Source organism: Pithys albifrons, chromosome 3 (assembly GCF_047495875.1).
Source record: "Pithys albifrons albifrons isolate INPA30051 chromosome 3, PitAlb_v1, whole genome shotgun sequence".
Taxonomy (NCBI): Eukaryota; Metazoa; Chordata; class Aves; order Passeriformes; family Thamnophilidae; genus Pithys; species Pithys albifrons.
In genome coordinates this window covers 45099332-45170751 of record NC_092460.1, presented here as the reverse complement: position 1 = coordinate 45170751, position 71420 = coordinate 45099332, and the positions used below count along the sequence as shown (strand labels likewise).

Genomic DNA, 71420 nt, shown 5'->3' with positions numbered 1-71420 from the left:
ATGGGGCTCTGGGCAACCTGGGCTGGTGGAAGGTGTCCCTGCCCATGGCAGGGGGTGGGACTGGATCATCTTTAAGGTCAAAGACTATCCTGCGATTCTATTTGTAACATGAAAAATCACAGCAGGAACAAGTTACATTTTTCTATTTAATGACATAACGAAACTTTGGGAAACTAAGAAATCCCATCTCTGGGGCTAGTAATTGTATCCCACAGCAATAATACCTGCAGGGATATATTTTACAGACCTGTTTGGCACAAACCCAGCAGTTAATTTAATGTTTGCACCTGCTAGATAGGCAGGGCCCTCCTGCTTTAACTGCTCAGCCTGTGGTCTCCCTGGTGTTTTCAAAGACACCTCCAAGCCCATGTGTCAGTTCATACATAAACCTGAACTCCTGCATAGTGTAAATGGAATGCTAAAAGCAAATTCACTCTCCAAAACAAGTTGTTCATTGTTTTTTGGTTTGGTTTTTTCCCCACCTAAAAAAATAAGTCTTGAAAATTCAGTGGACTTTGTTCCACAAGACAAAAAACCCAAACCCAACAAAAACCCAAACCAAACCAGCCCAGCCCACTAAACAGCTAAGCAACCAACCCAAAATATAAAAGCCAGCTCCAAAGCTCCCCCTAGAAAAGGCACCCAGCTTTGAGAGGTACCTAGCAGAGAGCTCTTTCCTCAGGTGGAATTGTTCTGTCCTGGTTCTCCTCAGGTTTCCTGCCGTTCGAACAAAATCCTTCTCTAAGGTCTCCTTGCATTTTTCCAAGAGCTGAAGTTTCTGGATCCAAGCATGTCTTTTTTCTCTTAGTTCTTGCTTGAGAAGCTGTGGAATGTGAGAATGGGTTGCCATGTGGTTAGGGAAGGAAGAGAGACACAGAGGAAACCAGTTTACATGCTGAGAATTGATTTCTCTGCTGCACCACTCAGCGTCCTCCCCTCCATCCAACACTCCAGCAGTGAGGATGAAACTCCACCCCAAGGGGCCCAGACACAGCAACAAAACCCCAGAAAAGAGGTTTCAATAAGAACCATCTTGCAGAAAGCCCTAAAATGGAGAATTCAGGCTTCTGCAATCCTTTCCTCAAAGTGCAGCTAAGTCCACTGGTACCACTTTGGGTTTGTTATTACAGCCAAATAAATAAAATATCCAAAGATCTGATAAATCAGTTGGTCATACACACCTAGCACATGAACTGTCCAAGGAACAAAGGCTTTCAGTTTTATTATCTCTGGTTTATAAGATAAAAAGGAAGTGTTGATTAGCTTTGCATTGTCTATTTCTGTGAACTTGCAATTGAAAATACTGAAAAAGGGCACTGGATTCTTCTTCCTTTGACCTTGCTCCTCTGGACACATGGAATTGTGTCCTCAGCTTTTAAAGAATGCTTAATGAGAGTCAAACAGAGGTCAGGAAAGAAAGAGGTTTATATTTCTGGGAATTTACATCCCTTCTAAGGGGCAAACATCCATCCTACAAGTATGGGCCACCTTATCTCCTTGCAAGTTTGAGTCAGTTCATGAGCTTCAAACAAAAAACACAGAGCGCATCAAGTATCATACTAAAAAAAAACCCAAAACCCCAAAACCAGCCTGAGCAGCTTTTGCTGATAAGTCTGCCAGGATGCCATGGGATGTGCCCATGTGCAATGCCCACATCCTGGAGATCACTTGCTCAGCCAAGGCAGGCAGCACTGACTCTTAGAAATAGCATAAGTGGTCGAGGTTTATCAGGGCACATGTGCCATTCTTATCCTCCAATAGGAGAAGGGTGAAAGATTTTGCTGCCCCTGTCTATATACACTTAAATAGATGTATATATTCACAAAAGCAGAAGCACACTTCAAATTTACTGGCTGTATAATATCCTTTCAAATGTACTTGAAAGCACTAAATAACAGCAAGACCTGTCCATAATACATTTCCTAGGAAATGGTGGGGAAGTGTTTGGGCTTCAGGTGATGGTGCAGGGTCTAAGATTTAATTAATGTGTCAACTAAAGCTTTTTCTAAGGCTGGAAGAAGCTGCTTTGAGTATCTTTTTTGGACCTACTGTTGTTCAGCTCCATATACCAAATTTCCCACATATCGGACTGGTTTTCACAGTTTGTTTGACATGGAGTTTCTTCCCATCCTCATAGAGCCTGAAGGACAAGACCTTTTATTTCTAAAGCATCTTGTTCTCCCTTAATCCTCTGCTAGTTTATCTTCCAAATTAATTGCTCTGCAAGAGCCAAAAGAGGATTTATTTGCCATGATCAACTCCAACCCCCACACCAAAAGTTTTAGCTTCACGTGTTTAACAGGAATACAATTCCAGTGTCACTTCAAAAGCATTTTTCAGCTCTGACAGCTTTGAAGGAGGAAGTTTTTAGTCAAGATCAAAAAACTACAACAATTTATGAGCCAGCAGTTTCCAAGAGTCTACCTAAAGAGACATCAGCGTTAAAAGACCAAGACGCTTGTGCTTCCTCTAAGGGGAAGCCTCACAAGAGGTATGAGGAGTAGGAGAAATAAATTATGCAAGATTAAGTTGTAAAACACTATCTTGTTGAAACTTTTCCTGTGCAGCACGTCCAGCAAAAGCAAAACTCCTCACCTTTCAAAACAAAGTAAACCCTGGGAAAATTTTGCTTTGGAAATCTGCTTCTAAAAGCCACATCATCCCTCCTCCTCTTGATGGGGAGTCCATCCAGAAGCACAGGAAAATTCAGAGCACAGGAGAAAATGGGTTTGAGCACACAAACATGCAATGGGCAGAAAAGATATCACAGGGCCATCTGACCTCCTTTTCCCCTTCAAACTGACTTGCTGCATCTGCCCTTTCCTCCAGACAAAGGGAGATCTTGCACAAGATAAGTCAGGGAGAGCACAGCATGTAAGTGCAAAGCAGTCACCCCTTTCCTCCTCAAAAGCAAAACAACAGATGCTTTTTCTCTCCATTCAGCCACCTCCAATCTAGATTATGATCTCAAGTAACCAATATGCAGCAGTAAAATGCCTTCCTTCAGTTTTGCACAGCCCCACTATTTCACTAAATACTTTGAGACTTACCACAAGTTTTGTTTCTCAGGCTTGTTGCATGTCCTCATCAGGATTTTTCACCCATTCTAATGAAGTCAGGACAAGCTCCTCCACTTCAGAGGCTTCCTCTTGCTGAAAAGGAAAAAAAAAAAAAGAAAGAACATCGACCGCAAAACAACAACAACCACCCCAAATCCTGGCATTTTAATGCTGCCCAGAATCACCCAGGTTACATGTTGTGATATTGTTAAACTGTGCCCCTCTCCACCCTCAATAAAACTATTCTTATTATTTGAAGAGGAGCAAACATGATGGGATTATCAGTGCTTGGAGAATTCCCAATTAAAAGGCTGACAGAAGAGCTGACCCTTATTCTCATAAGCTCTGCCACTGACCAGGTTTTCTATGATAGTCTGAAATTTTTCTCCTTCATATTCAGGCTCCTGAAGTAAAAGCAGCTCTTCACGGTCCAGTGCTTGCTCCAGGGCTGTCCACTCAGTCTTGAGAATCTTCGAAGAGATGGAAGAATCAGCTCCTTTAGTTTGACATCTCCTTATTACAAACCAGCAGCAGTGACATTTAGACTTTCCTGAACTATCCCCTGCACTGTATTTACCAGAAGGTCAGAGCTCACAAAACTTAAAGCTTGTAAAAACTTTTCAAAACAATCATGTCACAGTGATTTAAAAAAAAAAAAAGGCAATAAAAAAGCAAGGTGCTGAATGATCCAGTGTAAATACTCATGTCAGGGTACAAAGAGGAAGTCAATAATTAGTCATCTTCATTCAGAAGAGGCTTTACAAGTATGAATAAGCAGAAGGTTTAGTTCTTTACAGGTGATTTGGTATTTTGTCTCATTACAGCATTAGAGAGGCAAACACTTGACTCACTGTGGCCCTGGGGAGCTGCAATATGGGACAATGCTTTAAGTTTTGAAACAATGCAGCCTAGCCAAACACACTCTCCTTCCTGGGCCTGGAGGTTTAGTCCAATATTAGATTTTTTTTTATTTTTGTTGTTTGCAAATGCACCCTGTACAAAAATAAGCAGCTGCACGGTGAAGTCTTAGAAGAAAATCACTCCCTAGAATATATTTGGTATCAGCTTTGCAGCAGAATTTGCATCTGAAGGGAAGGATGGGGCTCCATGGTTTGTCTTTAGGGAACAGAATAGCTCGGATAAAAATGAGGACCAAAGCTGTAATTGCAGCAGGATCCACCTGAGCAGGGGCAAGGCAGCTCCAACAACCCCCAACTTGCCAAAGTTATCAGTGGTGGATGGAGAAGGCGATCCCACTGATTGTGGAGCTGAAGAATGCTGGGACCAGTCTGACTCATCAGCTCCAAGTGAAAAATTCTGAGAATATGCAGAACAATGACAGAAACTGGCACTGGTGAGGATGTGACAGGTAAAGTTCCTGGCCAAGGCACCAACAAGGTGGTATCTAATCTAAAGCAGCTCTAGAAACATCTGACTGACAGGCACATAAAAATCCAGTCCCACTTTTCCAAGTCTGGGACTTCTGACACAGCCCTTCCAGCAGGGATTCCTCCCCTGGGCGGGACATCTCTCCAGGTTACTCCTCAAAGCTGAGCTGAAAACATCTGCCCATGGTCATCAACTGGGTGAGTAACAACAACCTCTGTTTAATAATCATTAAGCCAGCTTTGAAATTAGTGATTTAATAGCTAGTGCACTGTACAAGTAGTTATAATAGCTACACTGTAGCAGATAACTCTGATTAAAGTCGTTCAGTCCAATCATAATCATCAATTTAATAAATAATTTACTCTATTCATTTAAATGTATTTGGCTTGCCATCTTTGATCCTGTGTGAAGGCTCAATTACACCTCCAAAAACTTTGAAACAAAGTTAGCTCTTCTAGATTTACTTCCTTAGATCTACAAGTGTTTTGTTTGCTTTCCTTTGGACTTTCTCCAATGTTCTTGGGACAATGTTGTAACCTTCACATTCTGTGCTTGCACACAGGGATTAATGGCTTCAAATTCCAAGGTTATCCAATAATCTACAGGGAATGATCTTTCTTCTGCCTCTGCTGATGAAAGACAAGTAGGAAGAGATTTATTGAAGATTTAATTCCTACCTCAGAAGACTGGGCAAGTTCCAGCTCACAGTGCAGGGAGTTCATCCCTTCAGGAGTATTACTGCTGTATTTACCCATCAACGGGAAACACAAGCCATTTCTATGAAAAAAAAGAAGCAGGAAAAGTGATGTATCAGTCCTTCCTGACCTTTGACAAACAGCATTTCCAGGGGCTTGTTCCCAGCACTCACAAGATCAGCTCCTGCTGCATGTGGCACATGTTCTCCAGGAGCTGGGTTTTTTCTGCCCTCAGTGTCTAAAACACACCCAGGAGAGCTGGTTGGAGGGTTAGTTTGCCATGCAGGAATCAACACAGCACACCCAGGCTTTGCCCCCACAGAGGCAAAAACTAAACCCAGCCCGTACCTCTATTATTGAGGAACACTCCACAATGGTCAATTTTAATTCCTTGATGTCCTGCTCCTTCTGCAGAGATTGGGGAGAAAAGGACAAGAAATCATTAAAAAACCATGATATTCAATCTGTACTTTAATTTATTCCTCACCTAGTTTCAGTACCAGCAGATTAAACTAGACAGAAACACTTGAGTTTTAGCTGAAAATATAGACTATATTATGCCTGGTTTAATCCCAGCTGACCTTCAAAACAAGTTGTAATATCTAACTCTCATTGTTTTTTATTATTAAAGACATGGAGTGTAGTACTCTGTAGATTAAATATAACCCAAAAGAAGAGCTGATAGAGTCAGGCCTAGGAGAAGTACATCTTTCAAAATCCTTCACAAGTATTATCTATGACAAACTCGTAATGGGCTTCAGTCAGGTTATGTCATTGCAATAGAAGACACTGCAGAGAATTTCTTAGAGAAAACAGGAATTCCAAGTAGGAGCTCTGGTACTCTCAGCCCTTTCATGGTTTCCTCCTACTCAACCAGACCAAAGTTATTAAAACACTCAGCTACAAAGTTATCAGTTGCATCACAACCAAGCCAGGGTCTCTTTTTTACTGTTTGAATTCAGCTGCACTCACTGTTGTGGATAGGGAGTCAAATATTTTAGCAGGTGATTTAAAATATGTTCTTCTAAATAGGAACTCCTCTGGCCTAGAAGGCCGTTTTCATAATTCATTAATCCAGAGAATGCCAACACCCTTGTGAGATTTTATGTCTTTGCTTTTCCAATAGAAAAGAACATTAAAGACCTCAGAAATGCTCCCTCTCTTCAGCAAAGCCTACAGAGTTACACCTTAGTAACAAAAGGACAAATCAGCTTTTCCACTGGGCTCAATCACCATTTCTAATTTGATATAAAAATTCAATTTGAGTAAGAGACATGATGGAAGGATCTCCTGCAGGTACATCCTCTTAGCAACTGGTGAAGGCAACATCCTTCTCAAGTTTCTGTACATTTTTTCTGAAGTTTGTTGCAATATGTTATGATTATTTTCTTTCCCCACCCTTTTATTTTTTTTAAATGGAAGCAAAATCCTGGAGCCTTTAATTATGCTGGCTCATAACCAGGTCCTGAAGCAGAGCTCGCCTACTTTGGAGCCATTTATAGGAGCAGGTTCTGCACTGTGAGAAGAGTGGAAATAAAAGCCCTACAGTGAATAGTATTGCCTTGTTACAAATCATCCATAGTCAGTGTAGACCTGGGATAGTGGAAAGTGTCCCTGCCCATGGCAGGGAGGTGGAATGAGATGATTTTGCAGGTCATTTCAAATCAGACCATTCTGGGAGTTTATAATTTTCAGTGGAGACAGTGATGAAGTAAAAGGAACTAACCTTGGTCAAGCTTGCCTCTTGTTTCCCCACAGTGCTTTCATAAACATGTACTTGGATCTAAAGAATGAAGAGATCAGAAACAATTCCAGCCATAGAATCACTGGGTTGGAAAAGACCTCCGAGATCATCAAGTCCAACCCTTGGGCCAACTCCAGTTCCTTTACCAGATCATGGCACTCAGTGCCACAGACAAGCTCACTTTAAAAACCTCCAGGGATGGGGAATCCACCCCCTCTCTGGGCAGCCCATTCCAATGCCTGAGCACTCTCTCTGCAAAGAAGTTTTTTCTGCTCTCCAACTTCAATTTCCCCTGGCAGAGCTTGAGCCCGTGCCCCCTTGTCCTATTGCTGAGTGCCTGGGAGAAGAGACCAACCCCTCCTGGCCAGAACTTCCCTTCAGGATTATCATGAACTGTAATACAAGTCTGTTACTATTTTCTTCTTGGAAGGGAAGAAAGGGTATTATCCTTCCTAGCTTAAAAAAATCAAATTCTTCCTGGAATACACTGTGTGGTGTGTTCAGAGGACAAATCTTGTACCCAGTGAAGACTTAGAGTGTTCTCAGCTTTCACAGTCACCTTTGTTTCCTCTCACTTCTCCTCCTCAGCATCATCACCCAAAGGATGACTAATATTTTCTCAAATAATGGGGGAAGAGGTTTCCTAAAAGTTTCACTTAGAGGAACAAATTAAACAGTTTTTTAGCCTCCAGAGAGCCACTTTCTCAGTCAAAGCTGCCATGATTGCACTGCATTCCCTTCATACAGACATTCACCTGCCTTCCAGAAGGAGAAATATCCCCCTCAATTTGACCAAAGTAAACTCTGTGATGTCTTTTTATTCCTCCCAGAGTTGCAATGCTTACTTCAAGTTCTGCTGCACTTTTAGACAGCTCCAAAATCTTCTTTTGCAGTCCCTCAGTGTCCATGCTATTCCTAATAATCTAAACAAGATGCAGAGTGTTTAGGCACAGCTGAAAGGATTGACAGCTTCTCCTTGAAGGCTCCAGGCAAAAATGACATCTCCACCCCCAGGCTGCTGCCTACTCTCCAACCCCACCAGCATTTTTGTGTGTGCTTGTCCCGCCAAAACTGTTTCTGCTCCTCTTCCCCTTATTTCTCCAGAGCACAGGTGAAAGAAAACCCAGAAATGTTATTTATAAACACTAACACACCTAGAAAGCTCAAGATAAACTCCCAGGCCTGAAGAACAACAATTGTTTTTGGAAAGATGCTGTTTAATAGGTATTTGGACTTAGGAGGATTTTAAACAAGATTTATCTTGATGTGTTTTTCATTACTATGTTGTGTTTAACCTGTTTCTCTGTTTCACCCTAAATAGTCTGAAATAGAGGCTGTCAGGAGGTGTTAATGAGTTTATCGCCTGATAAAAAACTGGCTTATAAAATATTTGCTTTAATTAAGTAGATAAAGTAAGAATGGAGAGCTCTCCCCTGAAAAACAAACAAAACCCAAGCCTAAAGATGCAACACATTCCCTAAAAGCCTCCAGTGTCAGAGGATCCATCTGTGAGCAGAGACCCCTCCCAGCCAAGGCACATTTTTGCTTTTATAGCTCCAGGCAGGGCCACTCCTTTAGATCTTAAAGGAGGGAAACAGAAGTGATTATGAAATTAAAACATTTTGGATGGAGATTGTTTTAATGGAGTGTTAGTGTATTTATAGCTCCATTAACTAGAAATATGTGGAATTGCCTATAAAGCTTTGAAACAAGGGAGGAGGGAAAGCTCTTTCTCCCTGTTCCAACACATCCCTAACCTTGGATCTTTACTTACACAGCAAATGGAAAGTCTAAAGCACAGTGCAACTTCAAGATATAAAGTTTTATTACAACTCATCCTTGTAAAATCTTAAATATTTGGATAACCTAATTAGCATGTCAGGCTTCAAAGCCTGACAAACATTTCATTTCTTAATGGTAAACCTGTAGCCAGGCAAGAATGTGTAAAACCATGATTGATTTTACCTCTTCCTGGAGAGAAGTAACTTTGATGTTGAGAGACTGATTTTCTTTTTCCTGAGCAGGTCAGGTTTATTTAAAAACAAAATAAATAAAAAAGGGAGAAAGACAAAAGAGAAAAACAAAATAGTTGGGTTTAACATGTCAAGTTCAATGGTCAAAGCCAAACTAACCCAAAAACCAACAGACCACAAACACATCCAGAGCCCAAGATGAAGCTGTGGGGTTGCATGCCTTTGCACAACTACAAAATTTGCAAGAATATTTTTCTCTCTCACCTTGTGAAAAGGAGGTGGGGTGGATTATTATGCATTTCATCTCAAATTAAAACAAAGCTGTACAAGGTAAGCCAAGAAATAAGAGCACCTACCAGCTGTTTGTTGTGCCAGAGGACCTGCTCCCTCCTCTCTTCTGACTGGTTCAGGTTGTTCCTTGCCTCTTCCAGTTCTTCTTCCAGGGATTTGGCTTTCAATACCAAGTGCTGGATGCTGCACAGGGGGAGGCAAACCCAGAGAAACTTCAGCCACTTCATGTTGATCATTAGACAGCCACCAGCGACTTATTTTTTGGCACAGACACTTAAAAAGAGGAGCAACAATCAAGTTTAAGCCCAGCATTTTTGTCCAGCAAGTTCACGGACTCACCCATGATTTCTCACCCCCTTCTGCTCATGGTAAGGGATGAAACCCCAGGCAAACACAGCATCCAAGATAGGTGGAAGTAAAGAAAAGCATGCCAACAATGTATCTTGTTCCAGTTAAATATATCATGCTGTCTCAACACTTAAACTCATCTTTACAATATTTGATAGCAGCTCCAGAAACGCCTCAGTCCAGTTTTCAGGGACAAACTCCACATCATATTCTTATCCTGATGTGATGCCCCAATTCTTGTATATTCACACAGCCCTTTTCCAGGCAGAGCAGGTGGTGCAACATAAGGACACGTGTCCCAAGCCAGCAAAACCCTGCAGGACTCTTGCCTTATTCTCTCCAGAAAATCCTGGGAACGGTTTGGCATCTATATCCCATTTTAATGAAATAGGTCAGGTGAGCATTGTGAGAAATGGGCTTGTCCTCATGGCACTGATACAGCTCCAGGCTACAGAAATACTAAACCACTGAAGCAACTCACCTCAGTTCCTCAAAGGAGTAGCAAAAGAGCTCTTACACATTCATTTCCCCTCTGCCAGGCAACAAGCATGTGGTGTAGGACTGGAAGCCTTCCAGTGCTTGGCTGTGCTCTTGGCAATATTAAAGCCTTGTTGTTTTGTTTGTTTGATTTTGTTTTCCTCCAAGATTTTGCCTGTGTACACCCTCATCCTGCAAGAGCTCGGCTCTGAGAGGAATGATTTTATACCAATGTTCCGCATTGTTAAACCCCACAGATACTACAGAAAGTTCAGAAATTCAGTCATAGAATCAGAGAACGGATGGGGTTGAAAAAGACCTCTGAGATCATCAAGTCCAACCCTTGGGCCAACTCCAGTCCCTTTACTAGATCATGGCACTCAGTGCCACATCCAGGCTCAGTTTAAAAACCTCCAGGGATGGGGAATCCACCCCCTCTCTGGGCAGCCCATTCCAATGCCTGAGCACTCTCTCTGCAAACAAGTTTTTTCTGATCTCCAACTTCAATTTCCCCTGGCAGAGCTTGAGCCTGTGCCCCGTTGTCCTATTGCTGAGTGCCTGGGAGAAGAGACCAACCCCCACCTGGCCAGAACTTCCCTTCAGGGAGTTCTAGACAGTGCTGAGGTCACCTCTGAGCCTCCTCTTCTCCAGGCTAAACACCCCCAGCTCCCTCAGCCTCTCCCCACAGCACTTGTGCTCCAGTCCCTTCTCCAGCCTTGTTGCTCTTCTCTGGCCCCACTCCAGCCCCTCAAGATCTTTCCTGAAGCAATCATGAAGCAATCAAGGTGAGGAAGAAAGTATTAAAGCATGGCTGGCCCACTTGGAGGACTGTAACTGTGCCCATGGCCATCAGAGCTTAGGGCTGGTGCCACCAGATCTCTCACCTTTTAACCTGTTGCCGGAGATGCTCATTATCTGCTGACAGTTTATTGCTGGTCTCATCCGCAGCCTCCAGCGTGAGCCTCAGCTTGTTGTTCTCCTCCTGGAGCCTCTGGTTGTTGTACTGCAGGTCTGCCACATGGATGATCAAGTCAGCAACCTCCCTGTTGCTGCAACAGAGCCAGGAAAGATTGAGAAAGGTGATGGGATGGTATTTATCCTTTTCAAAATAAAAATCCTCATGCTGCGCTGCGCTGATTAGAGGGGAGAGCCCACAGAGGACTTGCAATGCTGCAGGGTCCAGTCACTTGGTCTGCACAGACAGCAGAGTATCTTCAAGTCAGTTCTCCAGTTTTAGAGACAGCAAGAACTAGTTTGGTTGCAAGCATTTGTTTTTATGGTCCCTGCAAGTGAAATATGTCACCAGACAAGTGTCACATCTGGATATCTGCATGAAAAGGCCTTAAGCTTTTACGATCACCTCTTAGGTGAGAGGTACTACTAATATTTCTGTATTAATTCCACAATTTCCTGGATTCTTTCTTTTCCCCTGAGCCATCTCCCACTCATGCTTTCAACCAAAACTTGAATGAAGATCACCCTTTTGAGATCCTGAGAAATTACAGGCAAGCATCACAAAGCAGATCTTGGATTTCAGACTATGCACAAACTGCAAATGAAACCTCTGGTACTTGTTAAGTGCTCTGCTGTTAACAGAGTCCAAGTTATATCTATAACTACAAAAAAAATCTCAAAAACCTCAACAAACTCCCTACCACAAGAAAAACAACCCCAAATAAAACCAAGGACCAGATTTTCAGGACATAATGTCTTCTTAATGCCATACACCTTGGTGGAGGGAAGGAACCAATTTAAACATGGCAAATCTCTGCCCACAGGGAATTAAAAACAGCAAATGGACGCAGAAGCACAAAGATATCAGCAGGAAAAACTACCCCTGTGTTTTCAGGTCTGAGCAGAAGCTGTGAGGAAGAAGGTGACAGCATCAAGAGCTACTGCAGATTGAGGTCAGCATCAGAAATTCTGCCAGGATACAGCAGTTCTAGGAATTTCTTCCAAGTAAATCAAAGCTTAGAGTACTACATTCTGAGAGGGAATTGCTTAAATGGACTCACCTGTCTCCTTTGGACACATCACCCCCAAAGGCCTCGAAGCTCCCTGATGTAACATTCATCCCGACATGTGTCTTTTTAGCTGAAAGAGGAAGGGGTTTGGTTATAGACAAAAAGGTGGAGTTTGCCCTGAACAGAAACAGAGTAAAACACCCTGCACCTTCAGAGATGTTTTTAGCTGCTTGTAATTCCAGGTCTTCCATGCTTGCTGATTCCTCAGGGGCATCACCGTCCCTGAAACAAAACCAGTGTGACATTGGATTGCTTACAAACCCTGTAACACCAATAACATTTTAGCCAAGCCCCATACTGTGTCCCAGGGCACAAGCCACAGAAGGACTTTATGTCCTGTTTTCACAGGAGCCTTGTGAGAGATGTATCAAAAAGCTGTTACCTTTTCCTCTTACAGTCTTCAATCCACTTCCCCATGACAGCATGATACGTTTTCAGGTCCATGGAGATGTCCTTCTGCTCTGGGTCCAGCATGTTGCACAGCTCCTCCAGACCACTGTCCTCCGATCCCCGACTCGTTGTGTGCCTCAAATAATCCATGATCTTGGAAATTGCCACCTTTCCTGAAACACAAACAGGTGTCCAAGGGCCAGATTGAGAGCAAAACTACTGAATAAGGCCATCCTACCAAACTGCACTGCACCCAGCTGCCCTCCAGAGCTGAAGGCAAGCAGCTGATCCCTGCAGTTCTAAAGGGACCTGAAAAAAAATGACTTCAGAGTTTTTGTTTGTTGGTTTGGTTTCTTTTTGTCATTGGGGGGGGTTGTTTGCTTGTTTTTCTAATTCTGAACTGTGAGACTCAAGTTGACCAGTTTTGTGGACTTCACTTTGAGAGGAGCAAGAGTTGACACATTTGCTGTGCTACTCCTTTCAGGTGTCTTATCAAACCCTGTGATTGCCATTACATTACTCTGCCAGACTATTCTCTTTCTCTGTAGTCTCCCCCCTCTATTGCCCCCACCACCACCCCCCGCCCTGTTTCCCCCTTCTATTGGCTCCCCCTTTGTCTCCACACCAGGCTGGATGGGGCTCTGAGCAACCTGCGACAGTGGAAGGTGTCCCTGCCCATGACAGGGGGTTGGAACTGGATGACCTTTAAGGTCCCTTCCAACCCAAACCATTCTGTGATTTTCCCACTTCTAGACATGTTTGAAGTGGAACTAGGAGGAATTCTCTCTTACTCTGAAGTTTCTGCAAATTATCTTTTCTAACAGCAAAAAAAAAAAAAAAGCTAAAAGAAAGGAACAGTCCTTCCCAAAAAGGGCGACTGTTAGAAGAATGTTGCTCCTCTACTTTCCCTGCACTAAAATCCTGCAAAAATCAGCAGGGAAAGAGTCAGAGGCACAGTTATGGCTTTCCTCTGTCTCTGCCACAAATACAGACACCTCACTGAGGGAGATTAAATATACTAGGTTGGAATTATAAGGTGCCCCAAACCATGAAAATGTGAGAGGAGACCAGAACAGAGCAATGAAAATTCCCCTGGCAAACCTGTCCGTTCTGTGTCACACGCCCAGAAGATGGTGGTCAGCAGATCTTCTTCAGAGATCAAGCTCATATCGTGGATGTTGTCAGCTTGGGGCTCCAGTGTCTGCCTTTCTCCTAGGAAAAAATAAACAACATCAAAATCCCCCCAATCAATCCATTACTGTCCACCTTTCTTTGCTCTTCTAACTAAAATAAAATGTTTGGAGTAGCAACAGCACATCTGGAACCCCACTGTGATGCCTGTAGATTGCGCACCCCTGTGGACAGAGACACTGCAGAGAAGTTAATGGAGAAAGATACAGGGTTTTATTAGAAGGACCTTTCACGATCAAACCCAAGGGGGTTTGACTGCAGGTCTGACCCTATGGTCAGGAAGTCACAGGGTTTTATACCCCTCACGGACATCCAATCAGAAGTTCCCATTTCTCTCTAATGCCCACCCAAAAGTCCTGCCAATCCGCCCCCTTCATCATGGGGGGGGCAGTTAGGCCTTCTCCTGTTGTTTGTCTTCTGTTATCTTGCAGGTGTCTGCTGAGAAATAGCTTGGCCTTGAGAAGGCCGGAAACTTGTGAGAAAGGCACTTTAATATTCAGACTTAAGATCAGGGCAACTTAGCAGAGACTCTATGATTCTAAAACCTTCTAAACTTACATTAAATCACATTCTTAGGCATCAACTGCTTGACTGACATGTTTTTAAATTTTAATCTTGTTTTTCATTTATTAAAACAACAAAATCAACTACCCAGTTCTTCCCCCAGTAAAGGCAGAGCTTTTACTGCCAAATAACACCAGGCATAGCTGAAGCCTCTGAGTTGGCAGCTGATTTATGCATCTACTTCTATAAAAGCATTTGAATTTTTGGAAACCCTGGCTATTCTTTTGCACAAAGGAAACATGTAAAACAGGACATTTTAAGAGGCTGTTTCCCCTCTCTCTCTCTCCAGATATATTGTAGATAACACATTTTAGTCAAATTCACTTATTAAGAAAACAATCCTTATAAAAACAAATAAGTAACTATAAACCCCCCAACCTAAAAGCAACACCCAAATTCATGTATCTTTTTATATTAAAGACATTTTACATCAGCAATCAAGTCTCAACCATGAGAATGAGTGAGGATATTTGAAAAATATTGTTGGCTTGACTTCAAACTTCCTTGGTTTTTACATTCCCATTAATAATTTTTAAAGAAAATTTCAGATTTTATTCAGCCCTACTTGTGATTAGATTTGAATTATACTGAAATGTATTCTAACCAGTTTAAATAGTCAGTAAATTTCCCCAGGTTCAGAGGTCTAGGATTTTGAATTCGGAGATTTGGTTGAGGTTTTGTTGGGGTTTTTTGTTGTCCTTCTGTGGGTTTGGGGGGGGATTTTTACCTCTTTCATTCGAAGGAAATCTCTTTGGCCCAGGAGGTTGGGTCACAGCACTGCTTGGCCCTTTATCAGATGTGAAGAAATGGAAATCTGGAGTGGATGTGACATATTTCTGTTTGTGATGCATGGCTTTAGATTCAACATTTGCTACAGCACTTTGTCTGTTCTGGGTATCCCCTTCCTGGGATCCAAAGCAGTGTGGAGAGCAGCTCTCCATGGCACATCCCACCATCCATGAGCTGCTGGATCCCTCTGTGCTTTTGTTGATTGCAAAGCTGGAATATGCAAAATGGAAGACAAACCCAAGAAAAGGCGATATGTTGTCAGAGAAAATACTGTCACTTTTGGGCTGATAACATTTGGACTGGTACTGGCAGGAATCAGAAGAGTCCTTTCTTCCAGGATTTCTTCCAGATTTTTTTTTTTACATTGCACTGTGGACTGTCAAATATCCTGGACTGAAACTTTGGTATCTGCAGAGCAAGGTTAGGGACTTGGTCCATCATCTGGATAGACTTGATCTTCCTGCAGATGCTGTCCACGGGGTTGTGGTGCTTCTTCTTGGCTCTCTGTTTGAAAGACATTATCAATCCCCTTCTCTTGCAAAGGACCTGGAAAAGGACAGGGACAAGACACAAGAGTCAGGATGAGCAGCACACACATTCTTTGTGCCAGTTTATCCATCCACCTGGAGCTTTGGCATCAGCTGGTTTGAAAATCCTTGAGAAACCTTCAGTCAGGATGGTTGGTTGGTTTTCCAGAAGGGAATGGGGATGTGGAAAAGTTGGGAAATAGAGGCAGAAATACTTTCTGAAACCTCACTGCTTATTCTTAAATACCATGATCATGGTGGGGAGGTGAGAGGAACAAAAAAAATCAAGAATCACACAGAATCCCAGACTATTCTGAGCTGGAAGGGACCCTGAAGGATCATCGAGTCCAACTCTTAAGTCAATGGCCCACACAGGGGATTGAACCCATGACCTTGGCATTATTACAGCCAAGTTTTTACCAAATGACACTGCAACTCAGCAGCTGACTCTTTAGATTAAAGGAAGCACTGACCAACAATACTCAGACCAATTTACCCCAAATTGAGTACTGGGGGTAGTGGGGAGGCAGCAAAAGTGACACCAACAAGAGATTTAGTGTGCCTGTGAACCTCCAAGAACAAAAAAACCCCAAATCTGGTGTTTCTTTTGCTAATTAGCCACATTACATCTGTCAGTGCTGCCACAGAGGGAATGAATTACTTAAGAAACACCAGAGCAACTTCATCCTATTTGTATTTTTATTACCTATTCTCCCAGGCAACACTTCTAAAGGTGTTTCCCACAAGAATGTGTGTGAGCAAGGCATGGGAAGTGCTTTTTTCAGGTGACTGAGAGTTAAAACTGCAGGTTCTTGGATTCGAGCTTTCAAAGACCTCTCAAAGAGAACATGAATATTGTAATCTACTAATTATCCCACCTGATATTGGAAGGATAGAGTTTTATAATTTCTGGAATTCAAAGTTTGGTATTAGAATGAGAACTGCTAGATAAGGGGAAAATGTATTTGTCCATCAAATAAACCACAAAAAAACCACAAAACCCAAAAGCAAAACAAGTAAACCTCCACATCAAACTCACAGCTCAAAAAACCCCCAAAAACAAAACAACAAAAAACCCCACACCCAAACAAATAAAACCCAAAAAACCAAAAACAGGCCACCAAAATTTCACAGGACTCCCCGAGCTGGGCACAATTGCAGATCAGGGTTTCACAGGACTCCCCGAGCTGGGCACAATTGCAGATCAGGGTTTCACAGGACTCCCCGAGCTGGGCACAATTGCAGATCAGGGTTTCACAGGACTCCCCGAGCTGGGCACAATTGCAGATCAGGGTTTCACAGGACTCCCCGAGCTGGGCACAATTGCAGATCAGGGTTTCACAGGACTCCCCGAGCTGGGCACAATTGCGGATCAGGGTTTCACAGGACTCCCCGAGCTGGGCACAATTGCGGATCAGGGTTTCACAGGACTCCCCGAGCTGGGCACAATTGCGGATCAGGGTTTCACAGGACTCCCCGAGCTGGGCACAATTTCAGCTGCTAAACTTGCTGGGAATTAATTCCAGAGCAACAGTAATAATTTCATATTGAGTGTCAACACTTGTTTAATATTTGTATTCAATCAATACCGCAGATAACGAACTCTGACCTCCATCTGGTTCTGCTCATCTTTAGACACCCTCATCAACGTATGATGTAGTTTTTATACAAATAAGGGCACTGCCACTTTTCAAAGGAGGTTTCCGTGTCTGTGCTGGCAAATTGCAGCCACCTTGCCTGAACTGAGCAGGTGGGAGCTTCCTCTGGGCACTGTTCCACTGGGAAATTCAGTTCTCACAGTTTCTTAATCCTCCTCAGAAAAGCATCCACATAGTTTTAAGAAACATGTGATCAAACAATAATATATCAAATTAACCTGGCTGAAACTCTCAAGAATTAGATTTTAAGTGATATTTTGTACCCAGTGTTGCTGCTAAATACCCATCTTCTACCGCTCTTAACACTTCCAACTCCTCAGCTCTGAAAATACTCTATTGCTTCTCTCCACCAGATTGTATGCAATGTTTAAAAACAAAACTACAAACAAATAAAAAATACAACAAAAAAGAGAAAAACCAAATCACAACACTCTCTCTAGAGCAAGAATGAGGCAAGCACTGAAAAGTCCAGTGTATTTTAACTGTGTGACCTCCATGACCAACAAAAACCACCCTCAGGGATTCCAAGCCTGGGTTTTCCTCTCAGTAACATTTATCTTAATGAATATCCTTACCCATAAGAATATTTTAAAAAATAACAATAGAATGAAGCTCAGAAAACAAGGTAGAGATTGCTTTTAATTATGTCTGTTTTAAAAGATTTACCCCTTAAAAATAAATGCCAGGAAGACAAAGCAGTTCTCCTATACAACACACAGAGGATTATCCTAAAAAGAAAAACTTAAAAAAGCATTACACTTAGATTTATGTATGTTCTTTAAATGTACAAGAGTGTTCAAGCAGATAAAGGTAACACAGCAGTAAAAGATATTAGACTTTTTAGATGTAATGTTTATTTAAATAGCACTTGCAATGCCCCAGAAAACAAAGCAACCAAACAAAAAGAAAAAAAAAACAAACTAAAAACCCCACCCAAAACAACACCACCACCCCCCAAAACCAACAAGAAAAGCCCCAAATCTTACATGTGGAAAAATAATTCTATTCCTCTCTGAAAGAAATAGCACAGCTATTTTAGTTGTTCCTCTGAGGAGGAGGAGCTTTTAAAGGGCTCCTTAGCTGGAAAATCACCTTTACAGGTAAACCTGTAGCCACTCAGCTCCCAGGTACAATGAGCTGCAACCAGGTGCTAATCAAGGATTAGGCTCCAGCTTTCTGCCCTTTTTACTTTTTTTCTCACATCTCACCTGCAGCTGTTTAATTAATTAACTGCAGTTTCAATGCATCTTGAAGTCTCCCTGATTTCCTCACTTTAAAACAGTGAGGAAAATCATGATAGACCTTGTTGTTTGACATGAGTTTCTGGGATGTTTCTCATTTCTATCAGCAGTTCTTTCTTACTTTTCCCACCTACAGCAAAATTCAGGCAGGAGCAGATCTCTCCTAATTTCTCTGTGACAGAGCAGAGAATACAGAAAATATTCATTTCACTGCTCTTACCACTTCTGAAAGGAAGACAAATGTTGAAGTCTCTTAAGCTTATGGTATATTAAGGAGTCTCTATGTTGTCTACTCTGTCCTTGGTTCTGTGAAAAAAAACAGCAATATTTTGTCATTAGGATCCTTAAACAACTCCTCTTTTTAGTACTAAACTATCAAACGAAATTTGCATTTTAACAGTGTAGATCTCTGGGAATATGCTGTCCAAATAGCTAGAAATAGAATGTTATGGGAATACTCCTGCACAACCCATCAGAATGTGAGATATGACAGCACTCCTGGGCTAAAAAAAATGTTAGAGGTGCTCTCATAAGTTCTTTGGGATTAAAAACCAAAACGTGGAAGAATCACAGAATGGTCTGGATTGGAAGGGACCTTAAATATCATCCCATCCCAACCCCCTGCCATGAGCAGGGACACCTTCCACTCTCCCAGGTTGCTCAGAGCCCCATCCAGCCTGGCCTTGGACACTTCCAGGGATGGGGCAGCCACAGCTTCTCTGCCCAACCTGTGCCAGGGCCTCTCCACTCTCACAGGGAAGATTTTTTTTTCCTAACTTCCAATCTAAACCTACTTCCTTATCATGCAGTTTCTCAGCATAACTTGCCTTATTTTTTTTCCTCTCACAGTTCCATCCCCTGTTTACACCACAATGTTGGCATCCAGCCACTCTGCCACCATGTGCATTTCTTGCACAGCTCAAGGGGTGACACCGTGACACTGGGACAAACGTGCTGAGCCAAGAGCACATGTATATACATGACCAGTGCTCAGCCTGTTTCATAGCCCAACTATGCAACTTCTTGACAAAGACAAAAGTCCTCTTTGGAGTTCCTGGGGATGGAAGAAAAGGTCAGATGACTCTCTGGCCTTCAGTGCTTGTGTCACTGCAGAAAGGTATATCCTGCAAGATCTGTTCAGTCAGACCTGCCTCTCTGAAGGGCTGCACAGTCTCTGCTAATGTGCTTTGTTCTACTCTCAGATCTCTTTCCCAGCTTGAAAGCTGGAGAAAACTCTTTCTCAGCCAGTCTCCTTTTCCTGGTGTTTGCCCCAGACTTGTCCATTACTGACAAGAAAAAATCATAGAATTAGAGAATGGATTGGGTTGGAAAAGACCTCCAAAATCATCAAGTCCAACCCTTGGGCCAACTCCAGTCCCTTTACCAGATCATGGCACTCAGTGCCACGGCCAAGCTCACTTTAAAAACCTCCAGGGATGGGGAATCCACCCCATCTCTGGGCAGCCCATTCCAATGCCTGAGCACTCTCTCTGCAAAGAAGTTTTTTTCTGCTCTCCAACTTCAATTTCCCCTGGCAGAGCTTGAGCCCGTGCCCCCTTGTCCTATTGCTGAGTGCCTGGGAGAAGAGACCAACCCCCACCTGGCCAGAACTTCCCTTCAGGGAGTTCCAGACAGTGCTGAGGTCACCTCTGAGCCCCCTCTTCTCCAGGCTAAACACCCCCAGCTCCCTCAGCCTCTCCCCACAGCACTTGTGCTCCAGTCCCTTCTCCAGCCTTGTTGCTCTTCTCTGGACCATCCTATGGTTCTCTGAAGTTCACAAGTAGCACCTCTTTCTGTGATGTTTAAACTGTGGATTTTTAGTCTTTCCTGGCACTTTCAAACATCCCTCACCCCACATATATTTAACTTTTACTTAACCCCCTTACTGCAAATTAAATGCAAAATTCTTTTTGCAATTTCCTTCTTTGCAGACCCTGCCATGGTCTTACAGAGCCCTTTAAGGTGGATTGTCTGCAGGAACCAGAAGTGAGGTTTACTTCCCAGAGAGTTAAACTGACAGGAAAGAACAAAGGAAATGAGAATAAGCACGACACAAAGGTCACAACTTTCAGGAGGTTCATACCTTGACAGCAGCAGAATATTTTGTTTGCTGACGTACCTCCTGGCCACCTACACACAGCAGCTCCAGCTTTCACTCAAGGGCAAGCCATGGATCCCTGGTGTCCTTCTCAGCAGTTAAAAATACCCAGGCACAGGATTGCAGCCTGTATTTTTAGGGAAATATTTGGGAAGGGACACGGTCCTGACGCAAGTCAGCGACGGAGGTTTGAACGCACCAGTTGAATCTCCACCACAGAGGGACTTTTTCCCTCACCTCAGCACTGAAGTTCAACCCCAGAAGCTGGTTTTGTATCCTTTGCAGTGGCAGGATATGCACTCTCTGCCCTTTGAATTTTCTTTAGGAATAAGAATGGGCTGTTTTCTTTCTAATAAGGGGTCCTGCTGCTCTAGGAAGCTTCATATACTCTACTCACTCAGGGTATTGATTACATGCCAAAGGCCCTTCCCCCTCTGTGTGAATCAGCTGAGAAATGGCAGCACTGACGAGTGTTTTGTGTACAGCTCATCATCTGAGTGCTGTACTTTTTTAGTGTCTTATGATCCATAACCCAATTATAGGGCACTTCATTTTCCAGGAGTACCAGCTCACAAATGCCCATACACATCCACGTTAATTTTGTGAGTGCAAACACTCTCCTTTTTGAAACACCAAAGCAACTTGGAGTCACTGGTCATGGTAAAAATAAGTGGATTTAGAGCCCTAAGTCACAAAGGTACTTTCAAGGGAAAAATAAAAATCTTTTGAAAAGAAAAGTTATAGAAATGAAATTTGGGATTGGGCTCATTTCACCTGATGTTTTCTGTGTAAAATGCTGTTTGAAGCCAATGAAGAGACACAGACACTTCCAGAGGTGCCATTGAGACATCTGATGGTACAGCATGAAAACCATTTAATTTAGGATGATACTGTTCAAGATTCTGCATTTGATCTTGAGCTGACAGTCAACTGAGCCCACCATAGCCAAGCTTAGGTTTTGACTTGTCCATCTCAGCTCCCTGATCCCTTCAGGCAGCCTCAAACAAGCCCCAGGCTCTCCAAGGAGACGTGGGAGGCTCTGGGAATCTGATCCCTCCAGGCAGCCTCAAACAAGCCCCAGGCTCTCCAAGGAGATATGGGGGGCTCTGGGAGTCCAGCCAGGTTTGGAAGAGAGAGTGAGACTTTGGCAGCAACAACTCAGAGCAGCTCACATTTTGCCAAGGGGTCAAAAGAAAAGAAAAGCTGAAGTTGCTTCTGCAGTGTGGTGACAACATAAATCTTCCTCCATGCCTCCCATCCTCTTCCTCTCCTCCCCAGCTCCAGCACGAGGGGCTGAGCTGGTTGTCTTCACAGTTTGGTTTGTGTTCCCCTGTCTTATTCCAGTGGCAGGAAAAGCAGTGTTTGCTTTCAGTGCCAAACACATTCTGGTTTTTCTGTCACAAGGAGAACCATCATGAAGAGAACACACTTCACACTGACCAATGGCAAAGGCAGAGGGTTAATTTTCACAGCCTCAGCTGAATGTTTTCATTCTGGTCCTGTGGTCTGCACATAAAGGGAAGATCTGAAGTCGCTCCAGAGGTGAATGGGTGGGTGGTTTTTCCTTTTCCAAGTCTCTGCATGTTAAATGGCTCCTGGATACAATGCAGAGTCCCCTTGTAAGGCTGAGGGTTAAACATCAAGAAATGTTTCTGATCTGTCAGAGCAAGAAAGAGCAGGGAAAACGGAAACTTCACATTGAAGCAGATGCAAGTAGAATCCCTACTGCTGGCCAGGATGCACCATGGCATGGCCTTTTAGAAAGGATAGAGGTAAAACAGCAGCTCCCAGCAAACAAGGGCTGCTCGAGAGCAAACCCTGAGCTTCCCTCTCATTTCTTGCACCTACACCAGAGTGAACTGCAGAGAAGAGCAACAAGGCTGGAGAAGGGACTGGAGCACAAGTGCTGTGGGGAGAGGCTGAGGGAGCTGGGGGTGTTTAGCCTGGAGAAGAGGAGGCTCAGAGGTGACCTCAGCACTGTCTGGAACTCCCTGAAGGGAAGTTCTGGCCAGGTGGGGGTTGGTCTCTTCTCCCAGGCACTCAGCAATAGGACAAGGGGGCACGGGCTCAAGCTCTGCCAGGGGACATTGAAGTTGGAGATCAGAAAAAACTTCTTTGCAGAGAGAGTGCTCAGGCATTGGAATGGGCTGCCCAGAGAGGGGGTGGATTCCCCATCCCTGGAGGTTTTTAAAGTGAGATTGGCCGTGGCACTGAGTGCCATGATCTGGTAAAGGGACTGGAGTTGGCCCAAGGGTTGGACTTGATGATCTCGGAGGTCTTTTCCAACCCAATCAATTCTATGATTCTGTGATTCTATTGCCACTGCTGTGTATGCAGTGACTCTTGGGCAGAGAAAGGAGTGATATCCACTTAAAAGCTGGACAGCAACAGCACCTTCACTGCCAGTGCTCTTCAGAGCAGTGTCCAAGGACACACCATGCCAGGGGAAAGCTTGGAGCAAGCTGTGGCAGTGCCTTTGTGCACACTCCTCCCTCAGCCTCCACATCCATCCAGAGCAAGTCTTTGCCACATGTGTGGGCTGACCTGAAGTTTTGTTACACCACAGCCTGGCCCTGTTTGTGAGGCTGCTGCAGGAAAATTCTGAGCAGCAAATTTCCAGCTCCCTCTTTGCTTTGCTTCTCCTTCTGCTCCCATCTCCTGTTTTACAAAGGGAAAAAAGCAGGAGGACAGGTGGAAACCCTGGCTACAGAGCAACAAGGCCAGACATCAAACATGATGAGCTCTTTGCCTGAGGACCAAACCCATGTTTATGACTGCAATGAGTCCAACAATCACTCTGAAGTAGCTTATGGAAGTGGCTTCTCTGATCTCTGATTCCTCTCTTTTTTCTGTTTACTGCTCCACTGCTTGACCTATTCAAGCCCAAAGTCTGGGTTTTTGCTCCAACCAATCCATGAGACAGAAGAGGGTTTCGGACTATTAGGAGTTCAGGGTTTATTTTTTTTAACCAGCTTTGTATTTTCACTTGTCTGTAAGAAAAGTAGATGTAAGAGATGGTTAGAGCATCAAACAAGAGGCTGCTTCCTCTAAATGTGTGCCAGGAATGACCTCAAAGTAGCGACACTGGATAAATTGCGTTAAAATTTTTACTGGTGAGTAACTTACCAACTTTTTCAGTTCCCACAATGGACTGATATAAGTTTGATTACCCATCATCCATATTAATACCTGCTCTGTCTGTGATTATTGATCATCCAGCAGGAAGGTGATGCTCTGCAGATGCACAGAGCTGATGCTGATATATTCAGGAGGTATTCACCTGGTTAATGGGGTGCATCTCCAAGTGTATCCATCTTTCAATCATTTAAATCAGGACTTCCTGCAAGACTACAGGTTTCCCTCAGGAATCATCAGACCTTCTGCTTCTTCATCTACAAGGCTGACAAGAGATCCCTTCAGACCCCTCCACCCTGCCATGAAAGGGGAGGGCACCTTCACTCCAAAGGTTTAAAAAGGGACCCCTGAACATGTAGGAGACCTTGAGACATCCTCCCAAGGAAAGAAGACTGAAGGTTTGCTACTGAGATAACTATGAAGGTAAGTGAGACTTTTTTTGGTGTGTAGGAGATACTTAGTTTGCAATTAATGCCTTTTTTTTATGTGAGTGTAATATTTAGGAACTGCAGAGGGGTTTAATAATTTTACCTTAAAAATAATCTGAGAGAAATATACACATAGATCTGTTTAGTGTCCATGAAACAACTGCATTAAAAAACTCTCATCAATAGCACAACATGCTTTCAAAACCAGGATGCAATAAACCACCGTGAATGAAAACAGGGTGTTAGATGCTTTCTGTTGCCCATCACTGTTCTTAGTCCATGAATAAAAACATAATCAGTGAGCACAAGTGGAGATATAACTCATTCAGAGGATTCACACTCAGTGCTTCCATTTGCATGTGCTGCATCAGTGAACAAACTACAAGAATCAAAAAACCCCCTGCCTTGTGGCATGTAACATCATGGTTGATGTTAATAGGATGTTAAGTTTAAAAACTTCTTTTATTTTTCCATGAAGAAGCAGTGGTTTGGTCTCCTGGGTCATTGGCTTGTTTGCTTGGAATGGCAAGTCCTCTACATTTGCTTCTTTGGTTTTGTGAAATTCAAGTAGACTTTTTATCATCTTTCCCCTCAGTTTGTACATTATTCTCATTTCTGGAGGTTCTGATGTCTTTGCAAATAGGAGCACAAGAGGTGCTTAGAATCATAGAATCATAGAATGGATTGGGTTGGACAAAACCTCCGAGATCATCAAGTCCAACCCTTGGGCCAACTCCAGTCCCTTTACCAGATCATGGCACTCAGTGCCACAGCCAATCTCACTTTAGAAACCTCCAGGGATGGGGAATCCATCCCCTCTCTGGGCAGCCCATTCCAATGCCTGAGCACTCTCTCTGCAAAGAAGTTTTTTCTGATCTCCAACTTCAATGTCCCCTGGCAGAGCTTGAGCCCATGCCCCCTTGTCCTATTGCTGAGTGCCTGGGAGAAGAGACCAACCCCCACCTGGCCAGAACTTCCCTTCAGGCAGTTCTAGACAGTGAGGAGGTCACCTCTGAGCCTCCTCTTCTCCTCTTGCCTTGCTGGCCATTCTCACTTTGCAGTGAATTTGACCAAAGAGAATAAAGGATGTTTAACACTCATCCTTGTGCCTTGCAATACCCACTGAGCCAGAGGAGGGCTTGGCAGCAAGACAGGAACAAGGGGACACCTCCTGACATTTAGATGTGAAGTGAAGATGATCTACAGCTCTGAAAGTGCTTTGCTGTGCCTTTGTTGTGCCCAGGGGCTGCACACACTGACAGTCTCTGGACTGGCACTGCTCCTGGCAGCGTCCTTGGTCGTGTCCTCCTGGAGTGCCCCTCAGGTGAGCTGCTTGCTCAGGCTGGACCTGCCACTCCCAGGAAGCTCAGAGGTTGGTGCCATTAAGTATTTGCACTAATTAGCAATGGCAAGCAATGTTGACATGTCTCTTTTTTTTTTTTTCCTTTTTTTTTTTTTTTGCATAAAGGCCCATTTCCAAAGAAGAAACTGGACTCCCCAGGCCATGCTCTATTTGAAGGGTGCACGTAAGTCCCAAGTTCTTTCTGTCCCGAGGTCTTGGCTCCAAAAAAGCAGGAAATCCTGAGGATGTAGAAGTTCTGAGGACTGCAGGGATGTGCTAATTAGTTAGTTCTTCTTGTCTCTGAAACAGTAGCATTGGCAATATTATTATTATTATAATTTTAAAGAAATCAATTTGAAGAAAGCAAATGTTAGAAGAAGAAAAGCAAAAGAAACTGCTGAAAATGTACAAAGTTTGGAACTTCTTTGTAAAACCTGTCGGAAAAGCAGTTTACTTACCTGAAATAATCCCACTGGATTATCCTACGGTTTAAACCATACTGGATTATAGTTATTATTCCTTTATTCCCACTCAGGAATTATTAAAACAGCTTCTAGGAGAACACACATTCCTTCTTCAAGCATCAAAGTTGGTGTTAAGACCACAAGCAACCTCTTCTAAGGAGAACTTAGATCAATACTGTGGTGTGAAGGTTGTGTAAATGTGTGGCATTTTGAGTCTCTGCTGTTAGTCCAGAGTTAAAGTAGAATTAAAGAGAAAATTCAGAGCCAAAAAAGGATTTTTTCCTTTGATTCAAACTCACAGAATCTAATGGAAATGCTAATATTTTGAATACATTTTACTCTGAATTGTTGTTTCAAAATTAAAAGCTGTTAGGTGGGGTAGGTATTAAGAGATGAAAAAAATAACTTCCTTTAAATTAGAAATAAAGTGAAGGTCATATCCTGAAAGAAATGCAAAAGGGAGACAATACAAATAACAGCAACACAAAATAAATACAGGCTCTGGACATAAACATAACTGAGAGAAGTTCTAGTGACATTAATAAAATTATTTCTATTCATAAAAGCAAATAATTTTTCCCTTTTTTGTTTTGTTGGTTTTTTTTTAATTCTTCTAACTTAACAATGCACTGTGTTACTTCTATGCTGAGTTTTGTATAGGAAAAAAATGTGATTTTATTTTGTTAGTTTGGGGTGGGGTATTTTTGGTTTTTTCTTGTTTTTTTTTTTTAAATAGAAATATCACATTAAAAGTCAGTATTTTATAGTCCAGCAAAGAGACTCAAGGCTCTTGACCATACAGCAGGAAAGAGTGAGGAAAAGACAGTAAATTCCTCCCTCTGTACAGTTTCTACAGCAAGAATGAAAGAATAAAACATCAATTCTATGGGATAAATGGTGTCTCTGAGTGTTCTCGTCCAGGACAGGCTAATCCTGGTTTGGAAAGACCCTGAGATGGACTTACACCTCCCACTTGATGTTTGTGGAAGCAATGGTGTAATTGTGTATTTTGAAATGAGCCCTTCCGGGATTTCAGAGCAGGAATTCCATCTCCCTGGGGAGGTTTTCCCACCCTTCTCCCAACTGCTTTTGCAGAGGGACGTCGGTTCATCCCCGAGGAGAGCCCGAGAAAGGACCTGCAGGACAGGATGCAGCTTGGTGAGTGCAGAGCACAGGGGCAGGGGACACACCAAGCCTTCCCCAGGGCATGGAGGGAAACTGAAAATCAGAGGGAATTTATTTCCCTGGAGTCATATCCAATTAAACTCCCTTTTGTTAGTTCTTTTGCTCTAAAATCACGTGACAAAGACTGTTTCTTCACCCCAAAAATCACATGACAAAGGCTGTTCCTTCTCCCCAAAAAGCACAGGACAAAAACTGTCCCTTCTTCCCAAAAATCACATGACAAAGACTGTCCCTTCTCCCCAAAAAGCACAGGACAAAGACTGTCCCTTCTTCCCAAAAATCACATGACAAAGACTGTCCCTTCTCCCCAAAAAGCACAGGACAAAGACTGTCCCTTCTTCCCAAAAATCACATGACAAAGACTGTCCCTTCTCCCCAAAAAGCACAGGACAAAGACTGTCCCTTCTTCCCAAAAATCACATGACAAAGACTGTCCCTTCTCCCCAAAAAGCACAGGACAAAGACTGTCCCTTCTTCCCAAAAATCACAGGACAAAGACTGTCCCTTCTCCCCAAAAAGGACAGGACAAAGACTGTCCCTTCTCCCCAAAAAGCACATGACAAAGACTGTTCCTTCTCCCCAAAAAGCACAGAACAAAGACAGTCCCTTCTCTCCAAAAATCACATGACAAAGACTGTTCCCTTGCTCTAAAATCACATGACAAAGAATGTTCCTTCAACCCAAAAGGCACATGACAAAGACTGTTTCCTCCCTTGTGCACCTGTGTGACTTTATTTACATAATTTCCAGACTGATCTGACTGTGAAGTGGGACTCTCTATCAGTACTTTTCATTTTCTTTTTCCACTGGGAAAACTCAAGTCAAGTCATTAATTGTGTTGAACTGATAAACTGCAAATTAGACAACATTAACCATGCTGGACAATGTTTTTGGAGGAAACAGAATGTTGTGGTGAAATAAGGAACATAAATAAAATGTTCTTTATACCTTCTAAGGGACTTTGAAATAACCTCCCTTCTGAAAAGATTGCAAATCTCTTCTGTGTTATCTCTCAGACTCAGCAGAGAATGTTATAGAGGGAAAGAGATAACAGTGTTTTCTTCTCTTTGTGTCTCTAGTTGTATAATTAATAATAAACCAAAGAACAAAGTGAAGAAATGCCCCCAGACCCTAACAAACCATTCATCTGTGATTTTATAATTCTAGAAACACGAAGCCAAAACACAAATCGTCTCTCTCTTTCTGAAGCTGCTGCACTGCTCCTTAGCTCCTTACAGAAAGCAAAAGAAGGTAAATGCATGTTTTGTCTTACTCTGGATTTTTTTAAAAAGAGTTTTTCAGCATTTCATTTACTAACAGTTTAATAAATTGATCTAGTTTGAATTGAGATAGTGTTCTACACACTGCACTGTTACACTTACACAGACTAGAACATGAGTCACATAAATGACAACAGGTAAACCCATTATATTCTGCTTTTAATTTGCTTTTCAGATTTTTTACCAGTTTAGATGCAAGGGAATGGCTATTTTGAATTGAATTTCCCAAGCCAAATCTTTACCAGAGGCTCCTTTTTCTGCAGAATATTGTTTGCTTTTAAAATTTTCCTCCCTCAGTTGGATCTCAAGTCCTGGTGTAAAGGCTTTAAAGAATCCATAAAAACCTCAGCAGAGGAACTGTGGGATTCACATCTGGCTCCTGCAAGCTCAGCTGCAACAAGCAACATTTAGGGGCAGAGCTCTGAAATACCCTGAGAAATCCCAGATTTCCTGTGATCCCAGCTCTGAATACCCTAAGAAATCCCAGATTTCATGTGTTCCAGGCTCCTAAATCCTGTCTGATGGATACTCACCAGACTGAGTCCCTAAGTCTATGTCACCCATGTCCTCTGTCCTTACACCTTTCACCTCTTCAGGTATTTTTTTGGGATGACAGAGAGCAGGATAAACCCCAGAGACTGTGCAGAGTCTGTGCTCTGGTGCTGGGGAGGTTCCAGTAGCACAAACAAGCCCAGGAGTTTGTCTAAATTCTGCTCTTCCCATCTTTGGTTCAGGACAGGGAAGAACAGAAAGTGGCCAAAAGCCACTTGGGTGTGGGTTCCTTATTCAGATTATTAATTGCTGACAGGAAAAAAAATAGGACTTTACTTGAATTAGGAATGTGAAGTAAACCCCTAGTAAAATATAAGGTATTTCTGTACCTTTCACATAGATTTGATATCATCAATGACCATCAGGATGCAATCAATAATTGCCCTCACTGCCACATCCCCTCTCCTCAGCTACCTGAAGTGCTCATCCTTCCTGCAATGCAATGAGGGGGTGAGAAACATCTCCCAGACTTTACCTGGTGTCTGTACAGATGTGCTGAGACCACTCCTGTCTTTGGCACTTCCTAAAATCTCCTCATGCAGTGCTGGGGCTCCATGCTCAGCTCTGTCTCCCCTATCCTGGCTCAACTCCCCTAACCAAAAAAAAATCCAGTGGCATTTTGCAGAGAGAAAGAGGCCAAATTAAAAATTAGCATTGGGCTTTGACCAAATATATGAGCAGTTCTAGAGATAAATCAGTGAAAGTGTCATTCATTGGTGTTCTAGCAAAAAGAGAAAATCCTCTGAAAAGGTGGATTTGCATAAATTTTAGTGGCATTTTCCTGCCTGCTGTTGTTGGTCCAGAGGAAATGGTGGAACAACAACAATCCCCCTGAGAAAAAAGATGACATATCTGAGTGAGCAGAATCGGCAGCTTGTTTGAAAAATAATACTATGTAGAAGAACATTGCCATTATTGCAGCAGAAAATAATAAGATATTCAAACCTGGGCAAGCCATGCACTTTCAGAAGATAATTTTCAGGTGATTTTAGAATCCACTTGACTGAGGGCAACGTGCAAATAAAGAACAAAGATATTATATCCTTCTGCATGAAAAATTCTTGCCTTGTACTGACACGGTTTGTATCTTTGCTCTTCAGCAAACAGAAAAACTCCTACATATAAAATGAGAGAAGATATTATTAGCTAAAAAAATCACATTAGAGTAGGTCTGTGCTTGAGGCACCTCTGTCTTCAGAAAGCTCTGACTGATTGAACTTACCTTTATCTACAACTGATTTTTCCCCATTGTGTCTTGTCTTACAGTTGAAGAAGAAATCAGTGACCTCCCTGGGTACTTGACAGACAGTCTATCAAACTGGTGAAATATTTCAATATCAAACTGGTGAAATATTTCAAATTTCTGTAGCATTTGTATTGCCTTGACCCTCAAAGCATCCTGTGTAAGCAGAATATTTCATCCATTCTCACTTCAGTTCACAAAGGGTGATGTACTGCAAAAGTCTGAAGGCAAAGGGATTAAAAGGTACTAGTTCAGAAAAGAACAGAATTTGTGAAGTTCCTGCTTTCTTTAGACCATTTTCTGTGTCACAGTCAAAATTTAAAATACACCAAAATACCTGAAAAATTATTAAAACTTTACGGACAACTGCTTCATTAAAACCAGGTTGTCAATTGTCTTTGGGAAACCTTTTGCCACCTTCACCCAGCTGTACATTGAAGCTTTTTTAACTCTCCTAAGGACAGATTCCTTCACCACTTCACTGCTGGTCCTGAAAGCTGCTGATGGTCAATAAATTCAGTGAGATATTAAAAAAATTATATCAGCCACCACAGGGAACAGCAGCAGCACCTCCTGCCCCAGTTCCACACATGCAGGAATGTGCACTCTGAATAATTCTACTGAGCAAATCCCACCACACAGGTCTTACATTACCAGGGCCCCATTAATGACTGAAGAGTTATTGTGCTTTTTTCTTTTTTCTTTTTGAGTTGCAGAACTGGAATTGTACATATCTGCTAATTATCATCCCATGCTGATAAGGATGTGTCTAACATTATTTATGTAGGTTTGTGGTCTTACTGTGGTTCTCATGTAATAAAATCATAGCCACATGATTTCTGTGTCCAAGCAACTATGTTTTATTCTCTTAACCTTTAACCCTAGTCATGCCCTTCATCTTTTAATGCTGCTTTCCTCCGGTGTTTCTCATGCTAATTAACTTTGTTAACTAAGCAGCTAGAATGCTGCTTCTCCTCAACACAAAGAAATGCAGCTGAAGGAATTAATTTCTGTCATGGCCTTAGAGGTACTTTTAATAATTGTTTATATTTGTATGATTTCAAGGGGAAAACATCACTGGAGAAATCAAAATGTCCAAGTTTGTTCAGTTTTAAGCACTAATACATCTTTCAATGGCAGTATATGATGTATGGCAAATACATTCACCTGAAGACCAATGGTATCCACCAGAATCCTTTCATTAATTTAACTGCCCTTTGTTTCAAGCCTATTTGCACTATCTCAGGTGCATCTGAGTTATTTTTCAGCATATTTTACAGTCTCATCACACAGTGCTAAGAAAAAAAGTATTACAGAATCATAAAACAGAATTATAGAATGGCCTGGGTTGAAAAGGACCTTAAAGATTACCCAGTTCCAACCCCCTGCCATGAGCAGGGACACCTTGCACTAGAAAGGTGAAAAGTGAAGGTTTACACATCCTTTGCTTTATTAATACCTCGAAATTCATATTCCTCCAAGTGTCCCAGTGCCACAAACTCCGTGCTCCCCACACTCCCCACTGCCTGATTTTGGTGTGTGCTCCTGAGCCAAGCTCTGCAGCTTCAACAATTCTTTCCAAATATCAAGAAGCACGATGAATAATCATTGTGCCTCAGTGAGCTGTTTGTGAAACCCCCTCTGGAAGGGGATCTCTTATGTAACAGGGAGCTGCCTTGTCAGATATCAGCAACAGTTTGGGATGTGTGGCATTTAATTCAGGCAATCTGTCACCATGACTGAATGAGAAGTCATTCTAATGCTATAAATTCAAGAGGCAGAGGAGTTTTTTGCTGCAGATAAAGTGCCTTGGCACTAATGGTTAATCCTGGCATTCAAGGCAGAACTAACACAAGCACAAAGCTTGAGCCTGGAGTCACTTGGGTCATTCCTCAGAGGAATGGGCAAAGCACTCCCATCAGTCACATCTCCAAAGCTTTTGTGCTGCCCTTTCTAACAGCAAGTGGGTGCTCAAAGCATGTGAGTGTGGGAACACACACTGCACAGCAGGGCTTTGAAACACAGGCAAGAATGGCAGATTTCTAGATTTATTTTTTAAGAGAACATCAACTTTCAATCAATACACCCTTTAAGTTGTCAGGACTCTCAGCCATTACATTCTTTGACTCTGCAAGGGAACCTTGATTAAAAGAACTCTGTGGAAAAAAAAATTCACAAAATCCAGTGGTTTTCAACTTAATACCTGTAGGAAGGAAAATACTTGCAGTATCTGTGTTTTCACCACTTTCATACGAAAAACTGCTCATTGTTTTAATTACTCTTTGAATGGCTAAAAAATAGTGATTCCTTTAAATCCAAGGAAGTTTTTTACCATAAAAGTCTAAACCTGACTTCTGAGAACAGCTATTCTTTCTGGTATCCAAACCAGCTTAAGAATGAAAGTCCAATTTTAAAACTGATTTTAGGTAGTTGAAAATACAAGTAAACACATCATCACTTCTATTTTGTATGGCCTAAAGCAAGAAGCAGGTCATGGTGGTTAACTGTTTGAAAGGCAGGTGTTTAATCAAAGCTGGACATCTAGAACTGACAGTGAAGGTACCCCCAAAGGTTCCATCATCCTACCTGCTGAGGAACAGGCTGAATCAATCCCTAGAAATGTCTTTTCTTGAACAGGAAGAGAAATTTCTCATGGCTCCTTGTGAAACAAAAGAAGAATCTCCTTCCTAACATCTTCAGGTCAAGATCTGCTTCTGAAGGGCATTTTCAGGCACTCTCTTCATGTCTAGGAACTGAAAAGCTTTCTGTAAGGCAAATGAAATGCCTAGTTCTTCTTGTGGGGATAAATTCTGCCCCAAGATTCAAGTGCTTCTCAAAATCCATCTCTGGTCTCTTTTAGCACTATTTTTCAGATCAGATCTCCTCTAGAAGTGAAATAAATCATGGACTAATGGGGCAATAATGCAAGAGTTACTCATCTTTGAATGTCACCACATCACCTTCTGGCCTGTAGGTTTGTCTGCAGGGGAAGGTGTTACTTGAGGAAATTTTGTCATTCACTTTATCCAAATCCCATTCAATTCCTCCCAAACCAGTTTGTTAACAAACTTAAACCCTAAGACAAGCTAAAAACAATAAAAGAGACATACCAGAGGAATCAGAAAATAAACGGTCTGCTGTTTATTGTGGGTATAAATGACTGCAGAAAGATGATTTCTCTAAAATTCAAATGCCCACTGCAAAAGACTTTACACTGTTCCACAGGAAGTTTGTTTGACCACTGCATCAAGACAGTTCTGTGTGCTGTAAAAAAATGTTTTAAATTATGTCAGCTTACAATAAACAGCTTAAGGAAAAAGAAAGACCATTTTCTTTTCAGCGTATCTTTTTTTAACTCTTCCAATATTTCTCCAGTGTAACACTTTTTTCTTCCTCTAATGTTTTGAGCTCTGGTTTAAAGTTCATGTTAATTTAGGAGGGGAGGAAGCAGGAATTCATTTGGGATACCCAGAATGGAGCTACCTGTGTAGACTATGATTAATACAATTACATAGACAAAGGCATGATCTGCAGTTTGAATAAGTTCCTCAGGGGATTGTTGCATTATCTAGGTTTATTAAGCTTGAGAAATCTCTCCTACCTCAAAGGGGCACAGAAAAATTGTCATTTAAACTACTTTCAAGGTGAGATAATATCAGGCTTTCCAACAGTGTAGCTCAAGTAACATTTAAGATTCTCCTAATTATATCACACTGTCCTTAACACAAAGCTTGCCAAGCCTACAGGAGAAACTTGAATGATGGAGACCCCCTGCCAGGGTGAGAGCATCCAACTCAGTTCCTGTATTCCCCATGCTGCTTCTTTTTTCCTTGTGGCAATGCTCCAAGGGAAAAGGGAGACTTGATGTTTTGTCTATCCCTTTCAGCTTCCTCATCCTCATCATATCGTTCATCCTCATCTTCGTCTTCGGCCTCGCTCTGGTGGGGGCTGGAATGCTGAGAGACAGAAGGTGATGGTGGCACTGAGGAGGGCCTGGGGTACCTGAAACCTTCCGTCTGGCAGGGAGAGAAACAGGTTGGATGTGTTAACACAGGGTTCTGTATATATACAGAATATATATTGTATATGGATACAGAAATGTAGGGCTATCTGCAAAGGAAACCAGTGGTAGGATGTGAGCCAGACCTGCTCTGAATTCTAAAATTAAGCTCCCTTGAACCCAGATCCCCTCAGTCCTCCTCTGTCAGTGAGCACAGCCTTGTATGGCACAGCCCTGTGCCACAAACAATATCCTGCCCTTCCAGCACTGCTTTTTGCAAGATATAACAATTGAGCCTCAAAACCATCAGCACAACTCAAAATCCTTCTGTGCCTGCAGTCAGAATATACTTATTGACATTCAGTCAGAACAGTTTTCTAGTTATAGTATCAGTATCTGCAAAACCAGAACCAAGCAAGTTTAGGTCTGACCCTCCTTTCTCCTTCTTTACAAAATTGAGTTGCTCTGTGGAGGTTTGGTTTCAAATAACATTGTTCTTAGAGTGGCTCTGAGCAGCCTCCCTTCTCCAATTGGTGTTAATGGGTACTAGGCAAGAACTTCTTGAAGCTGTGCCTCTAATTTGATCCTTTGCAGTTCCAGACAACACACCATGTTTAGATGAAGGCAATGCTTGACCTCACTTTCCCTAGAACATCCTTTCCCAGCTCCTTTTCTATTTGGTTTGTGCAGAAAATATCCATTTATCAGACAACATTAGAAGCAGCCACTCTTTTAAGAAGAACTTCAAGGGCTAGTTCCTGATAATCCCCTCCAGTCAGTCTAAATCATCTGAAGAATTGTTCCTTTATCACTCTTGACTGGAGACTGGGGCTATGACTTGTTAAGGTTTTACCTATGAGTTCTTACTTCCCTTCAGTTAAACCACAACTTGCTAACTCTCTTCTCCCTCTTTCTGCCAAGCACACATACGCTCTTTCTCTCTCTTTGTAAAGTAGATGAACTAATCTCCAAAAACAGGCTTTACCTTTGGTGGAGCACTTGGTTCCATCTCAAATTTATCTGGGAATGTTCTGCTGAGGGCCAGGTGTCGGGCATGCATGTAATACTACAACAGGAAAGAGAAGCCTTGTAAGTCAAGAAGTCTTGGGTAGATTTAAGCAGAGGGGGAAAGGAGCGTAAAATGAGCATCTTCTAAAAGCTGGTGCTGAACAAAGTCTAAACATCTTTTCAGCCAAGCAGGGTGCAGCTGATACTGCTGCCTGCAATGAACACATTGCTGTGAAGCAGCGAGTTAGAGTTATGCCAAAGAAGTTTGGCACAGAAGCTGAATAAGGTTCCTGTAAGACTAAGATGTTTTCAGATGGAAACCAGGACTTGCCTTGGTCAGTGCAGTTCTTATTGAGGGATGGGCATTCTTTATCCCTCAAAGACAGAACTGGCTCTATTTTAACCAGGAAAATTTATATCTTTAATGTGCACACAAACTTTGGACTCACCCTTGCACAGGAAGAATGTGTGACACTCACAGAGAAGTAATATCTGTGAGTTTACTGATGCCTAGTATTTGAAAAGTTGGCAAAAATATTTATAGATCCACATTATTTCTGAGTTTGCAGCACATGCACAGAAGAAACAGCTTGTTGTCTCAGGGTCTCATGCTGTGTGGAACCACATAAATACTTAGGCTCTCACACAGGTGTCAGAGCAGGGAAAGGTCCAAAAGAGTTATAAAAATGACATACGTGTCTCCACTTCTTTATTCCTGTGGACTTGGGAATGTTGCTTTGCTACTGCCTTCTCAGGAGGTGGTCATGCAATGCTTTCTGAGTCAAAATAAAAACACTACTTTGCCTTTAAGGCATGAAAGTAATTTAGGAGTGTTGAGGAGCCACAGGGTCCAGAAACATTTTATGAAGAGCAGGTAGGATTTTGAAAGTGCCCAGATGACTCTGGAGCACAATTCCTTCCTACCTAGTGTAGGTGCTGCCAGTGACACCAGGTTTTCACATTGTCTTCAGCACCAGAAGGGGCTCAGCGTGACTGAGCTACTGCTCTGACCCATTCAGTCCAGTCATGGCTGTCCTTGCCACTGGAGTGTGGAAGGTCCACACTGGAATATCAGGGCAGGCTTTGCCTTTAGCACTTTTGGGAAGTGCTTTTCCGAACAGGATATGCTGAGTTGGAAGTGACCCACAAGGATCAGTGAGTCCAACCCTCAGCCCTGTACAGGAATTGCTTCCATCCCCAACAGTCACACCATGAAAGCATCATCCAAACACTCCTGGAGCTCTGTCAGCCTTGGGGCTGTGCCCACTGCCCTGGGGGGGATGGTCAGTGCCCACCACCCTCTGGGGGAAGAGCCTTTCCCTGAGATCCAACCTGACCCTGCCCTGGCACAGCTCCAGCCATTCCCTGGGTGCTGTCCCTGCCCTGTCACAGCCCCAGCCATTCCCTGGGTGCTGTCCCTGCCCTGTCACAGCCCCAGCCATTCCCTGGGTGCTGTCCCTGCCCTGGCACAGCCCCAGCCATTCCCTGGGTGCTGTCCCTGCCCTGACACAGCTCCAACCATTCCCTGGGTGCTGTCCCTGGTCCCCACAGAGCAGAGCTCAGTGCCTGCCCCTCCTGAGGAAGTCCTTGACCAGAGCATAAGGCTGGAATGCCAGATCCACACCCACCCTGCCGAGGTATCTCCAGTCGAGGAGGTCGGAGAGGCGCTCGGTGCGGTTCCTCTGGATGATCCGCTGGCGCCGGGACTGCTGGCAGAAGCTGTACAGGAACTGAGTCAGTTGGTTGCATGACTCGTCTGGGGAGCGGAACCTCCTGTCCACGATGTAGATCCCTGAGGAACACAACGAAGGTGAGCCAGGAGTGCAGCTGGAGCCTCTCCCACTGCCAACCTGCCTCCTTCCACACAGTCTCACCAACATTACATGTCCTAGCTGCCACACTGGCGCATTTGTTACTATCCTGATGGAATCTAAGCTGAAGGAGAAAATCTATTTTTTAAATTATTTTTATTTTCTTTACCTTTCAGGTTGAAATTCAGTAAACTCTTCAAAACCCCAAAGGCTTTGTTGTTGCTGTTTAAGTATGTACAAGAGGGTTCGATTTCTGGATAAGGACATTATTTTTACCTCCCATAATTTTTAAAACTGCTAAAAACACCCACTAAACTACTGTTTTTCTAGTTTGCTGTAGGATTTTTAAGTGTGGAGGGTCAGAATCAGCCTGTAGGAGAGAGATTGTGCTTTCTGCAGAAATACAAGTGTTTCCATAGAGACATTTAACTCACATACATCAGTCAACAGACAAATCTGGCAGAGAGGGCAGAGGTAAGCTTTGCTTCTGCGTAGTTTGTTGAGATTAATCCTTTTTTTTTGGCACCAGGGTGTTGGGAGGATGATGGTACCAGACCTCACTATCATAATGGATGTGAGAGATGCACAAAAGTGCCTGGTGCCAGTACAGGAAATTATGGCAATGCTCACATCTGTTTTGGCAGAGAAGAGAAACAAACCTCTTCTCTGTGCCTGTGACCTTTCTGGTGAGTCTCAAAGACCTGCCCAGGCAGGTGTATCTGTATTTTGCACCTGGCCTCTGGGTTGGTACCAGTGTAGAGCTGTCACTGCCTGATTGTGCAGACAAGCCAAGGGACTTGGAAAGATGCCCCAGTTTGGGCACATTTTCAATATTCACAGAATAACAGAACAGTTTGAGTTGGAAGAGACCTTAAAGGTCATCCAGTTCCAACCCCCTGCTATGGGCAGGGACACCTTCCACTTGACCAGGTTGCTCAGAGCCCCAACCAGCCTGGCCTTGGACACTTTTAAGGGTGGAGCCTCTCGAATTTACCCTGGCTAACTAAAGAGAAAAGGACACAGAGGGCTGGGCCTTGCTCTGCCCTTTGGGCTTTAGTTGGAAAACAGGGACAAATCACTTTGGGTTCAGCCCTAAATGAAGGATTTGCTGAGACACAGGTTGACTCCTGAGGTAGAATTGTCTTGACACACCAGCTGTTTTCTGCCTTCCTCCTCACCACATTCCAGTCATGAACCATCTCTAAACCTTTATAAGCAAAGCACTGAGTAGGTTGCTTTTATTCTCACAGTTTGGGGGGGGGGGGGGGGCTTGTGTGCATGATAATTTACTGTTTGGAAGGGGTATGTTTCACTGGGCTTGAAATCCCACTGCATCCTTCTTGGACTATTCCAAGAGAAGCAAACTTTTAGTCCTTCTTTCCAAGGGCTCAGAGTGTTATGGTGCAGCCAGAGGCATTAAAGAGAAGTGCCAGGAGACTCCACACTATGAACAGTAATGAGTTTGGAAGCACAAAGAAGACAAAAGGTTAAAGGGAGACAAAAGAGAAATAACCTGAAAAAGGTTTGGATAATAGGAAAGCTGGAAAGGCTCATTCAACATAACAAGATATTGAAAGCTGTCAACATGAACTCCATTGGACTAGGAAAGCACAAAATCGAGGAGTAACAACATGGTTTTTGTGCTTTTTGGTTTCCTAAATCAGAGGAGATGCATTCAGAAGGTGTTAAGAATTTTTACCATAAGCTGCTGGGTCAGAAACATGTTCCTGCATGAAACAGCCAAATCCAGAGAGGTTTGTGGTCACACTGGGAATGCCCATCACAGTACATTCAGCTGCAGGAAGAAACAGATAAAAAGGGTTTCAGGGCAATGAACTCCAACACCTTGACAGAGAAAAAAGAAAAATAATCAGCCAGAAAGAAGGTCCCATAACACTAGAGTTGCTCTGAAAATGTCAGGTGAAAACTAGAATGCTTTGTCATGGATTTGGAGAAAAAGTTAAAAAAAAGAAAGAAATTTTCAACACAAAATTCCACACTGTACTTGCCAATATGTCTTTGAGTTTCCCAGCAGCTAAACTGAAAACTTCCTGGGAGTGCAGTGTTGAAATAGAGAATTCCAATAAATAGTCTGAACTGTCTGACTTTCAAATTGAAGCCTGATGTACACCTGTGCTCATTATTTGTTCACAAATCTTTACAAAACTGATTCTCTTGGGAGCAGGAGGATATTAAACTTTGCTTTATCATACTCTTTGTTTGTAAACTGGTCCCCAGAGCAAGAAAAAACCAATCAACAAGCCCCACCACTAACTCAGGACTGAATTCACAGTAGATGTGGAGGCAATTTCATGAAAATCAGAAAAACGTGCATTTTTTGTAGTTATTTCTGTCATAGCCATGGGTAAGGATAACTGTTCACTCAAAGATTTTTTGCAGATGAACTTAAGCCTAACCTAAGCCAACACAAGGTCAAGTAAATAGTCTTTGAAACACAGAAAGCATCTACATGATCTTTTATTGTCATTGGTATGACAACAAAACTGGTGTCTATAAAATAGTTACAAATCCACCTTAAAAAAATCACTTTTTATTCTGGGAGATTTAAATACGTATCAACAAAGAGAATTTGTTTTTGCATTAATAAAGAAGAGAAAAACAACTCTTTTGATTAGTGTAAATCACAGTTTTCCCCCAAACAGTCAAGTGCCAGTCTAACTTTTCTGTCCAGGTCACTTCAAAACCATCCCTGGCTCACACATTTATTTATACCTTAGCTGAGATCAGGACAGGAAGAGAAACTGGTGGTAGGCAAGAGGGTTCTCTTGGAATTGAATAGCTCTCACTTGGAGAGAGACAGCAAGCTCTGGAGAATGACAAACCTTGTAGGATTTCTATTCTGATTCATTGGCTTAAAACAAATGCTCTTAAGAGGGGTACTCCAAGTTCAGATGGGTATCAAAACTACAGGAGGCATTTTGGAGGACAGGAAGAACATGGACGTGTAGATTTTGCCCTTCATGGTACTCAAGTTTATAGTTTGCACTGATTTCAGCAGGTGGTCAGTGCCTTTTGTGAATGTGGGCCAAATTTTAAGTCTGAATCTATATCCTCCCTATATTTATAGAGCTTAATTCCATGAGATTCACCACCACTGTGTGTATTTGTGGTAAATAACTTAGCTGTGGTGTTAAATAGTTCTGTCACACTTCACTGTTAGCTTGAATTAAATCCACTGAACTGTCTCAGCTCAGGTTTCTCGCCCTGCTTCTTCCAATATGTACATTCTTGCAACTGCTCTTTTAAAATCCTTGAACCAAGTTCAGAATTAGGTGACAAAAATTATTTCTTGTTCTAAAGCCACAGAAATCCAAAGAGTACATATTACTATGGGAGAGGGTGCAGTGCAAGGCCAAATGTGAGTAGTTGTCAGTAGATGCCATTTTATACATCACCAAATTTTTCCAGCAGGAAGATCTTTACACTGCAGAGAAAACAGATCCTAAAGAGGTTTTTTCAGAATAAACTGGCTGCAAAGCTGCACTGCAGCAACAAACTGGGTGTTCATCTTTCCATGCTTGTCAAGGCTGCAATTTGCCTACCTGGAGTGTAACCCCATGGCTCATAGTAAGATGGAAACACACCGAGGTGGCAACCTCTAACAAACTCCTCGTAGTCCAAGGGCAGCAAAGGGCTTGTTGAGGAGAGAAACTCGGGGTGCAGGATCACCTGGATATTCAAAACTTCCATTAGAGGTGAAAGAAAACCATTTGAATTATCAATAAGCTTAAGCAATTTATCCACTCTGTTCTTTTTCTAAGGATCTGGACAACACCTCCTTTGTGCATTCATCTGTTGTCTAATCCACTTCCCACATTCCTGCCTGTGTACGGTCCTGTCCTGGAATAGCGCTTTGGGAGGAAAAAGTGTGAAGAATGGTTTAAAATTCTTATCTCCCTGCATAAACTTCAACCATCCTTCCAGGCCAAGGATATGCTTTTATCCCTTCTTAATAATATAATCATGTTACTCACTTGAGTAAATAAATGAAGGTGCTCAGCCAGTAAATGGGCTGTAGACTCATTTTGGAAGCTAATTTGATCCCATTGATTCCACTGGCACTGCTGAGGGTATTTTTCACATGCCAGCTGTGTCTATATGGATATGTCATATATCTCTCAAGATTATTTTCCATTTGAAGTTTGCAGAATTTTTGTCCATGACATTCAGCTCTTTAAGTATTCAGCGGGTCATTTTCCAGTGGGAACAACAGTTTTCTACAAACTTGACATATGCCAAGACAACCAAGTTTGCTGAGGATCAGGAAGAGGTGTCTGCTGTATTATGTACTGTCTGCTTCCTAATGCCTTCAACCAGTTGTCTAATTCTAGAGAATTTTTTACAACATTTATACACAGTGCAGCTTTCCACACCGTTTTGTTACATCTGGTATATTACTATCATGTTATGATCCCAGAATTCATTGGGGACATGCACTTAGAGAATATGTTAAGGCAAGAAGAAGCAACTAGGAAGCTGAGGAAAATATTTACTTAGTTACTATTATGGCTTTAAAAAAGCAAAACAGAGAACAGGTGATATGTCACTGTCAGTCACTATGGATCTGTCATTGTCACTATGGATCTGACTTTAAAAAGGCTTGGAAGAAGAAGAATTTGGAATTTTAGATCCTACTTTGACTAGACAGATGCTGAGACAGCAGAGCTTGCCAAACCTAAAAAACCTCTGAAAGACGTGGGAAAGCAGGAGCTGGTCAATTCTGCGGTTTGACAAGGTAAACATGGAAGTAAGGAGAGGATTTATTTACATATATTTAGTTTCAGCTAAAACAGGAATTATTTTTGCTCAGGATCAAAGCCCTGGTTACTTTCTCCAGCAAATGCTGAATATCAGGTTGCTGTTCTTAAGAGGTGAACCAACACTCCAGAAATTTCAGTGCTCAAACTTTACACCTCCAGTTTTAAGCAAATGAAACTGTGACAGAGTTTTACACCTGGGTGCAAACAACCTGTGGCACTTCCTTGATTTCAGGAGTAGTGGCTCCTCCCTCAGTACAGGAGGCAGCAAAGAAAACAATTCCCAAACATCAGAACTTGGAATTAACTTGGTTAAACAGCCACTGAGGATATCTGGGAAGTCACTAGTTGTTATTCCTGGAAAGGGAACACGTGCTCTATGAGTATAACACAGCCCATCAGGAATTTGCCTGATGATCCTGGCTGGGGCTGTTGAAAGGAATTCCATGGGCTATCTAAAATGCAAAGCACAGGCTGTACCTTCACTCTGTCTGTCCTGTTATTGAAGAGCCCAATGCGCCGGATGGTGTTGAGGATTGGGTCGTTGCTGTCATCAATCATGTTGTGGGTGGTCACTGGGGGCAGACAGTGCCTCTGAAGGAAAAAAAAGCAACTCTTAAACCAGACAAAATTCATGGCAAATAGTTCTGTCACCATTTTCTGTTTCAGTTCTGTTCTCATTTTCTAAGGTTAGTGGAAGACAGAGGGAGATTTTTGTCATTGATGTGAGTAGGTTCCCATTTTTAGGTAAGAAAAAAAAATTATGTTGTCTTCCATGTAACTATGGCCTCAAATGAGACCATAAAATCTGTCACAGGATTTGCTTCATTTACCTCAAAATAAATATACTTGTACTCACTTCTATAAAAGTCTGCCATTTAATTTGGAAGCTTTTTAGTCAATATATTGTACCTCCTTAAGAGTTTGATTTTACATATTTAATAGAAATGGAAGGATCCAGTCTTCAGGAACAATGAAATGTTTACACTTAGTGCAGAAGAAAATAATTAGGAAGTTTGGTATTTTGCATGTCATTGAAGGAATATCCATGGATTTCCCAAAAGTTTAGGTCATACTCACATTAAAAACAGTCACAGCTGATCTTTAAACCTTACCAATGAGAAGTATATTTGCTAAAAACTTCTTCCCAATGCACAAATATCACTATATGTCACACACAAGCCTTGAAAGCCATCACATTTATCATTTATACCAGATGTTTATGTAAAATAATACATTTTCTGACCTGAGTTGAAAAGATGGCTCTTTTCATAATGGTTATATCATCTCGGTCAAGAATCTTGTTCAAGTCTGGAATTTCTCCTCTGGAAAAGGAACACAAAGCCTGTTTTACCAAATGACTTTTCATCAGCAGGGTAAAGAAAATGAGGAAATGGCAAACAAGGTCTGATCTGAGGTCTGTTGATACCAACATGAATTTTCCTTTGTTTTCGTGCCCATTCCATATTCCCTGTATTTTGCCCTCCCATAAACCTGCTGACCTGCAGGTCTTGATATTACTTAGACATCCCAAAAGTCTCTGAAGATTCTTTACACCAGGAGATGCTAATTTCTTTATTTTTTTTTAATCTCTGATTTCTTTATTCAACAATATCTTGTATGTGGTCCCATATCCTTCCTAAGGATGCCAAAATTTCTTACACAAAGAGAAGTAGCACAGAAAGAGCACAGAAACCACCTGAACATGTAAAGCAGAGCAAAGCAACCCATACACTCACCTTAGCAGGGCATTGTAGAGTTTCTTTCCAAACTTTTCTTTCACAGATTGTGCAGTGTCCCTAGGAAGGTAAATAAATATATGTATAAAACAGGAGAATCAGGATAAAGACAGAATAAAAGAGATTTCTGCTGCTGGAAATCAAAATGTGCCCTGATCAGCAGACCATGTTTCCATGTCAACTATGAAAAAACCTCCATATATGTGACCCTACCTATTGAAACATGATCAGTAACACTGGACATTAATCAAGCCTGAGAGGTCTCCAAATTAACTAATAGAAAGATGCAAAGAATTTTAAACCAAGCTTCCTCCTTCACTTTCTGCCCTATTCCCCAACTCAAAGGACTTTAGAAAACAATTGTTAGACTGAGAGGTTATTTGTCATAATTAGTCTGCAAAATAAAAAATCTTCCTGGAAAGCTCAGGCCAAGTTTTAAGCTAAAAATAAATCCTGTGCCAGACAAATGTTTTCTTTTTAGCTAAGAAAGAGCTCCAGTGAACCACTGTTCTAAATGCAGAGTCACTGATACTATTCTGCCACTAGTTGAAATAACTTGGAAATATAACTGGAAGTTCTGTTGGTAAAACAAAAGTACTCTAAAATTTGAGTAAAATACCCACTTCCTGGGACTTTCTGTGTCTTTCTGATTTCTAATTATACTTTGGGCTACGACAAAGTTAAAGTGAAATCCTGAACTTTGCCAAGCTGAGAACCCACATACCTGTTTTTAATGGCTCTCTCCCAACTCACAGACACACCAGTGGATGAGTTAATTATGGATGAGTAGCAAAGCAGCTGAATGTCAAACCACACTGAGTTCATCCCCCCATAACTGTATTTTCATAGACTCACAATATCCAAAACTTAACCCACATTGGATAGAGCTTTTGCAGGAGCAGAGGAATTTTATTTCCCAGGTCAGCCATCACCTACTCCCTTATGAATGTCAATTCTTGTATTTAATTTCTGTGGCATCCTTAAAATCATCTAATATTATTATGTAATACTGATATTATCCTGGAGCTCCAAATTATCACCATGACAATGCTGCATATGATGATGCTGAGGGTCTTTTGCTTTTCCTGGAGCTCAGTGGGAAGAACAGCTGGAAACAGGAAGTTTTTTGCATTAGTTCACATCTTCAGTTTTACCTTTACTGTTACTTTTGTGCCTGAATTGCTGAGTACCAGAGAAATAACCAGGAACTAGAGGTACCATATGAAAAAACCTTCAAACCCTACATTTGTGGTACCTGTTTTCAGAGTGGTAACCAGGTAGAATGTTTCCTGTAAGACCCAAGAACTTGCTGTGTGATGACTCCAGAGATAATCCAGAGAGCAGAGAGATTTCTCATATCTGCCTTCTTTTCCGGATATGGTAAAAGCTAAATTTCTTCAGTGACCCCTGTTAAACTATTCCTGTCACTGTTTTTGTAGAGGTTTAGTATCTGTTAGTGTTTGATTTCAGCTTGGTTACAGATACCCAGAAACTGAGCCAGAGATCATTTGCTGGAGGCAGTGAAGGAGATAACAAGAAAATCAGTATCTCTCTTACTCAGTGCCTTTCATCTACAGATCTCTGAACTGGTTAGACTTCTATCATTTCATAAACACACAACTGGCATCACAAGAAGTTTAAACACAGTGAGACCCAGACATAAAAGCAGAAGTCAAGTCTGGTGGGGTTTAGTCCCTCAGTTTTAAGACCAGCTTCCTTACTTCTGCAGCAGAATTTAACTGCTGTAGCCACCTGACAAGGTCCACATTTCCAATCCCCTGCTCACAGAATTAATCTGTAAATATGTTGAGTGCAAGGGTATTTCCCATTTTTGTTCTTAAACAAAATTCATCCTTGATAACCCATCAATGATTTCTTTATGAATTTGAAGCTTCAGATTGGCCACATCACTTAGCTGAGAAGTACCCCACAATATGTGCCTTTCCCTGCAGAGAATCACACAGCAGTTAAAGGAGGTGAAAAGTAAGTTTGCTCCTGCTTTGCTTTGGGGTTTTTTCCTATTAGGAGGAGAAGCTGTAAAATTAAAACTTTTAAACTGAGAAGGGCTGTGACAATTGCTCCAAGTTTCACTGCTTGTTGTAGACTACACACAAAATTACAGACAATTCTTATCAACTGTTATTCTGCTGGATCAGACAGTACCATTTCCATATTAAATAGAAGAGGATGTGCAATTAATTCCTTTTTCCCACAGAGAAGCTTTCTATGCTAAATTAGCTGGCAGTCCTTATTTTGTGTGAGCTCCTTGGCACATCCAAAGGGAATACCAGAAACAGAAGACATCCAGAACACTGGATTTTCCAGAACATTTGACTTTGTTGCTGCAAAGTAAGTGCTACTTCTGTTACAAAGAATGGCATGGGAAGTTTCCATCCCTGAAATACATTCTGGTTATCCACACCCCTCAACTTGAGCAGAGCATTATTTTTCAGTGAAACTTTTGTACGGCTCCTGAACTCACTGCACCAGGCCCTGGGAGAAAATGGGAATTACCAGAGCTGCTTCCTCACTGCTTGCCCTTTCAGGGTTTCCACGTTGAAATTGTTGGTCTTTGCTGGCATGATGAAGAACACAATAACTGTGACATCAGTCTTATGAACCTACATGACAAAAAAAAAAGATGGAGAGGAATAAAATTTAAAAAATATTAAAAGTCTCGCGATAAAGTACCACTTTAAGAGTTAGTCATAGGAATATCCGATGCACTTTGGTTGTTCATGAAGGCTCTGCTCTTGTAATTGTTCCCTTTTTGTCATGTCAGAGACAAATAAAATAAAATAAAATAAAATAAAATAAAATAAAATAAAATAAAATAAAATAATGAAATGAAATGAAATGAAATAAAATAAAATAAATCGAAATGAAGTAAAATGAAATAAAATAAAAATAATAAAATAAAATAAAATAAAATAAAATATAAAATAAAAATACACCATGATCTCAGTGTGTCTTAACACTCTGTCCCAACATTCATAGGTTGTCTCCAAAATGTTAGTAAGGTTTTGAAGGAGCAAAGGAGAAAGACTCAATAAAATAAAATAAAATAAAATAAAATAAAATAAAATAAAATAAAATAAAATAAAATAAAATAAAATAAAATAATAAAAATACACCCTGATCTCAGTGTGTATTAACACTCTGTCCCAACATTCATAAGTTGTATCCGAAATGTTAGTAAGGTTTTGAAGGAGCAAAGGAGAAAGCCTCAATAAAATAAAATAAAATAATAAAATAAAAATAATAAAATAAAATAAAATAAAATAAATAAAATACACCATGATCTCATTGTGTATTAACACTCTGTCCCAACATTCATAGGTTGTATCCAAAATGTTAGTAAGGTTTTGAAGGAGCAAAGGAGAAAGCCTCAATAAAATAAAATAAAATAATAAAATAAAAATAATAAAATAAAATAAAATAAAATAAAATAAAATAAAATAAAATAAAATAAAATAAAATAAAATAAAATAAAATAAAATAAAATAAAATGAACTAAACTAAACTCAACTAACCTCCATCCCATATATATATATATTTATGTTCAGGCACATCACTACTATTTGTCTCAGAAGCACCATCATTTCCAGGTTCAGTAGTGCAGCTATTCTGCTATTCCCAATGGAATTACCCCTTGAAACAATTACAGAGCAATAATTACAGAATAACACTAGAACTAATTACAGAGCTGTCCTTTGAACAACTAATCAGACGCTGACACCCAAACTGGAGCAGTAATGCAATGAAGTCTGGCTCAGCTTATGGGAGAAGCAGCAGTACCTCAGTGATTCTGTGATATAAATCATTAGCCACAATCAGAGCTTGCTGCAATCACTGCTCAAGCAATTCTGTCCCTCTTATCACATAAAACCTCCCACATCAGCTTTCATAGCTGAGAAATGCCATTAACAGGGAGCTGATGTTGCCCTGTAATGCCAAAAAACTGACTTTTGTTGTGGGAGAAATCCTGAAGTTCTGGGAGGGGAATGGATGAAGCATTTGCAGAAAGTCACAGGCTCTAATGGTGTATTAGCAGAAGGTGGTGGTACAACAAGTGTACTCGGGGCTTTGAAAATCAGTATTTTTTCAGCCCTGCTGACAGTAATGTATCATAATTTTAATCCAGATTTTCCATATCATTTAAATGATAAGAGTAGAAAAGAGAGAGTCTGGCACAACAGTCAATTGACCCTTGCTGGGTGACTGAAAACTGATTAGTACTCCTTTTTCTGGATTTTATTTTAAATATATCAGTCTTTGGGACAGATATGGAGACATTCTCAGTGACCTCACTGCAGGTGGTAAGAGCTCTGCTCTTTGATCATATAAAGGCCTAGCTCTTATCTTCTTTAAATTAAAAGTAAATCAATTAAAAAATTATTTTTAAACAGCCTTACTGAATGTTTAAAATAATTCAATGCAATAATTTTTAAATTAAAAATTATTTTAAAACAGCCTTATTGAAGGTTTAAAATAATTCAATGAAATAATAATTTTAAATAAATTTTAATTTAATTAATTTAAATTAATTGCAAAATATTTTTAAAGAGAAAGGTACTCCACAAAGTCATTCAGAAATATTGCACTCATTTTGTAGCTGAGGAAACAGAAACATGAAAAACTGAGTTCCAGTTCCCCAGGCCACTGCCCCGCTGGGAATTTTAATGGAAGATTCCCATCCAGTGTGATAACAGCACCCACAGATTTCAAAGATCATAAGAAGATCCCAATGAATTAAGTTATTTGCTTAAAAAGATATTTTTAAAATGCATCATTAAACAATCACTTTTATTTCCCTTCTAATATGTAAACCTTCAGGGCAAACTCTTGAATAGCATTTTTTATTTCTCTCCAAAGACAAGGGAGGTGACCACAAAATAACTTTTAGAACTGTGTAATCAACTAGTGTTAAGGTGTCTGAGATCATCACATACTCAGAGAAAGAGCTCTGTGGAAACTGTGAATATCCCATAAATACTTTCCTATAAACCAGAGTTTACAGGAATTTTTGCAGTGGACTTTCACAGTGTGGTAAGTGTGAGCATAAGCTCTCTGTTATCAACAGCTGCTCGAATTTTCTTACCCTCAGCAAAAAGTTTAATCTTGATAAGGCTTCTAGAAACATATCAGCCCCTTTGTTGGAAAACTCATATCTCCCAGCAATGAAGAAAAATAAGGTCTTCTCAAGATTGAAGTCGAGGTGGCTGAAAGCAAACAGACAAGAACAGAGTATTTCTCAAGATATAATCAGGCAAAGCACACAACAGCTTTCTACTCTGGAGGAATTTATTATCCCAAGAACAGAATGAAAGTGAAGCTTTTCTGCTGTTCTTTAAATTGACTGTCTTAATCTGGCAAACTGCATCTCAGGTAAACAGTGAACAAATCAAGATCTGCTCTCTGATATCACAGTCTATTAAGCAGAGGTAGAACTGGTGTCTAAAATCCCTTTAGCTTCTGACTGAGAAATCCCAGACAGATATTTGAATAAGGTGGCAACATTTCAGCTCCTCCATGAAGTGCTCATTAGTCCTCCTGCTTTGCTTCTTGCTTTAAATAGTGCTGGACAACCATTGCTAATTTTTGAAAAGTAAAAGCATACCCATAGAAATGACCTCGAATGAACTCTTGGATCCTAGCCTTGTACATGGAATGCAAATTCTGAAACTCATGCATTGCTGAAAATTTCTTAATGTTCAAGCCATTTGGGGTGACAACATCTGGAAAAGCAGAGAAAAGGCAGAGGTAGACATCTTCAGAGTCAGAGAAATTGTTCAGGAAAGACCCAGTGTGTGTCCCAGCTGTGAACAGGTTGTGGGTTATGTCACTCATGGAGAGGGGACAGCTCTGCCTAACCCAGCAGCCTCCACCAGTTTGCTCCACAAAGCCCCTGCATGTGGCTCTGCACTGTCTGCAGCATTGCAGTGCCTTCCACCTGCCCTCAGCACAGACTGACCCTGCCCTTCAGTCCTGCCAAGGCTCCAGCAGTGGCTCCATCGGTCTGGGTTTGTTGGGCAATATGCCCTTTACCCCTTTATTCTTGATATCACTGTTGCCTGCTCTATCACTAGAAATTAAAAGCTCTGGAAAGCAGAAACTGGGCTGGACTATGCCCTTGTTTACTGCATGGCACAAGAGATACCTGTTCTGTCAAGACTTCTGAGGATTTATCAGAAAAGGGAGAATAATTTTAATTTAAAAAAAAATTCCTACTTTGAGTAACCTGTTGCATTTCTCCCCAAAATAACCACAGAACAATACCATAGAATCATAAAATGAGTTGGGTTGGAAGAGACCTCCGAGATCAAGTCCAACCCTTGATCCAAACCCACTTTGATTACCAGATCATGGCACTCAGTGCCATGTCCAGTCTCACCATAAAAACCTCCAGGGTCAGTGAATCCACCACCTCCCTGGGCAGCCCATTCCAATGCCTGAGCACTCTCTCTGTAAAGAACTTCTTCCTAATACCCAACCTAAACCTCCCTTGGCAGAGCTCAAGACTGTGCCCTCTTGTCCTACTGTTGGTTGCCTGAGAGAAGAGACCAATCCCCACCTGGCTACAACATCCTTTCAGGTAGTTCTAGACAGTGATAAGGTCTCCCCTGAGCCTCCTCTTCTCCAGACTAAACACCCCCAGTTCCCTCAGCCTTTCCCCATAGGACCGGTGCTCAAGTCCTTTCACCAGCCTCGTTGCTTGACACTTTTATGGCTGCTCTCCTCCAAGATTCTAAAGGATCTTACAAATAAAATGTGTTTGTTTCCAGCATTTTTAAGACATAGTTACAGGATATACACAGAGGACAGACATATTGTGTTCCAAACAACACAAATTCACCTTCCTGGCAGGTCACAGCAGCTACTTGAAGGCTTGTCCTAAATCCAGTTGAAGTAAATGGAAAGGATGCCACTTCCTTTTCTTTGAGTTGGTTTATGAAAGCTATGTATGGAGATGAAAGGGGAAGCCAGTTCCTTATTTCAAAGCACCACAACTGCCTTAAACAAACCTGTACCCACTTATGATACCAGAGATTCTTCAAATGCAAAGAACCTTCAAAGCTGCACTAATTATTAAAGGACACCATGGTGCCAGTGCCTGAAAGGGTCATCAGGTGTCTAATAATCACAACAATTAACTGGAGAAATTTTAAAGGTTCTGTGCAGGAGAAAAAACAAAATAATCTCCTATTTATGGAGACATTTATGAGACTTCTATGAAACACCTCTGGGTGTTTCCATGTCAAGTGGATTTTAAAATAAGTACAATCAATTCTCCATATGCTATCCAGGATATTTTCCTGACATTTTTCATGCAAAGGCCAGAGTTATTTTTAATTACTTGAAATTTACCATCTCCTTCAGCAATCTCTGTGTTTCCCTGACAGGTGAGTGATCTCTGATTAAACCTTATCTTGTAAAGGGTTCTGAAACACTCAAGGTTAAACAGCAGTAGATAAAAATTTAACCTTTATTAGTAACCATGAAATACCAAAAATTGTGATGGATCTGATTTGAAATACCACAGTTATAACTGAAGACCAGGAAATCTTTACTTAAGATTTGGTGCTCAATAACAGACCAAACTTTGGTGGCCCAAAGCACCCAGTTCTCTCTTTCTGCTGAACATTTTGAACACGTGTGAGTCAATGTGCCCTGACCTTAGGGAAGAAGTGATGACAAAGAACTTTGTCCCTGTGCTAAGTGGGGTTTTGTTGATTAATGAATTCATGGCATTTTTGTTTTAAAAATTGTCCCGAGTAGGTCAAATCAGAATGTTCTGCCTTGTGTATTTCTAGGAAAGAAACTGGCATTTATTTAAGCAATATTGCCACAGTGGATGTTTTCTGTTGGTAACATTTAGGGTTGACTTGTACTTTTTCAGAGTTTGCTTCCAAGATTTTGATCAAATATGGTTTTGATCAAATATATATAGATAGGAAAGCAAGATCTAGGTCTCAACTGATACCTAAGTCTCTTGGAATTTTGATTCAAACTCTTCTCCACTGAGATATATGTCTCATACTTGAATGAAAACATTAGAAATCCTGTCATATCAGTTTTCAAATCCCAGGAATATAATTTATGACCACTTGCTTGATATGTCAAAGAAAACAGGTTCAACATCAGATACAAATATGGTTTGATAAAACATCGATCCAACAATAACAGCAGCAAGAGGAATCAGCACAGCACAAGCAGTTTTTCTGCCAGGGTTAGGCTGGCAAATTGCCCTTTGTCCTGGTGCAAAAGTTCCCTGTGCAATCAGGTTTACTAAATTTTAAAGGGGCTTTTCCAGCTGATGAGATTAACAGTTCAAATTATAATCCAAGCTTAAAGTGAGGGTGAAGCAGCAGAGACGGCTCCACCTGGCACGTTTCTCAGGTATTTTTAGCTAACAACTTGGTCCCAAAGTTTCTCTCTCAATAAATGCAAATCAAAGTTAATTGTGCCAATTCTTCACCCCCCTTTTGAAAAGTTTATTTTTAAAATGGGTTGAAAAACGTACACACACTTTCAGCATTTGTGTTTCTTTGCAGAATTCAAGCTCAATGAAGGGTTGCTCAACTTTCCAAACAGCCAATGCCTGTGTTGATTTCACAGTTTCAGAGAGATTAAATAGTACGAGAATAGACTCCTACACTGTTTATTTGTGGTCTAGGACTCAAAGATACTATGAAAGTCCTTATTCCCATCAGAACATAATTTCCACTGATAGTTGTCTCCTGGGATTTGGGGTGGCAATTTCTATCGAATTTCTATCTAGCTCTGTCAACAAGAAGCATGATATGTGTCACTAATTTTTTAATCCAAATTAAATATATTTACTTGGTTTCTTCAAAGTTGCAAGAATAATCACAGAAAGCTCAGGCCTGTGAATCTCTGTGCATGGAATTCTCTTCAGCTTCAGCTGACGTTTTATCTGTGAGCAGTCTGCAGATTTTCTCTCCCAAATTAAACTGGATTCAGACTCATTTCAGTCTCCTAAAATCCCAAAACATAAACTATGATTTTCAAGGGTAGCTGAGGTGAGGAGAAGCCTCATCCCAATATTAAAAAGCTTCAAAATCTGATTTTCAGTGGTCAAGTGCTCTGCACTTTGTAAAAACAAAAACCTTTGAGAAATATCCCAATTTAAATGATTCAATACTTCAGTGACAGCCAAGACACAGCTGTCATGTTTAAAGTAAAATCAAAAATAATCCAAGTTCATCATCTCATTGGCAATTAGTCAGGAAAGAGGGAAAGGATTCAATGAACAGCTCTTTGGTTCTGATTCACTGACCATCACGTGGCTTGAAGCATTGAAGTTAACAAGGGTAACAACCTCAAACTCTAATTAGAGCTGCAAACCACCTCAAAACAAAGCCACTTGAGTATTGCTTAACTTAAAATAACCCAGATATGAACACACCTGCTAAACAATCTCCAAAACTGTTGCAGTTTTCCCCTGCTGATGCCTTACCTGCACATGGGCTTTGTCCTTAAAAAAAACCAAAAACACTGTGCTGACTTACAGGACAATTCAATGACACATCAAACTGGGACCAATACCTTGCAAAAACTCCATGTATGGAACAAGAAAGGGTTTCAAAGTTTCACATTTTATGAGATCAGTGCAAAGGGAAAAAACAGACAAACTCTTGGGCACGTAACTATTTTTCAAACGCTTCTTGTTGGTCTAATAGAAAATATGATATGTATGAAGTTTATCATATTTGGCCCTAAAAACATAGAAACTCTGCCACAAACCCCCTGAAGCTACACGTCCTTGCAAAGAAAGCCTAACATCATGGGGTTAAAGGAATGCTCCCCTAAAATGGTACTGAAAGCTGTTATTTAATGATGCTGAACTTGCTTTCTTCTATACTACACCACACGATACTATCTGCACTTTCTGTGGAAAATTGGTTCTTCTCTGTGTCTCTGTGATGCTCATTCAGGTTAAGGAAATGTAGACAGTAAGGGGAAATATAATAAGAAAACACTTTGGGTCTTACCAGGAGTTCTTTTAAGCATGTGCTCTGCTTCTGTGGCTGTGATCTGAGAGACTGTGGTGAACACGTGGGCACAGTGCACAGATGCCCTTTCCATACAGTACCGGTGGTAGATCTGCCTCTCTCCAGCTTCCTTGTCGATGTCAAACTGTTAAATCACAAAACAAACCAAAACAGACCCCTGTGGGATGTGCTTGGCAGACTCAGGACCTCAAAGGTTTCTTGTGCCAAGCTCAGTTTCCCCAGGGAATGAGGATCATGGGGCAATGCTGCTGATTTGTCATTCGCTTTTTGAACTGTTTTATCAACTTCAGAGAGCTGAAGGAGCAAAATATGTCTCAGTTTCTGCATGTTCCTGAAAAAATGGCAGCTCTGCAATGGAAGGAGACCCTGATTAATGATCCCATCTGTGGTATATCTGACAGTGTTTCACAGTGCATCCTGTCAGGGCTTGGAGGAAAACTTGGGAGAGCGGGGAAGTTGCTGGTCACTGAAGGGATGGGGGGAGAAGAAGAAGGGAATGAGGATGAGGACAGAACTTGGAGGACTGTGGTGGGAATCATAGGTAGGCAAGAGAGAAATGGAATTGTGGTGGAGAGGCTCAGCCACAACTCCTGAAGGAACAAAGAGCACAGAAAAGGAGATTTTTCTCCAACTTCATCACTGTTATTTGCTGCTTTCTTTACTTCAAGTTGAACTCCATTAATCTCTAAGTTAAAACCGCTAGAAGAGACCATCCCAAATCCCAAAGTATTTCTAAATCACCTTTCAGCTACCCAGCCACCCCTTTTTTCCTGACCTTACATCATCCTGATGCCAAGGAAACCTACTGAGCTTAAAGGTTCAAATGTTCACCAAGACATCCACTGCGAAATCTCTACAATGAGTCTAAAAAAGGTGTCAATGATTTCAATTAAACACCAATCCTCTTAGTCTTAAATGATGTTTCACTTATGGGAACAGAAGTCTTGACCTCCTAAAGGTTGACAGCAGGGGCAGCAAATGGACCGTGTGAGCTCCATGGAGAGTGACAGTGACCCTCAATGGGCTCTGCCTAATGCTGATAGTCTGACTTTGATTGCACTTGACTGTGGCACTTCATGGGCTGTAAGAGATTTAACTGTTGGTACAGGCAGGGCAGACAGCACTTTCTATAGTTAGGACTGTGTGCCCTCTGCTTGGAGCACTCAGCCAGAATAAAGCTGTGCAGGCTGTGACCCACCAAGTGGGTGCTTAATGTTGGTGCAGAATGTGCTTCCACTCTGTTTGGTGAAAATGCCACCCTAATGTGACCCCCAAAAAAAGGCCCCTTGAAAAATCTCTGCTGAAAACGTCTAGATAAACTAAAGACTTTATTCTGGTATTGATGATCCTCTCTATCAAGAGTTTCTGAGTTCTCCAAAGAGGCTTTTATAAAAGATAGGAAAGATGTTTTACCACACAATATATTACCATTTCTCAGCTGTACCATCATGTATCATATTTTCCACATTCCCCACGAGAATCTTAAAGGATTTTTGCTCTAAATATACATCTCCTTTGTCACAGAAGTTGAATGGCAGAAGGAGCACAGAGTAGGAGGGTAGAGAAAGAGAAATAAAGATGAATTTGACTTGTTATAGTGCCACAGATCTCTAGCATTGAGCTTCATTTCCCCTAAACCAATTCACACACATCTTTCAACCGAGTATTTGATTGTTCAAAGACTCTGAGAAAAAAAAACCCAAACCAAAACAAACAAAAAAAAACCCAAAAAACAAACAAAAACCCAAACAAAAGAAAAAAACAAACAAAAACACACAACTCCCCCCAAACAAAACAAAACCACAAAAAACCCCCACCAAAATGGGAACATGCTGGACAAACACACAAATGGGTTGGGGCTTCAGTGCAGTCACAACTGTGTAAGTCTTTTCAAATACATCTGACTCTGTATTACAAATAATTACAAACAAATAGATGCTCAAACTTTAAAGGGTTTTTGTTCTCCCTTTTCTCAGCCAGAATGGGTTTTAATTATGAAATGTAATTAAAAAATAAATCTGGGACATGTTCACTAACTGAGGAAAAACACTCCCCCTGAAACTACTGAGAGAAAGGTTCCTAAAAAGACTGTTAGGCACTATGGCTTATTTCTAGGTAGGTTTTATTTCTCTGACTGCATGAAAACACTTCACACATTTAACATTTCTTCATTAGTATTCTTCTGGAAATGGGAAATATTTTATTTTGCACACACTTGCATGACTTTTGGCACTTTTCTGCCAAGGTACACAATTCCATGGTTATTAGGAAGTATAAACAGAGGCCAGGGAGTTTCTCACATTCCATGTGCTCTCACTCTCCAGCAGCTTCCACCACCAATCAGTGCAGCAAAGACCTTGACTCCTGACCTCACTTATAAGGTGGAGTAAGAACTGAGCACTGCTGAGCAGGCTAGACAAGTGAAAATAGCCTTAGACAGGTTGAAGGGCAGGTTAAATGAAAATTAATTGATGAGACAGGTGACAAGTTTACTGCCTCCCCTCCTATCCTGACTGTTGGAAACCAAGAGGATTAATACAATTTACAAAATGGAATGAACTAGTGGAGGAAATGACTCCTTCATAAGGTCACTCTAGTTCCAAAGTCAAAGGAAGATGTTCCACAGGCACAATGTTTTGGTGTAAAACTTGCATTTGCTGCAGTGCAGTTAAAAGGAAAAAATTCAACTGATTTCTGCCCTTTCTATGGATCCGTGTTATGAGTATAACATTTCCTTCATGTCCTAAAATTTGACATGTGAAGAGGCACAGTAGGTGAGACATTCTGTTTAAGACAGCTCAGATGATCTCTGAATGAAAAAAAAAAGAACGTGAAGCAGTTATGGAACACAAGGCATTGTGTTTCTTCTGAAAGCAGTGAACAGTCACTGAAGTAGTGAATCCAAATCAGACATTCCTACTTCAAGATGATAAAGACAAAATGCAAAATACTTCCAAAGCACAAGAGGAATGATTTGAGAGTGGAAAAGGAGGAAGGACTATGTAAATACTTTTCTGAAACACACAGTCTGAATAGAATCACTAGATATTGATACTAGACTATTCTTTCCTAAAGAAAAAAAAAAGCATGATGAAAACTAATGGAAGTTAAACTACTACCAATTCAAACTGGAATTAAATATGTAACTTTCCTGAATAAAACACTGTGACATCCTTGCAGCAATAACACAGATTACCCTCACCACCAGAGCGTTCACTTAGAGAGTGGAAACATTTTGGTAAATATTATGTATCTCAAAAAAAAGGTACAAGTTTGATGCATGAATATTTAGCTGAGGGTTTTAAGCAGAGAGTGAAATAATGTCTTCTGGTCTTTTAAATCAGTGGCACACTCAAGTTCAAAGTGATGCTGTAGTGGAATCAGGAACAGTCAGAGGTAGGTCTGAAGCACAAATTCCTTCCCTACCAAAAGGTAAATTGGAAAGATCTCCACTTCCAGCAGAATCTCACTGGCTGCCAGTGTTTGAATTACGTAAGAATTACTCTTTTAAAATCCAGCTTACATCAAATTTCCCTCCCATTGCCTTATCTTATGCAAACAGAACTTTCATTCTGGTGTAGCCCTGCAAGGCCAAAAGAGAATGAAATCTACACTTCCTGGCTTAAATCAGATTTCCATGAGCTGTTCTGCTACCAAAGAGGATCAGCTTTGTATCACAGGGAGCTCAGTGACAGCCTGGGCAGTGCAGCACTAATTGGAATGAGAGCCTGTGCTTTCATATTGTCACCATAAAAGCCTTGGACTATTCATTTTCTTTGGGATTTTTAGTGCTGTTTCTTTCAGGCATCTTGGATTTTCCACCCCTTGGCAAACAACATTCAGCTGCTCTCGCATGAACCCAATAAAAATGCTGCAAGTTCTAAATAAAAGTGTTATACAGCAGCAGGACAACCTAAAGCAAAAAGCAATGCAGAATAAGACTCAACTTTCCTTCTTCTCACTGGAGCACTTTTTCCATTGTAACTCAAAGTGGTTTTCCATTAAGGAGCATCAGAGGCTGAAGCCTTACAAACTTCTCCATGAGGCCAGGCCAGTGGTCCCCAAAACCATTTCGGATGGTCACACTTAGGTGAAATTCCAGGTCAAATCATTTGCCAAAACAAGCTGTCAAATCACCTCTGAACTCGCCTGGACCATCAGTATCTCTCAGTCAATTTATGAAACATGTGGGTCTATTTAGAACCCTAAAGGGATGAAATGAGATCAAAAAAACAAAAAGAATCCAACTAACAAAAAATGCCCTAATAAACCAGTTCCCTTAAACAATGGGAAAAGCAATAAAAGATGAACATTCTTGGTCTTCAGCTGCAAAGTCAGTTCCTCCTGAAAAAAAAAAAGGCTCCACAGACTCAAAACTTTTTTCACAGAACTTCCTAACTTCTGGATTAGCTATTTTGGTTCAGTTTGTCTTGGCAACAACATAACCCTACACTCACCAGTGCAAAAGCCACACTGGGCATGGGCATAATGGGAAAAATCCACTGCTGGTTGCACTATTTAGACCTACGAAAACCTCTTATCTTCTGTGGGCCAATTAAACTCATAACACTGCATTGAAATTACAAAGTGTTGCCTGTGGAAGAGTCCAAACCAGCAACTCACAGGTCTGGCTGGTGGTCCAGTCATCTACCTGAGGAAATTTATGCAGTAGCACTGAAATAGGAAAACCAAATATTTCACTTAGGGCAGGAGGGGATGACGTGCCCTAAAAATATATTGTTTCTTCCAAAGATTAATTATTATGAAGCCCTAAAGAATCTTCTTCCCTGATAAATTGCTTGTTTGACCTTAATATTTTACTGCTAGAAGACAGCAACAAGAATAGTCTGAAGATCTATCATTTAATCACATTTAATACAGTAGATTAACCTCTCATTTCTCAACTGACTTTTGGGCCAAGTTGACCTTTTTACAACTAAAGGAGCCCTCACTAAGATAGTTAATTTTGTCAGGAAGAGCTTTAGCACACTATGAGCATGTTAAACAGTGGTGTGACACCCTGGCATAATTTCCTCTACTGGTACCTTTAAATGCCAATCCACAGAGGGCATAAAGCATTATGGTTTAGAAATCCACATGTTTCTTCCCTTAAATATTCTTTCCAGCAGTTTAGAGTAATAGTCTGAACTGATACTTATGTTTCATTCCATATTTTCTCAGAGTAAAATCTGAATAGACATTCCTGTATTCCTGTCCATTTATGACACAGCTGGTGGTGACCAGTGGAATTTGTGAAGCTTTGCAGAGGGGTGGACAGAACCTTCTCACATTAAGTTGTCCATGCCATGTGTGAGCAGAAAAAAATTACATTAATACCATGGCTAGATTATAAATACATTAAAATCTGTAAGTCCACTCATATGTGAGATCATTACTTTTGATTAGACAGAAAAGGGTCAAGCACCCAAAATTACTACAAGGGGGAAAAAAGTTGCTTTTGTGAAAAACACACTATTTTGTGGACTTCTTGCAGCTCACCAAATCAACCAGAAGCAAAATAAATCAAAATTTTTTAGAATTTCCTTTCCAAAAGAAAGGCAAGGCTCTGACATAGTATTTTAAGCATCAGTTGGTAAAAAAATCAACATATTCTTTTTTTAATACTGATTTCTCATTTTGAAAGCCTCCTTTTTTTCTGTACTATTCTTTCCTTACTAACAAATTATTTGTGAGAATGCAAGAGTGAATGAAGGAAAAGTCCCTGCTTTCTCAAGGGTTAAACCTGAAACCACATGTGTTTAGTTCTTTCCATCAAGCTCTGCCCAGAGAAAACTAATTTAATGTACCTCTAAAGCCAGATTTTGCATATATGCATATATACACATAAAGAGAATATGAGGGAGCAGGAATGTCTAGACTCCTAGACAGCAGGACTGGGTTATTTGTGCTGCCTAATTAATGCTCCCAACTAATCTGTCTAACTTAGGAGACTAGTTTTAGCAAGAATGGATGGAGAGGGGTCTATCAGACAGCAATCTGAGGCTTTACACTGCATGCGAAGGGGTCAGTGTAACTCTGCTGATGGCCAGGACATCCTAGGAGGGGTAACAACCCATGGCATCACCTCTGTGGGGCAGAGAGAAAATGCATGGACAGTGAATAAGGCAGTTCTTTTAACTACCTCTACCTTCACTAAGTGTTGGGGTGCAAAAATCTCTTTAATTCAATTTGTTTGTGACCATATCAGAAACCCCAATTTATGCAATGTACCTCATTGGGTCCTTGAAATGTTGCTTTATGTTTAAGAGAACAGTGAAAACCAAAACCACTGGACAGTTATCAAGAATTCCAAGAAACAGATGTGGGCCTTTTGAACTCAGAAGATGCTTCCTACCTTTGCCAGTTACAGATTAAGCCTAACGTGAAATACTTGAAATTAGAAGGGCTTACTAAATAATTAAGAAGTAGGCTGGGGAAAGAAAAAAACCAACATCATTTAATGCAATTCCAGGGTGTTTTCAGTAAAACTCATGCCCAGACACCTCATGGTTTTACAAATAGCATTTCTTGTGCTCTGGAACCAACAACTTTTCACTCAGCTGGGGGTCAATCACAAGTGATCACACAAGATATAAAACACAATATATGGCATAGCACAGCTCTCTGCATTAGCTCAGTTGGTTAAAACTTAGTGGTAATAACGCCAAGGTCATGGGTTCAATCCCCTGTGTGGGCCATTGACTTAAGAGTTGGACTTGATGAGCCTTGTGGGTCCCTTCCAACTCAGAATAGTCTGGGATTCTCTGTGAAACAGGAAAGGAGCCAGGAGCTGATGAGCTGAATGAAAATAAAGGAAAGAATGAGAAAAATGTCTCCTACCTGGTCAAGATTGTTGTAGAAATCAATGCTGGCTGCACACAGGTATCTCCCAAGCAGAGTGGCATGGGTGGTAAAAATTGTGGCAACAGGAAGTTTCTGAGATCGAGCCAGTATTAACCCCACTCCTGCCTGCCACTCGTGGAAGTGACCAATGATATTGGGCTTGTCCTCAAACTGACAGGAAAGCTGAAAACAGAAATAACATACATGAAACATGCATTATCCAACCCCAGAAACCTCGTGTCTTTATTTCATGATGTTTGCTTTCCTTCTTGTGGCCAACCAGCACAGTATTTTAAGTGGTCATGTGTCTTGATTCCATAGGGCAGCCCCCCACCCTTCTCCTGGAAAAATACAGTTAAAAGAGCACTTAACATGTAAAACTTAAAGGTAAATTTGATCTACATCAGGTATCAAATTCCTTGCAATCACAGTTTTTAAACTGGAGAATAGGAACCACATCCCAAAGCCGTTCTGGTCTGCTGACAAGGCTCAGGTTTAAAAATGTCTAGATTTTAAAACTGTACCTCTTTTAAAAACCAGGCTGTTAATGATCCAAAAATCACAGCATCATTGGCTTCTTGGTCATGAAAAGGGATCCCTATGTTGCTGACTTCCCAAAATTCACCTTTCCACTTGTCCAGATTCCAAGCTGCTGATCCTATATCAAAGAGTAAGACATATGGGCTGCCCTCTATGAGCCATCTTCCAAAAAAGGCCTACAGAAAAGAAGCAAGGAAAGGAAAAGAAAATGTTCAAGTGAACGTAAAGGTAGGTTAGCACAACTATTTTCATCCATCAAACCTGAAGTATTTTACACAGGGAATATGTGATCACAGTCCTGCAGGACTTGTGATTTTCCTTGCAAAATACACAGAGTAATATTGGAACAAAGGAAACTGTAATTTTCAGAAACACTTTAAGACTTTCATTCTATATTTTCACTGCAATATGAACCCCTTTTTTCATGAAAAAAAAAGCTTAGGAGGACTGCACTTGTATGAATAATGGAAGTTTTATGTTCTTACTGAAGTATTTCTGCCATTTTTGTTCTTATTTCAAAGTTAGTGTTTTCTTTCAGTCATATTTGTATCTAATCTTTTTTGCCATTTATGCCAGATCACTGGGGATATATTTTGTAGGTGTACTAATACCAAAAACCACATCAGGCTAAAAAACCAGCTTTCTTAGATCTCTAAGAGTGTAGAACTTCACTGCCTTGACCAGCCCAGCTGGGCCCACACTATAGATTGTACCAATCTAAACAGTCAAATTATTTCACATTAATTCCACCATCAAAAGGGCTGGTTGAACCCCGCCCTGGTGCTACAACACACTGAATAAAGGTCAGGTCTTGAAAATCAGTGAGTTGAAAGCTCTTAGACTTGTTTGTACAAAAACCACAGGGTGTAACAAAGAGAGGTTTGCTCCTTGTTGCTCTTTATGTATTTCTTTCAGGCCATCCAGATTTGCTATTCAGGAAAATTAGGTGAAAAAGCAGGGACTTTGTGTGAACCCAGCCAAATTTAGCTTGTTCATCTAAACATGCAGTCAGGTTGTGGCAAGGGACACACCTGACCTGAGAGGTTTGGAACCCCTGGTTTAAAATGATCCATTGTGATGCATAAGCAAACCCCAGACATAAATGTTAATAGGATAAGAGCAGATCCTGGAAACTGCAGAGTCATTATTAGAGATCAAAGCTGTATTTTACTTGCTTGGACAGATTTGTTGCTGCATATGAAACTCCAGCAGCACAGTGCACATGTTAGTCTGGCAGGGTTGGCTGATTAAATTGGGGATATTGCTGGAACAACATTGCAATTAATGTGCCCCACAAGTCTTCAGGTGTTTTCCAAACAAAGGAATGTTACCCAGCTTGCAGAAACACTTCTTTATAAGCACGTGGATAACTTGGTCAATCACTTACAGAAATCTGATAGAAATCAGTTAATTAGGCATTTTAGTTTGAGCCTGAGCATCCCATTTTAGTGTCCCCAACACTTTCTCAAGCTGTGGCACATATTCATCCAACAATACACATCTGCACAAGGTACATTACATCTTAATAACAGCAGAGCTGCTCTTACAAAGGGAGGTAACACACTGCCAGGGCACAGCTGGTGGCAGTGCAGGAACTCCAGGCATTTCTACATCAAAGTGGGCCATGCCCCTTGGCCACAGACACATATAAAAATGCTTCCTTGCTGCTGTCTCTCGGTGCTTTTCACACCTGTTCAGCACACATTATAAGCAATTTTCCCCCTAACATCCCTGAGGGACTCCAGGTTGAATCAGAGTGAAGGTGAGGTCTAGATCTCTGATGAGGACTGTCCAGAAGGAGGTCAAACTTAGCATGTGTTGTCTTTCTCCCTCCATTTTCAGGTCACCAACTGTCCCCAAGGCTGCAGCTGCTTGCAGCTCAGTAGCTGCCCATCAACACAGCAGATTCCATCCCTTCATCATTGTAGGAAGAAGTTTATTCACAGAATCCCAGACTATTCTGAGTTGGAAGGGACCCACGAAGGTCATCAAGTCCAACTCTTAAGTCAATGGCCCACACAGGGGATTGAACCCATGACCTTGGCATTACTACAACCAAGTTTTAACCAACTATTCCTAGTATGATGTTGGAGAAACTGAGTCACAGAAAGGCCACGAGGTTTGACTGAGATCACACAGAAAACACCGGTTAAAAATGGAGAGGAATTCACTGCTGGTGTTGTGTTTTAACCTCTCTTCCCAGGGAATGGACAGCTCCCTAGGACCAGCTGCAATGAACTGAGGAAGCAGATTCTTTGCCAGCTGGGTGATTTTCATAGAGTCATAGAATGGATTGGGTTAGAAAAGACCTCCGAGATCATCAAGTCCAACCCTTGAGCCAACTCCAGTCCCTTTACCAGATCATGGCATTCAGTGCCACAACCAATCTCACTTTAAAAACCTCCAGGGATGGGGAATCCACCCCCTCTCTGGGCAGCCCATTCCAATGCCTGAGCACTCTCTCTGCAAAGAAGTTTTTTCTGCTCTCCAACTTCAATTTCCCCTGGCAGAGCTTGAGCCCGTGCCCCCTTGTCCTATTGCTGAGTGCCTGGGAGAAGAGACCAACCTCCACCTGGCCAGAACTTCCCTTCAGGGAGTTCCAGACAGTGCTGAGGTCACCTCTTAAGTCCCTTTCTGGCTTTCAGCTCAATATAATGCTAGATAAGAAAAATGGTGAGCTGGTGGAAGCCTCTTCTCACCCCAGCACAGGAATCTGAAATGTAAGGGCTCAGTCAAAGTAAGGTCATATTATACCTGCTAAAATCTCACCGTACCTGGAGACTAGATAAATAAGTCATTAATCCAATTAAGCAGTTAAAACCTGTAATCGGATAAACTGGTTCTTCCTCAAAAATAACCTTTAATGAATTGACTCTGCTGTTCTAAGAGTGAGTTCTGAGCCTTTCCCATGGTGACATTGAGCAGGACTGCTGTGTCAAGTGGAATGGCAAGAGCATTAACCCAAACTTTAATCTCCTCACGGTCAGCTTTGTTGCCCCGGGAAGCAGCAGCACATCTGATTTACCTGACACCCTTGGCTTTTCATGGTGTCCATCGCCTTCTTCACGGCAGGGTTTGGTGGCTCACAGAACTCCACCTGGGTCTTCACGTTCTGCTCAAAGTAGGGGCCGATCAGAAAGTAGTTCTCGCCCCATTCGTCCGCTGTGGTCTTGGCTTTTGTCTGAATCACGGTGTAAATGCCTCCCACTGCAAAAGAAGATCACAAAGAGTAAAAAAATAGACAAAGGCACAGCCCACAGGACTCTGCAATGAGATGCACCTCTAGTTAAACGGCTTCACACATGCAGATTTCAAGTGAAATCCAGACTGTGTGAAATAAATAGGAGTTCAGCCTCTTAATTGATATCAGAGCTTCGCTGTCCACTTGAGAGATTCAAATCCTGGGGCTCACCCTTGCACTCTGCCTGCCTAACCTTGAGTCTGCTGCATCCCAAACACAGCCTTCTGCTTTTTTATTGCTGCAGTTACAATTTTCAAACATTTTTTTGGTTATGTGGTAAGAACAGAGCTGGCACTTCCAGCTTGTTTGACACAAGTCACTGATTGAAGCTGAGGGACTGATGAATTTCACTGATTATTAACTATAAAAATGGATTTAAACCAATATCCTCAAAGCAGAAGGTGTCTTGTTCCATTACCATTCCAAGGAAATATTAAAGTGGAGTGAATGTATTCTACACTGACAATATAAATGTCTGCACTGTCCTTGGCAATGCTCCAGGGAAAGAAGACTCTGCTACCCCATTCAGTAGTGACATGAAAATTGCCTCTGGAATCAGCACTGGAAGTTGCCAGGGATTCACAGCTGGCACTCCAGGCTCACTCTTGTAAGGTATTGGGACACCTCATCCAATTGCACTTGTCAAGAATCTTGAGAAGTTACCCACTTAAAAACCTGCCACGATCAACCAGTATTTACAAAATAGCAGCTGAAGTTTTCTGGGAGATGAGTTCCCAGATTAATTAAAATGTATCCCCTGACAACCACGGAAAGCTTTCTGCAAAGCCTGGGATCTTGCAGCCCTGGGGAACCCAATGGCAGAGCTGCATTTAATTATGCTCTTAATTGTGCAGTTAATTTCCTTTGTGCTACAATATCCCATTGAGTTTTGAATGCTGGAGGGATCCCTAATATTTTTATCTCACTATTCTAGGTATTTTACAAAGAAAAACAAATGCACTTCCATAGAATTAGTACAATTAATTATTTCCCTTAGTAATTCAAGGCCTAAGAAGACAATAATCTTGCAGATATATGTTCCTAAATCAAGCTCACAATTCTAGAGCTTCATGTCATATGGACATGGAACTGCAGAAGGAAATTTGTGCATGAGACTATTATTATTCTCCACTTCATTAGGAGCAGAAAAATTAAAAAACTAATTTAGTGTTTTCATATTCATCCATGGCTGGGATTTAGAGAAATCTTAGGTAAGTGACAATATATATTCCCTCCAAGTTCCTCTGCTCACAAGCTGAGAGATTCTACTCAAATAGTTTAGATAAATAGAAAATTTTAATTATATGAGGCAAGTAAAAAAATTCAGCCTAGAAAGTGATCATTGCAATGATATAATAATAATAAATACATCCCATGAGCAGAAGGGCCCTCAATCCAATGTGGATAAAACCATTTCAGGGCATTGATTTGCCTGAAATGCAATGAAAAGTACTTAGGATAAAATCCCGATTATTTTAAAATTTTTTTGTAAATAATATAGATTTACAACAAGGTAAAAAACATTTCAGGGCATTGATTTGCCTGAAATGAAATGAAAATTATTTAGGATAAAATCCTAATTATTTTACAACTTCTTTTTGTAATTATATTTACAGCAAGGTAAAAAATATTTCAGGGCATTGATTTGCCTGAAATGCAATGAAAAGTACTTGGGTTAAAATCCTGATTATTTTACAACACTTTTGGTAAATATTATAGGTAAATATTATATATTTACAAGGTAAAAAACATTTCAGGGCACTGATTTGCCTGAAATGCAATGAAAAGTACTTTGGGATAAAACCCTGATTATTTTAGAAATTTCGTAAATATTATATATTTCTTAATAAATATTATATAAACATTATATATTACATTATTAAATGTTATTGCAACATTATTATATTGTTATATATTACAATATTATAATAAATATTATATATTTACAGCAAGGTAAAAGGCATTTCAGGGCACTGATTTGCCTGAAATGCAATGAAAAATATTTAGGATAACCTCTTAATTTTTTAACTTTTTTTTTTGGTAACTATATATATAAAAATTATAAAAAGAGTACGTTTAGAGACTGTAAAACCTCTTCAAAAATGTGATTAAAGCCCTGTTACCTGGTCCCCAAACTTGCTTTTGTCTCCCCTGTTGCTGTGCAAATATAACTCAGAAAGCATCAGCTTTGATTGACAGGGGAGGGAAACTGGGCAAGGAAACTCTGGATGTGGGAAGTGTTGGATGTATCTTAAAAAAAGACATCTTATTGCAAGTTTCTGTGTCCTACCTCTGAAGTTTTGTACTTTGCACCTGGTTTAAAATGAAAAATAAAAGAAAAAAATGAGAAATAGATGGAGAATCAGGAGAGATCAGATCCAGAGAACTGGTTTGAAACATCACACACACAGGGAATTGGCAGCAAACCATGGAGACAGAGATAGTTTTATTTTCTGGTCTTCACCAAAATACTTTATTCAACTATTTTAACTTCCAGTTATTTAAAAATGCCCTTGAAAGAAAAATATTTCTACTATTTCTTTTTAAAGTATGTTTTTAACTTCACCAGAATAAATGAAATCAAGTTAAAAACAAATTAACAAATCCTTTCCCCCATTTATTTCCTTTCCATTCTTCCTCTTATTTTTTTTTAAGGGAAAAAATAAACCAGCATGGAAAGTGAGACTCAAACATTTGGGAAAGAAGGATTTTTTTAATTATTTTTTCCTACTCAGTTTTCCTACACACCAGAGGATGAGGATAATTCCAGGGGTTTTCAGCCACTCTGAAGGCACCAAAGCTTTCCTGAGCCTCACACTTGGCTCAGGATCCAGGAGTGTGACCTCAGGCTCAGGATCCAAACCCACTTCACTGCCACAATCACTAATTACATCTATTATCTTTTTGCCTTTCTCAGAATGTGCCTCTGACCTACACAGGTGTGATAAAAAATTGGGATTGGACTTCTTTTTTTCTAACATTTACAACAAGGTAAAAAATATTTCAGGGCGTTGATTTGCCTGAAATGCAATGCAAAGCACTTGGGATAAAATCCTGATTATTTTACAACTTTTTTGGTTAAAAAAAAAAAAAAGAAAGAGGAAGAATGGAAAGGAGAAAAAGGGGGGAAAGGATTTGTTAATTTGTTTTTAACTTGATTTTGTTTATTCTGGTGGAAAAGTTAAAAACATACTTTAAAAAGAAATAATAGAAATATTTTTCTTTCAAGGGCATTTTTAAATGACTGGAAGTTAAAATAGTTGAATAAAGTATTTTGGTGAAGACCAGAAAATAAAACTATCTCTGTCTCCATGGTTTGCTGCCAATTCCCTGTGTGTGTGATGTTCCAAACCAGTTCTCTGGATCTGATCTCTCCTGATTCTCCATCTACTTCTCATTTTTTCTTCTATTTTTCATTTTAAACCAGGTGCAAAGTACAAAACTTCAGAGGCAGGACACAGAAACTTGCAACATTTTGGTACATTCCCAGTTTTTTTGGGAAAGTTTCCTGGTTATACCATGGCCTTAAAACATATTGCAGAAGGATAGGCAGGGGATTTTTGTTGCTCTATTTGTGGTCAGGACTCATCAGAAGATAAAAGTTCGTTACATCCTGTGAAATTCAGGCATTCCAAACATCTTTGGAAATAATGCTGAAACATTGGAATTCATGAGATGTCCACAACTGAGAAGTTATTTCTATGTGGGCATCACCCCCAGGGAACAAGATTTCGCCTGGATTTGGGTTGACATGGACACAGCACCCACTCTACAAACACAGCCCTAATTCCAATGGGGATGGAAAAAAAACTATGTCAGATTTATCTGTCAGGGACTCTTGAGCTGATCTGTTCCCAGCTGAATGATGATACAAGCTGGCTGTTTGCCCAGCATTTTAAAGACTTTTTCTACTTTCTATCTAAAAGCTGTTAGTGATGCAGCAGAGCTAAATATCACTGGAATTATTTTAAAGGCATCTTTATGGAGAACATACCAGATCTTGAACATTCTCAGCCCTTCTCCTTAATGTGTCAGAAAACCCATCACAGACAAGCCCAACCCAGACACAAGATCTCTATAATTTGTAGCCATTTCATTTGTGCTCCTGTCCCTTATTGGCCTTTACATCATGGGGAAAAGAAAACCAGCCCTTTATTCCACAAATTTATGAGCAGACTTGGCTTTGGTGGCACATTTGATTTTCAGCAAAGAAAGGGTGAAAAATGCTGAATTTGCCCATCAGTGAAAAGCCAAATAAAGTGAGGAAAATCTTGCAAAACAAACTACACTCTCCTTTCCTTGGCAGAGGACTTTCAATGCAAGAGGATTTCAGAGATGTGCTTGGTAGAGGTGGCAAATTCCTTTTCACACGACTTGGGGGAAATGGGAGGGAGAGTGACACTGGTAAATGAGCCTTTTTTATTTCTCATTTTCTCCTTCAACTGCCTTATCTTTGCTTGCTCCAAAGAGAGAAGAGGAGAGAAAGGAGTAACTGAGTGTCCAGTGCTTTCCAACACTTCTGTCAGAGGTTGGAATTCAGCCAGGACAAAAATATAAAAAGGAAACATGGAGAAGTAAGAAAGCGCTGTCTTACTAGAGCATGTATTAAATTATCTAGACTTTAAAAAAAAAAAGCCAACTTTACTGTGCCAGCTGTGGAAGTGATGAGACTCTGGAAATAATGGATATCTGGAGATCTCCACAACTGCTCTGCCACACCTTTACATCACCAGAAAGGAAAAAGGAAACTTTAAAGTTCAATGCTCAAAATTATCTTCCAGGCAATAATTCCAGCTAATTCTTACCTTGCCCTCTATATTAGAAATATATACAGCAACACAAACACTAAAACATGCAGCAATATTAAACCTATGTTGGATCAGCCTTCTGCTTAAGGAGGAAAGGAATACAGCGTATAAACTATTATTTCCTAAGCCTATATATCTTGTGTGATGACTCTCCCTGTACTTTGCTGGCTCCTCTCTCACAGTGCCACAAAATTTTCCAAGAACTGTTTATAAAAGTTAAGTCACTAGGGAACAGTATCTTGCCATGTGACTTAGACATTCAAATGCCTGGAAAAAAACCCCAAACCCTCAGTATCAAGAATTTACCAGAGAAATAAGTTGAAACAGGCTTATTAAAAAGTTTTTACACAAATGTTTCCAGTCAAAGCTGGTTAAAGGAAACTCTGCAGAGAGATCCAATTCTAATGGAAGAAATTGTTTTCCATGTCTAGTTCTGTCAGCCCCATTCAAATCTATGGGTTTGGGAAGTGGTGTAAATAAAGGTAGCTTATTTTTAAACTAACTGAATAAATACTCACTCACAAATATTAATTCTCTATAATAAACTGTGAGAATAGTAAATTTTAGCTGTGTCAGTAGATTTGGCTTCAACAAGAGCTCTGTGGCTGATTCATGTTGTACATACACAGGGAGACAGATAAAACTAATTGTTTGACTTTAATATACTGTGTGATAGCCACAACCACTGGGTCCAGATGACTCAGAAAATATATATACTATGGAGTTCAGAGCTGGAAGAACACCTGAATTTCCCAGATTTCTGCTGCCATCTGCTTGCCAGAGCCCTGCTCACCATTCACACTGCAGAGGGGAATGCTGCCAGCTCCAGGTGAATAAATTTAATTTATAAATGAACTCAAAATACTTGAGTGAAGCTACCGAAAAAGAAGCCCACAGGGATTCAAAAGTTACTCTGTACCACCTTTAGGTATTGATGAAGATCAGTGTTTTAAAAAGACCGATGTAAAACTGCAGTGCAGGTTAAATATCACAGAATAATTCCCACTTCATGGAGGGTAAACCCCAGCCCTGCCCGCTCCCCGCAGGCGGATTTCCCCTTTAAAGTGAAATTCTTAACAGATTACAGCTCCCCTCTTCCGATTAATCTCTATTGATCTGTCAGGACAATAGCACACATTGGGTCAATCATTTACTGGTACTAACTCACTTTTGTGGGAAAAAAAAAGGGGAAAAAAAAGGACTTGTACTCCCTCAGTGAATGATTCGTACCTGACAGGGGACGATTCAAAGCGTGAGGCAGAAATGGAGACAGGACGGGGCTTGCCTCACAAGAGGTGCCCAAGTCAAGCACCACCTGTTTGCCAAGACCAGTCCAAAAGACTTTCAGTTGGTCCCTGGTGATTGTTCGGTGCCTGCAGTGCCAGCTTGTTTTAGTTATACCCCTTGGTTTGTTATACCCCTTGGTTTAGTTATTCCCTCTTCTCCACAGTGCCCTGCAAGGCTGAGGGAGAATCGCAGAGCGTTCCAAAACGCTGGGAATTGACGCGGATTTTTTACAGCTCGTTCTCACGCGTGACATTCCCGAGGGAATTTGCATGGAAGGTAAAACATAAGTAGGTACAAAACAACTTCTACACGTCTGTACACCCAGACTTATGGCTTGAGTGTTTAAACAACCTCTCCCTGGTGGTACAGACACACAGACAACCTGAGTGCGCTGGTCCCACACGGCACAGACAGACGGAGCCCACACACATCGCTACACATGGACACTTTTCCTTCCCCAATCTTTCCTTTCATGTCCGAAACAAAGATACAAACCTTTGTTGGTAACTTCCCAAGAAATTTCAAAGAGCAACAAATCTTCCACTGGCAAGTCTTCATCTTCCCACTGAGGGAGCCCGTTCAGGGAGGTCATGGACAGCGATCTGGCCAGTGGCATCTTCTCCAGCCCCGGAATGTTCCCCACACAGGTCACGGTGCTTAGAAAGGGTCCGGTTCCCGTGGCAGGTCCCTGCAGGGCCGGTCAGAGCGGGCTGTGGTGCCCTGGGCTCCCGGAAGAAAATTATTCAGATAGCTGCGAGCTAATGGGTTTAAACTGTCTGACCACCGGCATTAAATTGGCTCAGGGAAATCCTCAGGGGCTTGAGAAGCAGCTGCTGGGAGAGGTGAGAATTTAAGGCTGACCTCAGAAAGGTTTTGGGGCCAGAGCTCTTGTTTTTGCTTCTTTTAGAGAGAGATTTAAAAAAAAAAAAGGTTTTTGAGCTGCTCAGCCACAGCGTTCAGGATCTCCCACAACCTCAGGGACTATTGAAACAGGAGGGTTGTAAATTCAGCACCGCCCTGAGCAAACTCCAACAGGGAGGACCCTGTGAGTTCACCACCTGATTTGACTACAGCCCATGAACCCTCCCCTCGAGATACACCCTCCCATTTGCACCCATGGAGCTTCCCTACCTGCTGGCCACTCACCAACCCACTTGTAGTAGACTCATAGAATCATAGAATCGATTGGGTTGGAAAAGACCTCAGAGATCATCAAGTCCAGCCCTTGGTCCAGCTCCTAT

The 71420-nt window shown here is 41.1% G+C and overlaps 3 protein-coding genes across 3 annotated transcripts in view; 1 reads left to right on the top strand and 2 right to left on the bottom strand.

Moving 5' to 3' along the window:
- Window positions 1-13831, bottom strand: part of IRAG2 (inositol 1,4,5-triphosphate receptor associated 2) — a 36765-nt gene extending 22934 nt beyond the window's left edge. Inside the window, 16 exon segments of the mRNA XM_071551590.1 lie at window positions 660-823; window positions 3051-3152; window positions 3416-3529; window positions 5126-5225; window positions 5317-5381; window positions 5492-5551; window positions 6870-6926; window positions 7733-7810; window positions 8853-8903; window positions 9217-9334; window positions 10861-11025; window positions 11992-12070; window positions 12149-12222; window positions 12383-12563; window positions 13492-13602; window positions 13744-13831. Coding sequence (XP_071407691.1) covers window positions 660-823; window positions 3051-3152; window positions 3416-3529; window positions 5126-5225; window positions 5317-5381; window positions 5492-5551; window positions 6870-6926; window positions 7733-7810; window positions 8853-8903; window positions 9217-9334; window positions 10861-11025; window positions 11992-12070; window positions 12149-12222; window positions 12383-12563; window positions 13492-13558 — 1475 coding nt within the window. The 5' untranslated portion in view covers window positions 13559-13602; window positions 13744-13831.
- A 10179-nt stretch (window positions 13832-24010) lies between these two features.
- On the top strand, window positions 24011-30169 carry SPX (spexin hormone). The gene is made up of 6 exons (XM_071550067.1): window positions 24011-24016; window positions 25265-25345; window positions 25490-25547; window positions 26923-26985; window positions 28180-28263; window positions 30111-30169. Exons 1-6 carry the CDS (start codon window positions 24011-24013, stop codon window positions 30167-30169), a joined length of 351 nt encoding a protein of 116 aa, XP_071406168.1.
- A 3036-nt stretch (window positions 30170-33205) lies between these two features.
- GYS2 (glycogen synthase 2) lies at window positions 33206-71200 on the bottom strand. The gene is made up of 16 exons (XM_071549826.1): window positions 70675-71200; window positions 63869-64050; window positions 60828-61019; window positions 60301-60486; window positions 53440-53584; window positions 49044-49161; window positions 48525-48645; window positions 45938-46044; window positions 43424-43483; window positions 42931-43009; window positions 42165-42278; window positions 40470-40596; window positions 38606-38701; window positions 36724-36887; window positions 35073-35153; window positions 33206-34103 (listed from the first exon to the last, which is right to left on the bottom strand). The coding sequence occupies exons 1-16, from the start codon at window positions 70793-70795 to the stop codon at window positions 33882-33884; spliced, it is 2115 nt and encodes a 704-aa protein (XP_071405927.1). The 5' UTR covers window positions 70796-71200; the 3' UTR covers window positions 33206-33881.
- Window positions 71201-71420: the final 220 nt, after the last annotated feature.

Excerpts from the sequence above, each read along its gene's own strand:
- GYS2 (XM_071549826.1), bottom strand. The coding sequence starts at position 70,795 with ATGCCACTGGCCAGATCGCTGTCCATGACCTCCCTGAACGGGCTCCCT. Across the intron at positions 36,888-38,605 it reads TTCTGACCCAGCAGCTTATG|GGATCTACATCGTGGACAGG; the intron begins GTAAAAATTCTT and ends TGTGTTCCTCAG. Across the intron at positions 34,104-35,072 it reads AACCAAGTGCTCCACCAAAG|ACGGAAGGTTTCAGGTACCC; the intron begins GTAAAGCCTGTT and ends TCTCCCTGCCAG.
- SPX (XM_071550067.1), top strand. Across the intron at positions 25,548-26,922 it reads GCTCTATTTGAAGGGTGCAC|AGGGACGTCGGTTCATCCCC; the intron begins GTAAGTCCCAAG and ends CTGCTTTTGCAG. Across the intron at positions 28,264-30,110 it reads CTTACAGAAAGCAAAAGAAG|TTGAAGAAGAAATCAGTGAC; the intron begins GTAAATGCATGT and ends CTTGTCTTACAG.